Genomic DNA, 72,089 nt, shown 5'->3' on the forward strand with positions numbered 1-72,089 from the left:
AACAGTCCAATTAAACTTAGACAATGTTCCCTCTAAAGTTCTTCATATGTCAGAGAAAATGTCACCTCTATACCTATCATGGTGGGGTAGACTTGACACTATTAAGATGATAATGCTTCCTGATGTCATCCTTTATTTGCCCATGCTCCCCGTGAAGATTCCATTAAAATTCTTCGAATCTCTAAATAGCTTCCTGGGTAGTTTTTATGGAATAAACTGACAGCTTGTATTTCACTGTGTTCACTATCCACACCTAAGGCTAAGGAAGGTGTACATTTTCCGAATTTTAGACAATACCACTCTTCTTTATTTAATTCCCCATGTATTACCCCATCTTTCCTTTCCTGAGGATACTCCTTCAAAGGTGTGTCGTATTTTAGAGAATTCTCTGATTCAACCCTTTCCCTTTTCATCACTGGAAAATTTCCCATGCCCTCCTCATTCCTTTAAATCCCCCATTGTCTGACAATCCATTTTGGTTATTGATACGGTACTCACCAAATCTCTCTCACCTTTGCTGATTTTTCTTGATTCTTCCATTTGGTATAATAATTCCATTAAAATCTCTAATCGTACAATTTTCCGGAAAGATTGGGTCAACAAGCGGATAATCCAAGTGAGGCATTTGTTTCATGGAATGTTCCCTTTAACCTCCGGTGACCTTCAGTCGAAATATGGATTGTCCACCACCTCCCTCCACAAATATGTGTCTTTGAAATTGATGCTTACCCATCAAGTCTCCACTCTTTCTAACTATTCCTCTCCTCTATCAAACCCCTTAGTTGAGCCCTTGTCCTCTTCTTCCTCTCTTTGGGCTTCTCACATTTATAAATATCTTCATTATTCCCTCCCCAATCGTCCTAATAGTAAGGTTGAACTTCTATGGGAGTTGGATCTGTAGCAAACTTTCCCTACACACACTTGGAATTGTATTTGGTCCCGATTACACCGCACTTTCATGTAATGCTAGCACTACTCAGACTCTTTATTACTCATACTCTTTATTACTTTTATAATAGGTTGTATTTAACCCCAGCATCTATCTCTAAATACACACATGGTTCTTCGCTTGCTTGTTGGACCTGCTCAATCACTCCCGGCACATACCTACACTCATTTTTTCTATGTCCAAACATGCTCTATTAGTTTTCCATTAGAAATCAACTCTATATTTTTAGGAAGTACTTCTCCAGTTTGGTTTGGTGCCCGTAAAATGGGATTGTTTGTGTATTTGTTATTTACATTGCATTTCAAATTATTACTTCTAATTGGAAGGATGCTACTAAAGTTACTTTTAACGGTTGGTGGAACCTTCTCTGTCATCATCACAGTTGGATAGAGCTTTTTTCACCTCATCACACTAACTTCTCAAATAAGAGGCCTTTTGGTCTCCCCTCATCAATTATTTATCTTCTCGTTCAATACAGTTTCAGGACAGTACTTCTGTTTTTCAACTACCATGATCTTGTCAGTTTTTATCTCCATTTGTATGTATTTATTACGTTTTTATTGTTTTGTATGCACCTTTATTGTGGTAATATCGAACTTCAATATGGATTAATATGGTTATAGTGCTAAACTTTCTTTCTTATGCTTCTTAAAAACGCTGTTTCATTAAGGTACCTTTTTTGGCTATTCTCTATCTGGTATCCAGTAATACTACTGTATCAAGGCATAATGGCTTTTCTTATGATTTTTCTATATTTGCATTATGTTTCACTCTTTATTTATAGCTTTGGGTGTAAGTTGTACCATGGTTCTTTTAATTCTTAAATAAAGCTTTTGTAAACTCAAGAATTATGAACAATTGCACAACTCCTATTTGTTCCATGTCTGAGACTTGCCATATCAGTTACATTGAATACCTCTTTTAAATATGTAAGGCCAAATATTGCTATGAAATATGATCACTATTCATTTTTAATTTGAATTCTCTAAACCTGGGCTCTCGTGCCATCTCAAGGCTGCCTCAAGTAATTTTGCCAAACAATTCAACCCTAATCTATGCATGTGAATTAGTATGTTGTATATTGTTATAGGTACAGCACACTTGACATGTCGTGGAATGTATCCTCCTCACATTCTTAATTATCCACCAATGCCTTTACAAGTTGTGCACTTTGATGACCTTGCAAAAGTTGTCTTATTGACGAATAGGGATGTCGTATTAAAATGACAAGCTTATTTTTACTCAAGGCAGTGTGCTAAAATTGCTACTTAAATTGCATGTTTACTACAAACTGAATACCCTACGCTTTTTTGTGAATTTGTTAAATGCTATTTTTGGAGCTTCCCACACAATTACCATTGCTGCCTATTTTATCCACGTGATGCAGGACTGTTTCATATGTTTAAACCTATTTGGGGGGAGTGTCATCCATTTTAGGTCCATTTAGGTCTGACACCTAGACTCCGGTCCAGGCCCTGTGAGTGCTTGCGAGTGATTTCCGCATCCGCTGTTGCCCCGTGGCCCCTCCCCAATGACACAGCCATCGTTCTCGCCTCCCTCCTCCGGTCCCGCCCTCCTCCCCTTCTTAATGGTGACCACTGTGGGGGAGCGCGTATGACACCTAGACTCCGGTCCAGGCCAGCACTCTCCCCAGCAGCGCCACCTCTTCACCACGTCGCTCCAGCCTCTGTGCCTCCTCTGTACAGGTTTGTTCCTGCAGCCAGCCCCTTGCCCGCAGTACCACCGTGTTTTCCCCCACTGCTGTCTCCATCGCGCCTACCGTGTCCCTGCACTGGGTAACTGACTGGGTGATTGTTTACTGTTTATTGGCGCCCCCTCTTTGACTGTGTGACTGTACTTTTTGTTTTGACCCCTGCTATTTTCTTTACCCTGATTATTTCTGCCCCCCAGCTAAATTGAGTGACCATTTTATTCTGAGTTGCCCCCTGTTATCTTTTGTATCTCTGAATGTGAGTGCTTGCGAGTGGTTTTCCCGCCGCTGCTGACCCACTGCCCCCCCCCCCAACACAGCCACCATTCCTGCCTCCTTCCTCCGGTCCTGCCCTCCTCCCCTACTTAATGGTGGCCGAAGGCACGCCAAAGGCAAGCCTGTCTGCAATCGTCCGTGCCTGGACCGTGCCCAGCACTACACCCCATGGCCCCTGCGAACTCCAGACCACCTGATGCTGCTACGACACCAACTTCCTCCATGAATTCATCAACGTACGATCATCCACCTGCATCCAGGCCACCCTGAAGCTCACCCACGGGCCCTCCACCTGCCGTAGCTGCCACTACACCAGCCGCAAAACTCCTGCACATCCCACTCCACCCGCCACAGTAGAACGCAACCACTTCAGGTGCATACTACTCAACACCTGCTCCGTCCACAAGCATGCCGTCGAACTCTGGGACCTATTTGACTCAACCTTCCCAGACGTCGCCTTCCTAACAGAGACCTGTATGAACCCCTCCTCGGCACCTGACATCGTCATAGCCATCCCGGATGGCTACAAGATCACCAGAAGGGACAGCACCAACAGACCTGGAGGAGGTATTGCCATCGTCTACAGGAACACCCTCAGAGTCTCAACCAGCACTGCAGACACCTCCAAGACCGCAGAAACACCTGCAATTCCAGATCCACATGGACCACAACACCACCCTCAGAGGAAATTCGATTTTCAGACCCCCGGGACCCTGGCCAACGTTCATCGACCCGATCGCCGACATCGTCAGCACGCAAGCTCTCGCCTCCACAGACTACATCCTACTTGGAGACCTGAATTTCCACCTCGAGAGCACCAATGACAGCAACTCCATCTCTCTGCTCCCCAACATCGCCAACCTCGGACTCAAACAGCTTGTCACAACCCTCACCCACACTGCCGGACACACGCTCAACCCCATCCTCTCCGCCAGCAACCACGTCTCCTTCAACCACACCACCGAACTCAGCTGGACCGGCCACCACTGTGTCCACTTCACCTTCAAGAAACCCACCTTGCACCACCACCACCCGCAACAAATCCCCTACCACAGCTGGAACAAGGTCCCCGAAGACCAGCTCATCACCACCCTCGCCCGAGACCCAGCAACGGACACTACCGACATGGACATAGCTACCCGCAACCTCCGACAATGGATTGATGACTGCGCCAACACTCTCGCCCTGATCAAAAAACAATCAGACGCACTGACAGGAAAGCCAGCTGGTTCAACACCAAACTCCAGGAATCCAAGCGAACCTGTCGAAGACTCGAGAAGAAGTGGTGCCACGAACGTACACCGGACAACAACGCTGTCCTAAGGAACGCCAAGCACCACCAACTCATTACAGCCACCAAAAGGACCTCCTGCATGGAACGCATCGACAACAACGCACACAACAGCAAAGAGCTCTTCAACATCGTAAAGGAACTCTCCAACCCCAGCTCCAGCTCCAACGACATCCCGCAGTCACAAGACCTATGCAACTCCCTAGCCACCTTCTTTCACAGAAAGATTGCTGACATCACTGACAGCTTCAACGCCCAAACCCCCCCTACAACCGCCGACACCACAGACTCACCATCCGCCAACCTCAGCAGCCACTTGCTCTTCTGGACCCACGTCAACAACGACGACACCATCAAGAACATGAACACCATCCACTCCGGCTCATCATCTGACCCCTACCCTCACCATATCTTCAACAAAGCAAACCGCATCATCGCTCCCCAACTCTGGAAAATCATCAACCACTCCTTCGAGACCGCCACATTCCCAGACAGCTGGAAGCATGCCGAGATCAATGCCATACTCAAAAAGCCCACAGCAGACCCAGAAGACCTCAAGAATTTCTGGGCCATCTCCCTACTTCTGTTCCTGGCGAAAGTCATCGAAAAGATCGTCAACAGGCAACTGACCCACTACCTCGAGGAACACAACATCCTGGACCTGTCCAAATCAGGCTTCCGCAGCAATCACAGCATCGAAATCACCCTCTTCGCTGCCACAGATTACACCAGGACCCTGCTAGATAACGACAATACCATGGCCCTCATACCCCTGGACCTCTCGGCCGCCTTTGACACGGTCTGCCATCACACCCTACGCACATGCCTTCATGACGCAGGAATACGCGACAAAGCCCTGGACTGGACCACCTCCTTCCTCACCAACAGAACCCAGAGAGTACTCCTCTCCCCATTCCGTTCCGAAGCCAGCAAGATCATCTGCGGCATACCCCAAGGATCATCCCTCAGCCCCACCCTCTTCAACATCTACATGGCTCCGCTCACCAACATCATCCGCGCACACAACCTCAACATCGTCTCTTACGCTGACGAAACTCAGCTGATCTTCTCACTCACAAAGAACTCCGCCACCGCCAAAATCAACCTCCACAATGGATTGAGGGCCGTCTCCCACTGGATGCGGAACAGCCGCCTGAAACTCAACTCAGCCAAGACAGAGGTCCTCATCCTGGGCTCCACCACCTCCGCCTGGGAGGACTCCTGGTGGCCAGCCTCCCTGGGAGCGGCACCCACACCCACCAACCATGCACGTAACCTGGAGGTCATCCTGGACTCATTGCTCTCTATGACCCAGCAAGTCAACGCCGTCTCCTCCTCCTGCTTCAATACCCTACGTATGCTACGCAAGATCTACAGGTGGATCCCCACCAGGACCAGAAGGACGGTCACTCAGGCCCCCGTCAGTAGCATGCCGTATACGACAATGCCCCATATGCAGGAATCACAGCCAAACTCCAGAATAGACTCCAACGAATACAGAACACCTCAGCACGCCTCATCCTCGACATACCCCACCACCGCCACATCACCACCCACCTGAAAGACCTGCACTGGCTCACAGTCAACAAAAGGATCACACTCAAGTTCCTCACCCATGCTCACAAAGCCCTCTACAACGCTGGACCAGCATACCTCAACAAATGACTCACCTTCTACACCCCGAACCGTCACCTCTGGTCTGCCGACCTCGCCCTCGCCACCATCCCACGCATCCACAGGACCAAAACCGGCGGCAGACCCTTCTCCTACCTCGCTGCCAAGACATGGAACACCCTACCCACACAGCTGCGTCAGACCCCGTAACTGCTGACTTTCAGGAGACTCCTCAAGACCTGGCTGTTAAAGCAGAAGCTGCACCCCTCCCCCCAGCGCCTTGAGACCTTCCGGGTGAGTAGTGCACTTTACAAATGATTGATTGATTGATTAAATCACTTCACTTCCCACTTACTCGAAATATGGCACCACTTTCGCTCATGTTCTCTTACTGTTCATACTTTGATATTGACTTGAGCATATTCAACAGCAGGGCACTAGCGATTATTTGCTTCCCTTCCTCCCTGCCTTGATATCTACGTGCTTCAGGCGTTTAAGCACTAAAAGGCTGAAATGAGCAACAGGAAGCTGCCACTGCCTGACCTCTCTTTCTCGTAATAGCAAGTTAACCATCATTCCTCTTGGTGTCTGTTTATTGATTATTGCCAATGCAGAGTCTATGAACCTGTCACATTAACGTCTATTAACGTGTTGCCAGTGTCTGCCACTGATTCTGCGTGAGTGCCTTTTGTGTCCCTTGATGTGTCTGCACAAGTATATTCACTAACATTCATTTTTCCAGTATTGTTTGTAGGTATTGATGATGCTACAAAATGGGGCACTTCTGCTTTCCCGTCACCAGTCTCGGAGCCGCCACGATCTCACTGTTCAGCCAGCCAAGATTGTCGGATGCATTTACACTTAAGCTAGCAAAACAACGGAGTCTGGTCCTGGCACTGAGGGGCAGCTGGACCTAATATAACTGAAGAACAAAAAAGTTGCTAGCCCTCACAATAATTTTTTCTCTCAAAGTATTGAGAATACATACAAGGAGGAATCTTCTGTTTGTTTGGGTTACTTTATTTCAACCCTTTTGGAATTTTAAATCATTTTTAGATATATTTTTTCATGGGTGAAAAAAACACTTTACACAAACATTTACAATATTTACAACTATCATACAACTGACATGTATACAAATAAATCAACATTTATATACAAACTTCTTTTACATGAAAAATGGCGATTATATATCCACAAAAAAAATTTTCTTTGTGAAATTTCAAACCACTATAGTGCCCAAAAGGTCAAAAACAGAAAAGGCAACAAAAAATATGAATTTAACTTTTTCAAATTAGTTTAGAATGATGAATAATCAACTAAAGGACTAGTGAATTATGATGCCTGTATGCTGTTTGCCGACACGTTTCGAATCTGGGAAAAAAATCGCAGATTCTCCTCAGGGCTCTTTCAATGTAGTAATCTATAAAAATATAAAGGAAGTTCGTTTTAATAACTAGAAGTTATAATGTTGATGTCCCCTAAACATACTGATAGTCACTAGATTGATTACCTTCACAGATGGGCGGCACGGTACCGCGGTCCAAATATTCAGGTAGGGATGGGGACCAAGGGCTTTTGGTTTTGACAGTAAATTCTGTTTTTAGAAAAATACGAGATGGTTACTAGACCACCCAAAGCAGCACAGTTTGAGTGGCTCTACAACAGAAAGGCTCAAATATCCTACCTTTAAACGTTGTAGCGGTGAGGCTACTGGTGTTTTCACACTGAAGTTATTCTGCTCATAGAGCGATGCCGGTTATAGATTACTACATTGAAAGAGCCCTGAGGAGAATCTGCGATTTTTTTCCCAGATTCGAAACGCGTCGGCAAACAGCATACAGGCATCATAATACACTAGTCCTTTAGTTGATTATTCATCATTCTAAACTAATTGGAAAAAGTTAAATTCATTTTTTTGTTGCCTTTTCTGTTTTTGACCTTTTGGGCACTATAGTGGTTTGAAATTTCACAAAGAACTTTTTTTTTGTGGATATATAATCGCCATTTTTCATGTAAAAGAAGTTTGTATATAAATGTTGATTTATTTGTTTACATGTCAGTTGTATGATAGTTGTAAATATTGTAAATGTTTGTGTAAAGTGTTTTTCTCACCCATGAAAAAATATATCTAAAAATTATTTAAAATTCCAAAAGGGTTGAAATAAAGTAACCCAAACAAACAGAAGATTCCTCCTTGTTTGTATTCTCAATACTTTGAGAGAAAAAATTATTGTGAGGGCTAGCAACTTTTTTGTTCTTCAGTTATATTAGGTCCAGCTGCCCCTCAGTCCCAGGACCAGACTCCGTTGTTTTGCAAACTTTAGAGCGAGTGTATACCCGCGAGAGTTTTAAGGGCATTAGGATTTTTCCATGTTGTAAGTTGTTTTTGGCTCACATCTTGGAGAGACTTCTGTCCCTCCAAAGTAATGGGTGAGAAAGACACTCTTTCTTTTTCTGAGAGCCACATTCAAAACTTGTTGGCTACATCCCCCTTTGCTGAAGTCACCTTGAGTTCTTCAGCCCAACAGCAAAACGAAACTGATAAACTGACTAGACTTCGCAAAAAGCAGTTTCGTACCGAATTGCACGGCCATTTTCTCCTGAAGCACCTAAGGGGTGGGACCATCCCGTGGGGTCTTCAGGTGAAGAATGTCCCTGTAATCTTTACTGATGATGCAGACTATAAAAAGGGCTTCAGCTGCATAAATACAAAGTGCAGCAGGGATTTGATGGTCCATACCATAGAAACAGCCCAGAGAATATGCGCAAAGGAGCTACAAGAAATTGAGGAACTTACTACGGCTATCAGGGACAGCCAGGTGGTTCTTGACTCTAAGGCTCTTCTAGAGAAAATAGACAAAGAGATACAGTCTTTTAAAGATAACACCATCAATAATAAGACAGCTTAGTACGAAAGGGATTCTAAATCCTTTACATTAGAAAGGGCTTATCCCTTCCTTAAAGACGACTTTTACTCCCAACCAGAATCTCGAGGAGCACTTTCAAACTTTCAAGGAAGATCCAGGAAAAGGTTCAAAACTTTCTCTGAGACCTCGTCTTCTGAGTCATCAGGCTCCGAAGCAAGAGGGGGCAACAACAAAAAACAAACTTCTTTTTTAGAGAAAGGCCAGCAGTCAAAAGTAAAATTCAAAGCACCATGGGAAATGCGAACCCGGAGAAACTTCTACAAATCGTAAAAAGCCCTTCCACCATAGTCAACCTATCCGCTCGGACATTGACAAGGGATGAAGGGTCAGTCCTTAATTTGGGGCTCAAATTTGTCCCCTCCAGACAGACAGATTTCACCAAGATCAAGTTGGAAACAATAGAATTCTGTCGTAAGATCAGACTGAAAGCCTTTTTTGCTAACCAACCGCCGACCAGCAACATGGAAACTACGGGCCTTAGAAATAAGTCCGCCTTCATACCAACTCAAAACATTCCCAAACAAATACATGCATTTGAACAAATCCTGTTGTCATCAATTAATAAACTAGAACACCAGCAGAAATTTGTTAAACCAAACATCACCAAGGGACAACGGACAGCACTGAGAAATCTAAAGGAAGATCCCTCATTGGTAATAAAGCAGGCCGATAAGGGTGGTGCCGTTGTTATTTGGCCAAGAGACAAATACCTAGCAGAAGGATTTTCCCAGGTAAATAACCAGGAATGGTATCGAAAACTGACGATAAACACCTTACAACAAATACAGTCTCTAATTTCAGAGGTTGTGCAAACTGGCCGAGACAGTGGTTTTTTAAGTCCTAAAGAAAGTGACTTTTTGATTAAAAAATTTCCCAGAACTCCTGTGGCATACTTTTTGCCAAAGATTCATAAAAACTTGTCCAATCCCCCGGGACGACCAATCGTATCGGGGTGTGAATCGTGCCTTGAGCCATTGTCCAAATATGTGGATTTTTTCCTAAAACCCTTTGTGGCAAAAGTAAAAGCCTACTTACGGGACACCACCGACTTTTTAACGAAAGTGGAGGGTGCCTTGTTTGACGATACATCACAATTAATGGTGACTATGGATGTGACATCACTCTACACGCAGATCCCACAGGACGAAGCGTTGGAGGTGATCGAACTTTATCTTGACTCTAGGGAAAGACCCCATAGAGTTCCTACATCCTTTATACTGAGACTTGCTGAAATAACGTTGAAAAAGAACTATTTCCGTTTCAACGACGACTTCTTTATGCAAATTAAGGGCACCGCGATGGGGTGCCCTTATGCTCCTGAAATGGCCGTACTGTACATGGCCGAATACGAGAAAAAATTTATAGAGGAAAATAACCCTTTCAAACAACACATAGTGCACTGGTATCGTTATATCGACGACGTGTGGCTCTTGTGGCAGGGGAGCCACACCGAGTTGAGCGACTTTCACCAGTGGTTAAACACACGACATCAGGACATACATTTCTCACTGGACTCAAGTAATGAAAAAATTACTTTTCTTGACGTGGAAATAAAAAATGTTGGTGGGACCTTAAATTCGTCGCTATTTAAGAAGGCAACGGATAAAAACACCATCCTTCATTATGGTAGTTCGCATCCCAGAAATCTTAGGGCGAATTTGCCATATGGGCAACTTCTCCGGATTCGGAGAAACTGTTCAGAGATTGGACAGTTTGAACAGCATGGGCAAAACTTTTGCGATGAATTGGTTCAACGGGGTTACCCGAAAAAATTATTGAAACATTCTTTTAAGAGAGCTCGATACACACCCAGAGAGTGTCTCTTTGAAACAAAAAGGAAACGTGAACTAGAGAGCCTGGTCTGCGTCACGACATTTTGTGCAGAGACCCACAAAATACGACAAATGGTGCTGAAACACTGGCATCTGTTAGAAGAATTGGAAATACCATTTCCCCGCCCGATATTTGCATTTAAGAAAAACCAAAACATTGGTTAGCAAATAGTTCGTGCAGACATCAGGACAATTAAACCCAAAAGTGATTTATTGTCCCAATGGCGCCTCAAACCGATAGAGGGACACCACAGATGTGGGAATAGTATTGCATGTGACACAACTATTGAAGGTAAAATCCTTCATCATACCAACACGACGTGGACTCACTTAGGCTTTACCAATTGCAGAACCAAGAATGTTGTTTATGCCATCATTTGTCCCTGTCTAAAAATTTATATAGGCAAGACGAATCAACAAGTTAACACACGCATGACACAACATAGGTCACGCATTAAAAACAAAGTTCTCACTGCGCCCCTGGTCCAACATTTCATTGACAACAAACATGGAGAGAACGAGTTCCAATGGACCGTGTTGTTCAGTATCAATCAATCCAAATCTGGTACAAACACTGAGCAAATTTTATTGAGGAAAGAGGCCTATCTGATACTAAAATTCAACAGCACCCAAACGGGGTTGAATTCACTATCTGAGATTTCTCGTCTCTAAAACCCACACGTGCTTATTTTCTGAAAGACTACAACAACCACAATGCCGAGCGGAGCGTTCACTGTGATGTAGGAGCCCGACATGGTAGCTTCTCCACCGATGAGTTCGCATTTCCTGGTCCACCCATCCAAGAGTGAGGTGAGCGTTATCGAGGTCTGAGCTAATGGCAAAAACAACGCCGCGTTTTTCGCCCTAAACAAACAATTCATTATAATTTTATTTTTGAATCCAGCGAGACTGAAGCACGCTCTTCCACACGCCGCGGAGGAGCACTCAGCTTGCTCCCCGCCTGCAAGCAAAGTTCACGGCAGTGTTTGGTTCAGAGTAATGGCAATGTGACCAACGATCCCCCATCTAAAATCCACAGGTATGTCCCGCCCAGCAGTAAATCCTAAGCGTGACTATCGGTTATACCAAACTAACGACCATTGAGCACAACCTATGCTTGTGCGTTACAGATATGGACAGATTTGGACCGCGGTACCGTGCCGCCCATCTGTGAAGGTAATCAATCTAGTGACTATCAGTATGTTTAGGGGACATCAACATTATAACTTCTAGTTATTAAAACGAACTTCCTTTATATTTTTATAGATTACTACATTGAAAGAGCCCTGAGGAGAATCTGCGATTTTTTCCCCAGATTCGAAACGCGTCGGCAAACAGCATACAGGCATCATAATTCACTAGTCCTTTAGTTGATTATTCATCTTTCTAAACTAATTGGAAAAAGTTAAATTCATTTTTTTGTTGCCTTTTCTGTTTTTGACCTTTTGGGCACTATAGTGGTTTGAAATTTCACAAAGAATTTTTTTTTTGTGGATATATAATCGCCATTTTTCATGTAAAAGAAGTTTGTATATAAATGTTGATTTATTTGTTTACATGTCAGTTGTATGATAGTTGTAAATATTGTAAATGTTTGTGTAAAGTGTTTTTCTCACCCATGAAAAAATATATCTAAAAATTATTTAAAATTCCAAAAGGGTTGAAATAAAGTAACCCAAACAAACAGAAGATTCCTCCTTGTTTGTATTCTCAATACTTTGAGAGAAAAAATTATTGTGAGGGCTAGCAACTTTTTTGTTCTTCAATTATATTAGGTCCAGCTGCCCCTCAGTCCCAGTACCAGACTCTGTTGTTTTGCAAACTTTAGAGCGAGTGTATACCCGCGAGAGTTTTAAGGGCATTAGGATTTTTCCATGTTGTAAGTTGTTTTTGGCTCACAGCTTGGAGAGACTTCTGTCCCTCCAAAGTAATGGGTGAGAAAGACACTCTTTCTTTTTCTGAGAGCCACATTCAAAACTTGTTGGCTACATCCCCCTTTGCTGAAGTCACCTTGAGTTCTTCAGCCCAACAGCAAAACGAAACTGATAAACTGACTAGACTTCGCAAAAAGCAGATTCGTACGAAATTGCACGGCCATTTTCTCCTGAAGCACCTAAGGGGTGGGACCATCCCGTGGGGTCTTCAGGTGAAGAATGTCCCTGTGATCCTTACTGATGATGCGGACTATAAAAAGGGCTTCAGCTGCATAAATACAAAGTGCAGCAGGGATTTGATGGTCCATACCATAGAAACAGCCCAGAGAATATGCGCTAAGGAGCTACAATAAATTGAGGAACTTACTACGGCTATCAGGGACAGCCAGGTGGTTCTTGACTCTAAGGCTCTTCTAGAGAAAATAGACAAAGAGATACAGTCTTTTAAAGATAACACCATCAATAATAAGACAGCTCAGTATGAAAGGGATTCTAAATCCTTTACATTAGAAAGGGCTTATCCCTTCCTTAAAGACGACTTTTACTCCCAACCAGAATTTCGAGGAGCACTTTCAAACTTTCAAGGAAGATCCAGAAACAGGTTCAAAACTTTCTCTGAGACCTCGTCTTCTGAGTCATCAGGCTCCGAAGCAAGAGGGGGCAACAACAAAAAACAAACTTCTTTTTTAGAGAAAGGCCAGCAGTCAAAAGTAAAATTCAAAGCACCATGGGAAATGCGAACCCGGAGAAACTTCTACAAATCGTAAAAAGCCCTTCCACCATAGTCAACCTATCCGCTCGGACATTGACAAGGGATGAAGAGTCAGTCCTTAATTTGGGGCTCAAATTTGTCCCCTCCAGACAGACCGATTTCACCAAGATCAAGTTGGAAACAATAGAATTCTGTCGTAAGATCAGACTGAAAGCCTTTTTTGCTAACCAACCGCCGACCAGCAACATGGAAACTACGGGCCTTAGAAATAAGTCCACCTTCGTACCAACTCAAAACATTCCCAAACAAATACATGCATTCGAACAAATCCTGTTGTCATCAATTAATAAACTAGAACACCAGCAGAAATTTGTTAAACCAAACATCACCAAGGGACAACGGACAGCACTGAGAAATCTAAAGGAAGATCCCTCATTGGTAATAAAGCAGGCCGATAAGGGTGGTGCCGTTGTTATTTGGCCAAGAGACAAATACCTAGCAGAAGGATTTTCCCAGGTAAATAACCAGGAATGGTATCGAAAACTGACAGTAGACCCCTTACAACAAATACAGTCTCTAATTTCAGAGGTCGTGCAAACTGGCAGAGACAGTGGTTTTTTGGGTCCGAAAGAAAGTGACTTTTTGATTAAAAAATTTCCCAGAACTCCTGTGGCATACTTTTTGCCAAAGATTCATAAAAACTTGTCCAATCCCCCGGGACGACCAATCGTATCGCGGTGTGAATCGTGCCTTGAGCCATTGTCCAAATATGTGGATTTTTCCCTAAAACCCTTTGTGGCAAAAGTAAAAGCCTACTTACGGGACACCACCGACTTTTTAACGAAAGTGGAGGGTGCCTTGTTTGACGATACATCACAATTAATGGTGACTATGGATGTGACATCACTCTACATGCAGATCCCACAGGACGAAGCGTTGGAGGTGATCGAACTTTATCTTGACTCTAGGGAAAGACCCCATAGAGTTCCTACATCCTTTATACTGAGACTTGCTGAAATAACGTTGAAAAAGAACTATTTCCGTTTCAACGACGACTTCTTTATGCAAATTAAGGGCACCGCGATGGGGTGCCCTTATGCTCCTGAAATGGCCGTACTGTACATGGCCGAATACGAGAAAAAATTTGTAGAGGAAAATAACCCTTTCAAACAACACATAGTGCACTGGTATCGTTATATCGACGACGTGTGGCTCTTGTGGCAGGGGAGCCACACCGAGTTGAGCGACTTTCACCAGTGGTTAAACACACAACATCAGGACATACATTTCTCACTGGACTCAAGTAATGAAAAAATGACTTTTCTTGACGTGGAAATAAAAAATGTTGGTGGGACCTTAAATTCGTCGCTATTTAAGAAGGCAACGGATAAAAACACCATCCTTCATTATGGTAGTTCGCATCCCAGAAATCTTAGGGCGAATTTGCCATATGGGCAACTTCTCCGGATTCGGAGAAACTGTTCAGAGATTGGACAGTTTGAACAGCATGGGCAAAACTTTTGCGATGAATTGGTTCAACGGGGTTACCCGAAAAAATTATTGAAACATTCTTTTAAGAGAGCTCGATACACACCCAGAGAGTGTCTCTTTGAAACAAAAAGGAAACGTGAACTAGAGAGCCTGGTCTGCGTCACGACATTTTGTGCAGAGACCCACAAAATACGACAAATGGTGCTGAAACACTGGCATCTGTTAGAAGAATTGGAAATACCATTTCCCCGCCCGATATTTGCATTTAAGAAAAACCAAAACATTGGTCAGCAAATAGTTCGTGCAGATATCAGGACAATTAAACCCAAAAGTGATTTATTGTCCCAATGGCGCCTCAAACCGATAGAGGGACACGACAGATGTGGGAATTGTATTGCATGTGACACAACTATTGAAGGTAAAATCCTTCATCATACCAACACGACGTGGACTCACTTAGGCTTTACCAATTGCAGAACCAAGAATGTTGTTTATGCCATCATTTGTCCCTGTCTAAAAATGTATATAGGCAACACGAATCAACAAGTTAACACACGCATGACACAACATAGGTCACGCATTAAAAACAAAGTTCTCACTGCGCCCCTGGTCCAACATTTCATTGACAACAAACATGGAGAGAACGAGTTCCAATGGACCGTGTTGTTCAGTATCAATCAATCCAAATCTGGTACAAACACTGAGCAAATTTTATTGAGGAAAGAGGCCTATCTGATACTAAAATTCAACAGCACCCAAACGGGGTTGAATTCACTATCTGAGATTTCTCGTCTCTAAAACCCACACGTGCTTATTTTCTGAAAGACTACAACAACCACAATGCCGAGCGGAGCGTTAACTGTGATGTAGGAGCCCGACATGGTAGCTTCTCCACAAATGAGTTCGCATTTCCTGGTCCACCCATCCAAGAGTGAGGTGAGCGTTATCGAGGTCTGAGCTAATGGCAAAAACAACGCCGCGTTTTTCGCCCTAAACAAAGTATTCATTATAATTATATTTTTGAATCCAGCGAGACTGAAGCACGCTCTTCCACACGCCGCGGAGGAGCCCTCAGCTTGCTTCCCGCCTGCAAGCAAAGTTCACAGCAGTGTTTGGTTCAGAGTAATGGCAATGTGACCAACGATCCCCCATCTAAAATCCACAGGTATGTCCCGCCCAGCAGTAAATCCTAAGCGTGACTGTCGGTTATACCAAACTAACGACCATTGAGCACAACCTATGCTTGTGCGTTACAGATATGGACAGATTTGGACCGCGGTACCGTGCCGCCCATCTGTGAAGGTAATCAATCTAGTGACTATCAGTATGTTTAGGGGACATCAACATTATAACTTCTAGTTATTAAAACGAACTTCCTTTATATTTTTATAGATTACTACATTGAAAGAGCCCTGAGGAGAATCTGCGATTTTTTTCCCAGATTCGAAACGCGTCGGCAAACAGCGTACAGGCATCATAATTCACTAGTCCTTTAGTTGATTATTCATCATTCTAAACTAATTGGAAAAAGTTAAATTCATTTTTTTGTTGCCTTTTCTGTTTTTGATCTTTTGGTCACTATAGTGGTTTGAAATTTCACAAAGAAATTTTTTTTGTGGATATATAATCGCCATTTTTCATGTAAAAGAAGTTTGTATATAAATGTTGATTTATTTGTATACATGTCAGTTGTATGATAGTTGTAAATATTGTAAATGTTTGTGTAAAGTGTTTTTCTCACCCATGAAAAAATATATCTAAAAATGATTTAAAATTCCAAAAGGGTTGAAATAAAGTAACCCAAACAAACAGAAGATTCCTCCTTGTTTGTATTCTCAATACTTTGAGAGAAAAAATTATTGTGAGGGCTAGCAACTTTTTTGTTCTTCAGTTATATTAGGTCCAGCTGCCCCTCAGTCCCAGGACCAGACTCCGTTGTTTTGCAAACTTTAGAGCGAGTGTATACCCGCGAGAGTTTTAAGGGCATTAGGATTTTTCCATGTTGTAAGTTGTTTTTGGCTCACAGCTTGGAGAGACTTCTGTCCCTCCAAAGTAATGGGTGAGAAAGACACTCTTTCTTTTTCTGAGAGCCACATTCAAAACGTGTTGGCTACATCCCCCTTTGCTGAAGTCACCTTGAGTACTTCAGCCCAACAGCAAAACGAAACTGATAAACTGACTAGACTTCGTAAAAAGCAGATTCGTACGGAATTGCACGGCCATTTTCTCCTGAAGCACCTAAGGGGTGGGACCATCCCGTGGGGTCTTCAGGCGAAGAATGTCCCTGTGATCTTTACTGATGATGCGGACTATAAAAAGGGCTTCAGCTGCATGAATACAAAGTGCAGCAGGGATTTGATGGTCCATACCATAGAAACAGCCCAGAGAATATGCGCTAAGGAGCTACAAGAAATTGAGGAACTTACTACGGCTATCAGGGACAGCCAGGTGGTTTTTGACTCTAAGGCTCTTCTAGAGAAAATAGACAAAGAGATACAGTCTTTTAAAGATAACACCATCAATAATAAGACAGCTCAGTACGAAAGGGATTCTAAATCCTTTACATTAGAAAGGGCTTATCCCTTCCTTAAAGACGACTTTTACTCCCAACCAGAATCTCGAGGAGCACTTGCAAACTTTCAAGGAAGATCCAGAAACAGGTTCAAAACTTTCTCTGAGACCTCGTCTTCTGAGTCATCAGGCTCCGAAGCAAGAGGGTGCAACAACAAAAAACAAACTTCTTTTTTAGAGAAAGGCCAGCAGTCAAAAGTAAAATTCAAAGCACCATGGGAAATGCGAACCCGGAGAAACTTCTACAAATCGTAAAAAGCCCTTCCACCATAGTCAACCCATCCACTCGGACATTGACAAGGGATGAAGAGTCAGTCCTTAATTTGGGGCTCAAATTTGTCCCCTCCAGACAGACAGATTTCACCAAGATCAAGTTGGAAACAATAGAATTCTGTCGTAAGATCAGACTGAAAGCCTTTTTTGCTAACCAACCGCCGACCAGCAACATGGAAACTACGGGTCTTAGAAATAAGTCCACCTTCGTACCAACTCAAAACATTCCCAAACAAATACATGCATTCGAACAAATCCTGTTGTCATCAATTAATAAACTAGAACACCAGCAGAAATTTGTTAAACCAAACATCACCAAGGGACAACGGACAGCACTGAGAAATCTAAAGGAAGATCCCTCATTGGTAATAAAGCAGGCCGATAAGGGTGGTGCCGTTGTTATTTGACCAAGAGACAAATACCTAGCAGAAGGATTTTCCCAGGTAAATAACCAGGAATGGTATCGAAAACTGACGGTAGACCCCTTACAACAAATACAGTCTCTAATTTCAGAGGTCGTGCAAACTGGCAGAGACAGTGGTTTTTTGGGTCCTAAAGAAAGTGACTTTTTGATTAAAAAATTTCCCAGAACTCCTGTGGCATACTTTTTGCCAAAGATTCATAAAAACTTGTCCAATCCCCCGGGACGACCAATCGTATCGGGGTGTGAATCGTGCCTTGAGCCATTGTCCAAATATGTGGATTTTTTCCTAAAACCCTTTGTGGCAAAAGTAAAAGCCTACTTACGGGACACCACCGACTTTTTAACGAAAGTGGAGGGTGCCTTGTTTGACGATACATCACAATTAATGGTGACTATGGATGTGACGTCACTCTACACGCAGATCCCACAGGACGAAGCGTTGGAGGTGATCGAACTTTATCTTGACTCTAGGGAAAGACCCCATAGAGTTCCTACATCCTTTATACTGAGACTTGCTGAAATAACGTTGAAAAAGAACTATTTCCGTTTCAACAACGACTTCTTTATGCAAATTAAGGGCACCGCGATGGGGTGCCCTTATACTCCTGAAATGGCCGTACTGTACATGGCCGAATACGAGAAAAAATTTGTAGAGGAAAATAACCCTTTCAAACAACACATAGTGCACTGGTATCGTTACATCGACGACGTGTGGCTCTTGTGGCAGGGGAGCCACACCGAGTTGAGCGACTTTCACCAGTGGTTAAACACACGACATCAGGACATACATTTCTCACTGGACTCAAGTAATGAAAAAATGACTTTTCTTGACGTGGAAATAAAAAATGTTGGTGGGACCTTAAATTCGTCGCTATTTAAGAAGGCAACGGATAAAAACACCATCCTTCATTATGGTAGTTCGCATCCCAGAAATCTTAGGGCGAATTTGCCATATGGGCAACTTCTCCGGATTCGGAGAAACTGTTCAGAGATTGGACAGTTTGAACAGCATGGGCAAAACTTTTGCGATGAATTGGTTCAACGGGGTTACCCGAAAAAATTATTGAAACATTCTTTTAAGAGAGCTCGATACACACCCAGAGAGTGTCTCTTTGAAACAAAAAGGAAACGTGAACTAGAGAGCCTGGTCTGAGTCACGACATTTTGTGCAGAGACCCACAAAATACGACAAATGGTGCTGAAACACTGGCATCTGTTAGAAGAATTGGAAATACCATTTCCCCGCCCGATATTTGCATTTAAGAAAAACCAAAACATTGGTCAGCAAATAGTTCGTGCAGATATCAGGACAATTAAACCCAAAAGTGATTTATTGTCCCAATGGCGCCTCAAACCGATAGAGGGACACCACAGATGTGGGAATTGTATTGCATGTGACACAACTATTGAAGGTAAAATCCTTCATCATACCAACACGACGTGGACTCACTTAGGCTTTACCAATTGCAGAACCAAGAATGTTGTTTATGCCATCATTTGTCCCTGTCTAAAAATTTATATAGGCAAGACGAATCAACAAGTTAACACACGCATGACACAACATAGGTCACGCATTAAAAACAAAGTTCTCACTGCGCCCCTGGTCCAACATTTCATTGACAACAAACATGGAGAGAACGAGTTCCAATGGACCGTGTTGTTAAGTATCAATCAATCCAAATCTGGTACAAACACTGAGCAAATTTTATTGAGGAAAGAGGCCTATCTGATACTAAAATTCAACAGCACCCAAACGGGGTTGAATTCACTATCTGAGATTTCTCGTCTCTAAAACCCACACATGCTTATTTTCTGAAAGACTACAACAACCACAATGCCGAGCGGAGCGTTCACTGTGATGTAGGAGCCCGACATGGTAGCTTCTCCACCAATGAGTTCGCATTTCCTGGTCCACCCATCCAAGAGTGAGGTGAGCGTTATCGAGGTCTGAGCTAATGGCAAAAACAACGCCGCGTTTTTCGCCCTAAACAAACAATTCATTATAATTTTATTTTTGAATCCAGCGAGACTGAAGCACGCTCTTCCACACGCCGCGGAGGAGCCCTCAGCTTGCTTCCCGCCTGCAAGCAAAGTTCACAGCAGTGTTTGGTTCAGAGTAATGGCAATGTGACCAACGATCCCCCATCTAAAATCCACAGGTATGTCCCGCCCAGCAGTAAATCCTAAGCGTGACTGTCGGTTATACCAAACTAACGACCATTGAGCACAACCTATGCTTGTGCGTTACAGATATGGACAGATTTGGACCGCGGTACCGTGCCGCCCATCTGTGAAGGTAATCAATCTAGTGACTATCAGTATGTTTAGGGGACATCAACATTATAACTTCTAGTTATTAAAACGAACTTCCTTTATATTTTTATAGATTACTACATTGAAAGAGCCCTGAGGAGAATCTGCGATTTTTTTCCCAGATTCGAAACGCGTCGGCAAACAGCATACAGGCATCATAATTCACTAGTCCTTTAGTTGATTATTCATCATTCTAAACTAATTGGAAAAAGTTAAATTCATTTTTTTGTTGCCTTTTCTGTTTTTGATCTTTTGGTCACTATAGTGGTTTGAAATTTCACAAAGAAATTTTTTTTGTGGATATATAATCGCCATTTTTCATGTAAAAGAAGTTTGTATATAAATGTTGATTTATTTGTATACATGTCAGTTGTATGATAGTTGTAAATATTGTAAATGTTTGTGTAAAGTGTTTTTCTCACCCATGAAAAAATATATCTAAAAATGATTTAAAATTCCAAAAGGGTTGAAATAAAGTAACCCAAACAAACAGAAGATTCCTCCTTGTTTGTATTCTCAATACTTTGAGAGAAAAAATTATTGTGAGGGCTAGCAACTTTTTTGTTCTTCAGTTATATTAGGTCCAGCTGCCCCTCAGTCCCAGGACCAGACTCCGTTGTTTTGCAAACTTTAGAGCGAGTGTATACCCGCGAGAGTTTTAAGGGCATTAGGATTTTTCCATGTTGTAAGTTGTTTTTGGCTCACAGCTTGGAGAGACTTCTGTCCCTCCAAAGTAATGGGTGAGAAAGACACTCTTTCTTTTTCTGAGAGCCACATTCAAAACTTGTTGGCTACATCCCCCTTTGCTGAAGTCACCTTGAGTACTTCAGCCCAACAGCAAAACGAAACTGATAAACTGACTAGACTTCGTAAAAAGCAGATTCGTACGGAATTGCACGGCCATTTTCTCCTGAAGCACCTAAGGGGTGGGACCATCCCGTGGGGTCTTCAGGCGAAGAATGTCCCTGTGATCTTTACTGATGATGCGGACTATAAAAAGGGCTTCAGCTGCATAAATACAAAGTGCAGCAGGGATTTGATGGTCCATACCATAGAAACAGCCCAGAGAATATGCGCTAAGGAGCTACAAGAAATTGAGGAACTTACTACGGCTATCAGGGACAGCCAGGTGGTTTTTGACTCTAAGGCTCTTCTAGAGAAAATAGACAAAGAGATACAGTCTTTTAAAGATAACACCATCAATAATAAGACAGCTCAGTACGAAAGGGATTCTAAATCCTTTACATTAGAAAGGGCTTATCCCTTCCTTAAAGACGACTTTTACTCCCAACCAGAATCTCGAGGAGCACTTGCAAACTTTCAAGGAAGATCCAGAAACAGGTTCAAAACTTTCTCTGAGACCTCGTCTTCTGAGTCATCAGGCTCCGAAGCAAGAGGGGGCAACAACAAAAAACAAACTTCTTTTTTAGAGAAAGGCCAGCAGTCAAAAGTAAAATTCAAAGCACCATGGGAAATGCGAACCCGGAGAAACTTCTACAAATCGTAAAAAGCCCTTCCACCATAGTCAACCTATCCACTCGGACATTGACAAGGGATGAAGAGTCAGTCCTTAATTTGGGGCTCAAATTTGTTCCCTCCAGACAGACAGATTTCACCAAGATCAAGTTGGAAACAATAGAATTCTGTCGTAAGATCAGACTGAAAGCCTTTTTTGCTAACCAACCGCCGACCAGCAACATGGAAACTACGGGTCTTAGAAATAAGTCCACCTTCGTACCAACTCAAAACATTCCCAAACAAATACATGCATTCGAACAAATCCTGTTGTCATCAATTAATAAACTAGAACACCAGCAGAAATTTGTTAAACCAAACATCACCAAGGGACAACGGACAGCACTGAGAAATCTAAAGGAAGATCCCTCATTGGTAATAAAGCAGGCCGATAAGGGTGGTGCCGTTGTTATTTGGCCAAGAGACAAATACCTAGCAGAAGGATTTTCCCAGGTAAATAACCAGGAATGGTATCGAAAACTAATGGTAGACCCCTTACAACAAATACAGTCTCTAATTTCAGAGGTCGTGCAAACTGGCAGAGACAGTGGTTTTTTGGGTCCTAAAGAAAGTGACTTTTTGATTAAAAAATTTCCCAGAACTCCTGTGGCATACTTTTTGCCAAAGATTCATAAAAACGTGTCCAATCCCCCGGGACGACCGATCGTATCGGGGTGTGAATCGTGCCTTGAGCCATTGTCCAAATATGTGGATTTTTTCCTAAAACCCTTTGTGGCAAAAGTAAAAGCCTACTTACGGGACACCACCGACTTTTTAACGAAAGTGGAGGGTGCCTTGTTTGACGATACATCACAATTAATGGTGACTATGGATGTGACGTCCCTCTACACGCATATCCCACAGGACGAAGCGTTGGAGGTGATCGAACTTTATCTTGACTCTAGGGAAAGACCCCATAGAGTTCCTACATCCTTTATACTGAGACTTGCTGAAATAACGTTGAAAAAGAACTATTTCCGTTTCAACAACGACTTCTTTATGCAAATTAAGGGCACCGCGATGGGGTGCCCTTATGCTCCTGAAATGGCCGTACTGTACATGGCCGAAAACGAGAAAAAATTTGTAGAGGAAAATAACCCTTTCAAACAACACATAGTGCACTGGTATCGTTATATCGACGACGTGTGGCTCTTGTGGCAGGGGAGCCACACCGAGTTGAGCGACTTTCACCAGTGGTTAAACACACAACATCAGGACATACATTTCTCACTGGACTCAAGTAATGAAAAAATGACTTTTCTTGACGTGGAAATAAAAAATGTTGGTGGGACCTTAAATTTGTCGCTATTTAAGAAGGCAACGGATAAAAACACCATGCTTCATTATGGTAGTTCGCATCCCAGAAATCTTAGGGCGAATTTGCCATATGGGCAACTTCTCCGGATTCGGAGAAACTGTTCAGAGATTGGACAGTTTGAACAGCATGGGCAAAACTTTTGCGATGAATTGGTTCAACGGGGTTACCCGAAAAAATTATTGAAACATTCTTTTAAGAGAGCTCGATACACACCCAGAGAGTGTCTCTTTGAAACAAAAAGGAAACGTGAACTAGAGAGCCTGGTCTGCGTCACGACATTTTGTGCAGAGACCCACAAAATACGACAAATGGTGCTGAAACACTGGCATCTGTTAGAAGAATTGGAAATACCATTTCCCCGCCTGATATTTGCATTTAAGAAAAACCAAAACATTGGTCAGCAAATTGTTCGTGCAGATATCAGGACAATTAAACCCAAAAGTGATTTATTGTCCCAATGGCGCCTCAAACCGATAGAGGGACACCACAGATGTGGGAATTGTATTGCATGTGACACAACTATTGAAGGTAAAATCCTTCATCATACCAACACGACGTGGACTCACTTAGGCTTTACCAATTGCAGAACCAAGAATGTTGTTTATGCCATCATTTGTCCCTGTCTAAAAATGTATATAGGCAAGACGAATCAACAAGTTAACACACGCATGACACAACATAGGTCACGCATTAAAAACAAAGTTCTCACTGCGCCCCTGGTCCAACATTTCATTGACAACAAACATGGAGAGAACGAGTTCCAATGGACCGTGTTGTTCAGTATCAATCAATCCAAATCTGGTACAAACACTGAGCAAATTTTATTGAGGAAAGAGGCCTATCTGATACTAAAATTCAACAGCACCCAAACGGGGTTGAATTCACTATCTGAGATTTCTCGTCTCTAAAACCCACACGCGCTTATTTTCTGAAAGACTACAACAACCACAATGCCGAGCGGAGCGTTCACTGTGATGTAGGAGCCCGACATGGTAGCTTCTCCACCAATGAGTTCGCATTTCCTGGTCCACCCATCCAAGAGTGAGGTGAGCGTTATCGATGTCTGAGCTAATGGCAAAAACAACGCCGCATTTTTCGCCCTAAACAAACAATTCATTGTCATTTTATTTTTGAATCCAGCGAGACTGAAGCACGCTCTTCCACACGCCGCGGAGGAGTCCTCAGCTTGCTCCCCGCCTGCAAGCAAAGTTCACGGCAGTGTTTGGTTCAGAGTAATGGCAATGTGACCAACGATCCCCCATCTAAAATCCACAGGTATGTCCCGCCCAGCAGTAAATCCTAAGCGTGACTGTCGGTTATACCAAACTAACGACCATTGAGCACAACCTATGCTTGTGAGTTACAGATATCACCGGCATCGCTCTATGAGCAGAATAACTTCAGTGTGAAAACACCAGTAGCCTCACCGCTACAGCGTTTAAAGGTAGGATATTTGAGCCTTTCTGTTGTAGAGCCACTCAAACTGTGCTGCTTTGGGTGGTCTAGTAACCATCTCGTATTTTTCTAAAAACAGAATTTACTGTCAAAACCAAAAGCCCTTGGTCCCCATCCCTACCTGAATATTTGGACCGCGGTACCGTGCCGCCCATCTGTGAAGGTAATCAATCTAGTGACTATCAGTATGTTTAGGGGACATCAACATTATAACTTCTAGTTATTAAAACGAACTTCCTTTATATTTTTATAGATTACTACATTGAAAGAGCCCTGAGGAGAATCTGCGATTTTTTTCCCAGATTCGAAACGCGTCGGCAAACAGCATACAGGCATCATAATTCACTAGTCCTTTAGTTGATTATTCATCATTCTAAACTAATTGGAAAAAGTTAAATTCATTTTTTTGTTGCCTTTTCTGTTTTTGACCTTTTGGGCACTATAGTGGTTTGAAATTTCACAAAGAAATTTTTTTTGGTGGATATATAATCGCCATTTTTCATGTAAAAGAAGTTTGTATATAAATGTTGATTTATTTGTATACATGTCAGTTGTATGATAGTTGTAAATATTGTAAATGTTTGTGTAAAGTGTTTTTCTCACCCATGAAAAAATATATCTAAAAATGATTTAAAATTCCAAAAGGGTTGAAATAAAGTAACCCAAACAAACAGAAGATTCCTCCTTGTTTGTATTCTCAATACTTTGAGAGAAAAAATTATTGTGAGGGCTAGCAACTTTTTTGTTCTTCAGTTATATTAGGTCCAGCTGCCCCTCAGTCCCAGGACCAGACTCCCTTGTTTTGCAAACTTTAGAGCGAGTGTATACCCGCGAGAGTTTTAAGGGCATTAGGATTTTTCAATGTTGTAAGTTGTTTTTGGCTCACAGCTTGGAGAGACTTCTGTCCCTCCAAAGTAATGGGTGAGAAAGACACTCTTTCTTTTTCCGAGAGCCACATTCAAAACTTGTTGGCTACATCCCCCTTTGCTGAAGTCACCTTGAGTTCTTCAGCCCAACAGCAAAACGAAACTGATAAACTGACTAGACTTCGCAAAAAGCAGATTCGTACGGAATTGCACGGCCATTTTCTCCTGAAGCACCTAAGGGGTGGGACCATCCCATGGGGTCTTCAGGTGAAGAATGTCCCTGTGTTCTTTACTTATGATGCGGACTATAAAAAGGGCTTCAGCTGCATAAATACAAAGTGCAGCAGGGATTTGATGGTCCATACCATAGAAACAGCCCAGAGAATATGCGCTAAGGAGCTACAAGAAATTGAGGAACTTACTACGGCTATCAGGGACAGCCAGGTGGTTCTTGACTCTAAGGCTCTTCTAGAGAAAATAGACAAAGAGATACAGTCTTTTAAAGATAACACCATCAATAATAAGACAGCTCAGTACGAAAGGGATTCTAAATCCTTACATTAGAAAGGGCTTATCCCTTCCTTAAAGACGACTTTTACTCCCAACCAGAATCTCGAGGAGCACTTTCAAACTTTCAAGGAAGATCCAGAAACAGGTTCAAAACTTTCTCTGAGACCTCGTCTTCTGAGTCATCAGTCTCCGAAGCAAGAGGGGGCAACAACAAAAAACAAACTTCTTTTTTAGAGAAAGGCCAGCAGTCAAAAGTAAAATTCAAAGCACCATGGGAAATGCGAACCCGGAGAAACTTCTACAAATCGTAAAAAGCCCTTCCACCATAGTCAACCTATCCGCTCGGACATTGACAAGGGATGAAGAGTCAGTCCTTAATTTGGGGCTCAAATTTGTCCCCTCCAGACAGACAGATTTCACCAAGATCAAGTTGGAAACAATAGAATTCTGTCGTAAGATCAGACTGAAAGCCTTTTTTGCTAACCAACCGCCGACCAGCAACATGGAAACTACGGGCCTTAGAAATAAGTCCACCTTCGTACCAACTCAAAACATTCCCAAACAAATACATGCATTCGAACAAATCCTGTTGTCATCAATTAATAAACTAGAACACCAGCAGAAATTTGTTAAACCAAACATCACCAAGGGACAACGGACAGCACTGAGAAATCTAAAGGAAGATCCCTCATTGGTAATAAAGCAGGCCGATAAGGGTGGTGCCGTTGTTATTTGGCCAAGAGACAAATACCTAGCAGAAGGATTTTCCCAGGTAAATAACCAGGAATGGTATCGAAAACTGACGGTAGACCCCTTACAACAAATACAGTCTCTAATTTCAGAGGTCGTGCAAACTGGCAGAGACAGTGGTTTTTTGGGTCCTAAAGAAAGTGACTTTTTGATTAAAAAATTTCCCAGAACTCCTGTGGCATACTTTTTGCCAAAGATTCATAAAAACTTGTCCAATCCCCCGGGACGACCAATCGTATCGGGGTGTGAATCGTGCCTTGAGCCATTGTCCAAATATGTGGATTTTTTCCTAAAACCTTTTGTGGCAAAAGTAAAAGCCTACTTACGGGACACCACCGACTTTTTAACGAAAGTGGAGGGTGCCTTGTTTGACGATAAATCACAATTAATGGTGACTATGGATGTGACGTCACTCTACACGCAGATCCCACAGGACGAAGCGTTGGAGGTGATCGAACTTTATCTTGACTCTAGGGAAAGACCCCATAGAGTTCCTACATCCTTTATACTGAGACTTGCTGAAATAACGTTGAAAAAGAACTATTTCCGTTTCAACTATGACTTCTTTATGCAAATTAAGGGCACCGCGATGGGGTGCCCTTATGCTCCTGAAATGGCCGTACTGTACATGGCCGAATACGAGAAAAAATTTGTAGAGGAAAATAACCCTTTCAAACAACACATAGTGCACTGGTATCGTTATATCGACGACGTGTGGCTCTTGTGGCAGGGGAGCCACACCGAGTTGAGCGACTTTCACCAGTGGTTAAACACACGACATCAGGACATACATTTCTCACTGGACTCAAGTAATGAAAAAATGACTTTTCTTGACGTGGAAATAAAAAATGTTGGTGGGACCTTAAATTCTACGCTATTTAAGAAGGCAACGGATAAAAACACCATCCTTCATTATGGTAGTTCGCATCCCAGAAATCTTAGGGCGAATTTGCCATATGGGCAACTTCTCCGGATTCGGAGAAACTGTTCAGAGATTGGACAGTTTGAACAGCATGGGCAAAACTTTTGCGATGAATTGGTTCAACGGGGTTACCCGAAAAAATTATTGAAACATTCTTTTAAGAGAGCTCGATACACACCCAGAGAGTGTCTCTTTGAAACAAAAAGGAAACGTGAACTAGAGAGCCTGGTCTGCATCACGACATTTTGTGCAGAGACCCACAAAATACGACAAATGGTGCTGAAACACTGGCATCTGTTAGAAGAATTGGAAATACCATTTCCCCGCCTGATATTTGCATTTAAGAAAAACCAAAACATTAGTCAGCAAATTGTTCGTGCAGATATCAGGACAATTAAACCCAAAAGTAATTTATTGTCCCAATGGCGCCTCAAACCGATAGAGGGACACCACAGATGTGGGAATTGTATTGCATGTGACACAACTATTGAAGGTAAAATCCTTCATCATACCAACACGACGTGGACTCACTTAGGCTTTACCAATTGCAGAACCAAGAATGTTGTTTATGCCATCATTTGTCCCTGTCTAAAAATGTATATAGGCAAGACGAATCAACAAGTTAACACACGCATGACACAACATAGGTCACGCATTAAAAACAAAGTTCTCACTGCGCCCCTGGTCCAACATTTCATTGACAACAAACATGGAGAGAACAAGTTCCAATGGACCGTGTTGTTCAGTATCAATCAATCCAAATCTGGTACAAACACTGAGCAAATTTTGTTGAGGAAAGAGGCCTATCTGATACTAAAATTCAACAGCACCCAAACGGGGTTGAATTCACTATCTGAGATTTCTCGTCTCTAAAACCCACACGCGCTTATTTTCTGAAAGACTACAACAACCACAATGCCGAGCGGAGCGTTCACTGTGATGTAGGAGCCCGACATGGTAGCTTCTCCACCAATGAGTTCGCATTTCCTGGTCCACCCATCCAAGAGTGAGGTGAGCGTTATCGAGGTCTGAGCTAATGGCAAAAACAACGCCGCATTTTTCGCCCTAAACAAACAATTCATTATAATTTTATTTTTGAATCCAGCGAGACTGAAGCACGCTCTTCCACACGCCGCGGAGGAGTCCTCAGCTTGCTCCCCGCCTGCAAGCAAAGTTCACGGCAGTGTTTGGTTCAGAGTAATGGCAATGTGACCAACGATCCCCCATCTAAAATCCACAGGTATGTCCCGCCCAGCAGTAAATCCTAAGCGTGACTGTCGGTTATACCAAACTAACGACCATTGAGCACAACCTATGCTTGTGCGTTACAGATATCACCGGCATCGCTCTATGAGCAGAATAACTTCAGTGTGAAAACACCAGTAGCCTCACCGCTACAGCGTTTAAAGGTAGGATATTTGAGCCTTTCTGTTGTAGAGCCACTCAAACTGTGCTGCTTTGGGTGGTCTAGTAACCATCTCGTATTTTTCTAAAAACAGAATTTACTGTCAAAACCAAAAGCCCTTGGTCCCCATCCCTACCTGAATATTTGGACCGCGGTACCGTGCCGCCCATCTGTGAAGGTAATCAATCTAGTGACTATCAGTATGTTTAGGGGACATCAACATTATAACTTCTAGTTATTAAAACGAACTTCCTTTATATTTTTATAGATTACTACATTGAAAGAGCCCTGAGGAGAATCTGCGATTTTTTTCCCAGATTCGAAACGCGTCGGCAAACAGCATACAGGCATCATAATTCACGAGTCCTTTAGTTGATTATTCATCATTCTAAACTAATTGGAAAAAGTTAAATTCATTTTTTTGTTGCCTTTTCTGTTTTTGACCTTTTGGGCACTATAGTGGTTTGAAATTTCACAAAGAATTTTTTTTTTGTGGATATATAATCGCCATTTTTCATGTAAAAGAAGTTTGTATATAAATGTTGATTTATTTGTATACATGTCAGTTGTATGATAGTTGTAAATATTGTAAATGTTTGTGTAAAGTGTTTTTCTCACCCATGAAAAAATATATCTAAAAATGATTTAAAATTCCAAAAGGGTTGAAATAAAGTAACCCAAACAAACAGAAGATTCCTCCTTGTTTGTATTCACAATACTTTGAGAGAAAAAATTATTGTGAGGGCTAGCAACTTTTTTGTTCTTCATTTACACTTAAGCTAAGCACACCCTTTCTCTGGCATCACATTTACTGTCTTTTGTGGTGTGCTTTTTCCCAGTGTCCCAGTGTTCAGTTGTGCATATGACATTGACAGGTGGAAATCTGAGGAAGTCCTCCACGCCTCCAAAGATATACTGCTACTTTACGTGGTGCCCTCGATTCTGTTGTCTGCTTCGAAACACAATTTCCCACACCATCCGCCTGATTTCTGATTTTTTCTGTTCAAACATATGTATGCTCTTTGGCTATCTTTAAAACAAGTACACTACTTCTTGCATTTATTCCTCACTGTGATGAGGGCTATGTATGCACACTGCTCTTAGCTGAGATTTTCGGAACTGTACTTGCTGTCACATCCATTGCCTATATTAGATCGTGTAACCGATTTATCTCCCGATTTATCACTTGGAATCTGTAATCTATGACCTATGACATCGAACTCTCAGTCTTGTCCCCAAAACAAAGCAATGCATTGTGGGGTCTTTGCACTATCTGCCGTGTTATGAAAGAATACTTATTTTTGATGTTTGGTAACAGAGAAATCTCTCATCACACATTTTGTACCTCATATGAGCCATTATTCAAATCCATTTTTTAGACAACCTCGAGAGATGAACATCTTCCTGCAGGGAGACACTCGGAGGCACCTTTGCTTGATGAGAGGGTGCAGACCTTGAGCACTCATCATCTGCCAACCGGAAAGGGCTGCATTCAGCCTAGGAAGATGTGTGAGTCTGAATGCACATTTCTCATTAAGACAGAAAACGAGACAGGATTCCTGTTAGTCCATATACAGAATGGTTGGTACTTTTCTAATATTACTAATACTTGCCTATGCTATATTAGGTTTTGCCTGCACAGTGCTTGTGCTATGCTTGGGAAATCTATTGTTTATAATATAAACTTGAAAGGGCCTCTCTTTCCTGGCTTCTCATTGGTTTCTGTGCCTGCTACTTACCGTTCGTCCATTTTTTTGGGCTGTAGCATATTTTCCTGTATTTACCAATGCTTGTTCCTCTTCTGCTTCTCATCAGTTTCCTGCTGCCGAAACACTGTTAACATGAACTTTGATGGAACACATTTATATAACAATTTATCACCTGGAGAGATTAACTGATTTGCAGAGAACCGCCTGATGTTGTGCAGCTCTGCAGAGAATTCAACCTGGATCCCCAGCTCTTGAGTCAGCAGCTCTGCCCACTGAGCCACATCCTCTCCACTCATGTGTTATCTGTCAGGGAGCTCTCACCCTCTCCTTGAGGATGATTGATGAAAAGAGCTCTTTAGTAATTACATAGGCGAAACCAATGCATCACCAATGCTTGTTTTTCTTGTACTCGTCATTATGGTAGCACATAGGAAGAATCATGCTCATTGTAATGTGTATGATTGCTGATTCTGAGGAGGTAAAAAACTGGGCCTCATCTACAGATAAACTCTTGAATCGCTGGCAGGACTGGTTGCTCTTGCACCTTTTTGTGTCTTGAATTGCCAGGAAGGAGAGTTACCCAAGCTCTTTAATGTAGTAAATCTCCAACCAATCCAGGTAAAGGGGATGTATGTTGGTGTTCCCAAACTTCCAATACAAACCATGCCTTGGAACATTCACTACCAACCCCTTGAGTGGGACTTACGAGTGTGGAATCCTCCGCACTTGAGTCAGAGTAATCCACACTCATAAATGCAAATACGCCTGCCAGGAATCCCTTTATGAGTTCCTTCAGGCACACAAAAGGTACATTTGGATGTACACTTAGATTTATGACTTCATTTAACTTTGTGATTTGGCTCCACTACATCTACGACCATTTGTTTTATACTTACCTTGACAATGTTTTGGTAGTCAAAATTCTGGTTTCTATATTTTGATATTACAATATTTTGATGCTTCATATTGTGATATAAAGACAAACTACAAGACAGTTGATCATGTGAATGATTAATAAAATATGGTCTGCAAGAAGTTTAGCAAGCACCAATAGAGGGAAGTTTAATATAACATAGGGCCAATTCATAAAAAGGAGCAAATCAGCAACTGTAGGTTTATGCCTAAGTGAGGGTGCAAATTTACTACTTCTTCAAATTAATTACCATTCCTAGCAGTACTGCTGGAAAGCTGTGCCAGGCACAGGTGTTGGGGATAACTTCGAGAAATGTCTTGTGACTATTTCCAAGGGCTCCTGTATGGTCTTCTTCATAGTGTAGAAGTCTGCACACGAGGAATGCAGACCACATGCAAATGGACATTGTTTCTTTATTCTGTGGGGTAAACACGTTTTACTCTGTTGACTTACACCCCATCAGATGTGGGGTCATCCGTTTCCCTTTTCCATCCAGGAAAACCCTTGTCATGGGGAGCAGCAGAGAGCAGCAGTGAGCGGAGAGGGGAGAGCAGCACAAGCCACGGATACTAGCCACGAGAGGAGGGGAGGCGATTTGGCTCCGGTGGCAGCAGTCTGCTTCGGTATTCTTGAAGCCGCGAGACGTAATCGCAGTGGGTCTGTGCCGGTGCCGCCGGGCCGTGGTTGCCACCGCCACTGCCGGTGTGGTGTAGCTGCGGAGTTCGCGGGAATTTGCCTGTGAGTCGGCTCCAGCTCCGGTCCCGGCTACGGCTTCAGGTGTCGGGTGTCGGGTCCAAGCATCGCCGCGACTCTGCGACACCGGCGGCGGTAGCCCCACGGGGCCCCAGGGGGTGAGAGCAGCGACACCGATAAGCTGGTAAGCTGAGGACCCGGCGAAAAGCTACGGGGGTGCACCTTAGCCCGAGGCAGCGGCTAAAGTGTTGGAGCTGTTGTTGGCTGTTTGTGAAGTGCCAATACATAAGGGAGGGGACCCCTCTAATGTTGCTTTCAGGTCAGGGAAAAGAGGGGAGAATATAACAAGTGCTAGAGAAATTCCCTCGAGACCTATATACTTTTCATCAATAACCTAATTGACATATAATTATTTTAGACATGCACAACAATAACATCAAAACTAATGAATTTCGTTTCTTTGATATTTTATTTCATCATTTTTTAGTTTGTTAATTCATCATTTTTTATTTATTCTTTGTTCATTTCTTAAAAAATCTTTTTATCATTTTTTGAAAAAGTCAACACATTTTTATACAAAATACATGTTTAACAAATATCACAAAATTATTACAAAAAGAGAAAACCTGGACTCTAAATGCAATAAATACAATACCACTCATACAAACACAATCATTCCAACCTATTACCATCCATACATTCCATACAAATGTAGTATCTGAACAAATCTTGATTAGATAAGGCAGAAGAGAGAATTATTCTGCCCAAATTTGTCACCATCAGATGTAAAAAGTGGGTTCCACGCAAGGTCGACGCGTGTTTCGGTGGGTTTTGTACCACCTTCCTCAGGACCTATGCAGATACAAACATTTCATAACACACAAGAGCCAGGAATTATTTTTCCACAAGATGTATGCCAGTAGTCTTCTTTTTTAAGGGATGGCAACTTAAAATGTCTTAACAGTCTCAGTTCACATCCAAAAAGAGAGATTGGTTCCTTGTATTGTTCAAATGGATGTCTCACATAGGTATTCTTTATATTAGTGTCCTATCATTATAAGGGAGTGCGTCTCAGCGTAACCAAAGTAGTGAGATATTATCTTAGTATCGTGGTACCTTAATCGATCCAACACAAACAAATAGATAATTTTATCTGGTAGGACACCAAGATCCCTCGTTTTATGCACAGGACGCCATCTTCGTCATAATCCAAGTCCAAGTCCAAAAATTCTTTATTTCGGCCATATAGACCATAAAAGATGCAATAAAAGAATACATACATTTAAAATACAATGTAAAATACATAAAAAGGAGTCTCTTCTCGTCCAGCGAGGAATAGAGAGTGCAAGACATTACCAGGTTCAGGGGGCTATTTTCTTTCTGATTATCCATGCTGCCATTAGAAATTTGGATATGGCAAACACAATGTGTCCCAGAGTGCTAGTTTTCATAACCCTGTATGCCTGTAAGTAGTTCCTGAACCCCAGGTTCCTGCAAAGCGGTGCTATCCAGTATTTCCTGGGTCTGTGGTAGGCAGGGCATACAAACATTATATGAAGGTCATCTTCCTCATGGGTATTGCAGCATGGGCACAGTTTGTCACCCCCATTAGACCATTTGGAAGTGAAGGTTTTAGTAGGGAGTGTGCCAAACCTCCATTGCACAAACAGTTTTCTCGCCAGTACAGGGAAGATATAATCCATGAAAGGTTCAAAAGCATAAGAATTTTTGGCTTCCATAAAACGCGCAGTCAGAGTGCCGCTATTGTGAGCATTAACCATGAATGACAGGCTCTTGTCCTTGTACATTTGGGTCAGGGCTTTACGGGAAATCCTTTGGCAACCTCGAACAGGATCGTCCCAAAGCTCTGACAAGTTCATACTGAGCAGTTCATTCTTGACATAAGCGAGCCAAGGAATTTTGCTGTTGCGGTTCAGGCTCATGACATGAATAAGGTCCTGTCTGTAATGGTATAGTTCGTCAGTGGACCATAGCCGGTGCCAGAACTTCACGGGCTTTGACACAAGCTCTTCAGCTATGGAGGGAAGACCCATGTCTAGTCTTAAGGGCAAAAGTGGCGTGCCTTGCGGGAGTCCAAGTAAGCGTCTTAAAAAACTGTTTTCTACTCCTGCCAAGTCTTTCCCTGCTTTATAGCCCCATAACTCACTGCCGTACAAGGCTGCTGCCTTAGCTTGGGTCCTATATGTTTCCAGGGCCGGGCTTAAAGGCTTAAAAGTGGAGGTGTTTGCCACCTTCAAAATTGCACCCGATAGCTGGGACAGTTTTACCCTTGATCTGGCTATCTGGCAGTCCCATGAGAGGTTTTCCTGGAGTGTTACCCCCAAATATATGAAGGTAGAAACCCTTCCAAGGCTAGCGGTTCCCAAGGTGGGATTTGGTCTGGCTTTTTTGGGAGGATTGAAAATCATGAACTTGGTCTTTTCTGTATTCACCTCCAACCCGTGTTGGCGACAGAAAAGACCAAATCCATTCACGATCCTCTGGATCCCCATGGGGGATTTGGAAAGCAGGAGGGTATCGTCAGCAAACATTATTGCCGGGACCCTCCTGCCTGCCAGAAGTGGGGCATCATTGTCCTTAATGTTATCTAGATGCAATATAACGCTGTTAATGAAAAGACAAAACAGGGTCGGTGCCAGGACACAGCCCTGCCTGACTCCTCGATGGACTGGAAACCTGGACGAAAGCTTGCCATCCCTCCCACACCTCACCTGTGCATAGTTGTTCTCATGCAGCCTGGTTATAATGCTGAGTAGTTGAGGGGGTACTCCTAACTTTTCCAAGACCTCCCACAATTTTCTGCGCGAGACTAGATCAAAGGCTGACCTCAGATCCACGAAGACCATGTACAGCCTTCCCCCCTCTAACGTCACCGTCTTCCAATAGAGGAGGAGGAGGCGGAAAATCTGGTCCATGGTCGACGTGTTCTTTCTGAAGCCAGCCTGGAGGGGGCTCATAATGTCGTTGTCCTCTACCCAATCTAGCAGATGGTTGAGAATGAGGCGCGCAAAAAGCTTTTGGGGTACATCTATCAGGCTAATCGGCCTATAATTGGCCGGGAGCAGAGGAGACCCCTTCTTATGAATCGGTACAATCTCTGCCCCCAGCCAAGAGCCGGGGACCGCCATACCTCCTAAGATGGCATTAAAGAGAATAAGGAGGTACGGGCCCCAGATGTCTGGATGATGCCTAAAAAGATCCCCCGGTAGCATATCCAGGCCCGGTGCCTTCCCCAGCGTTAGGCGCTCCAGAGCAGACACCACCTCCCCTAAAGAAAATTCCAGGGCCGTGTCCGGGGCACTTGTAGACACTGCCAGCACTCCATCTGGCCAGGAAGTAGTGTCTTGGTAAAGTGCCCCGAAATGGGCCTCCCAAAGCGAGGGGGCAATGTTAGGTTCAATTGCTGTTTTAAGTTCCCCCATCCCATTATTTACCAGGGCCCAGAATTTCCTAGAATCTCTAGCTTTTAGGGCTTCAGACAGTTCATGCCAGTGGCTCCAGTCCCACTCTGCCCTTGCATTGGCCATTGCTGCTTTATACTCCCTCCTAAGGTCTCGAACCTTACCCTTATTTGACCCCTCCTTGATTGTGGCAATAAGCTCAGATTTGATTGCCCTGCAGGAGGGGGTATACCAAGTGGGGGCACGAGTCTTTTTGCTTCGGGTTGGTACTACCGGATGGAACACCTCTGCAAGATCCCTCGCTAGTTCCTGGTGAATGTTAGCTAATTTCTCATTATAGTCCGGGGATCTTGGTTCGTTTAGGAGCGCGTCCACCTCCTTGAACCAGGGGAGTGGCAGGCCATATAGCTTATTTATGGCATCTTCTGAGCTTAGAAGCTTTCCCCATTTAACCCGACGCCTGTTTGTGGTAAGAAGCATATCCCCCTGATCCTCTCCGCCAGTATTGGCGGACGAGCCCGCTAGGGGCAGAGGATGCTGGATCTCTAAACGGAGGGCATTGTGGTCGCTATCCGACCTTGTTAACACCCTGAAGTCAAGGACTTTTGGCCACAGTGTAATATCCAGCATTATATAATCCAGCCTTGACTCATGGCCCTTTCTGTTGAAAGTGCACACTGAGGGGGTATCGGACGGGGTACGACCATTACATGCCCTCAGTGCAAAATTCAAGGTAAGGGACGTGAGTTGTACTGCTAGTGGGGTCCAGGCTTTGGGGTTGGGCGAAGACGAGGGTGGAACCCCCCAGTAATCATCCTCAGCAGTGAGGGCACCCTCCTTTAGACCTTCTAGGGGTTCGAAATGGCAATTAAAGTCCCCTCCCAACACTATCTTATGGTCACCTGACAGTTGGCCTAGGAAGGAGGACAGCTCGTTTAGAGTAGGTGATTCGTTTGGCGCGGCAACTGGTCGCGAGTAAACGTTAACGATGGCCCAAGAAGAATTACCAGGCCATGTAAGCAGCACGCACTGGATGTCCTGCGAAAACGTGTGCATCTTTTCCGCCTGACACCCAATGTGACTCGCTATCCAGATTGCCGGGCCTCCCGACGGCCTCCCCCTCCCGCTCCATTTTGCTGGGATTTCAAAAATTTCGAACCCTCTTCTGGTTTGTGGTTCCCTCGCCCATGTCTCCTGAAAAAGGAGGATATCGCTGGCACTTAACAGGAGATCCCACTCCGGTGTGCCTTCCTTATTTGCGATCCCTGCCACATTCCAGGAGAGAATTCTCAACCCTGGATCTTGTGGTGGTGGTCCTGGACCTCCGGGGGAGGATGGCGCGGTGGCTATGGGGGGGTCAGAGACTTGCGGGCCATTGGTAGTTACCGGAGTGATAGGTGATGCATCCACCTCCGCTAATTGCACACAATGACCAATCCAAGTACCAAATAGTGGCCCTTCTTGACCCGGGATGCCTTCCAGGGTACCCCTTCGTTCTTTTGCGGTGTCCTGTGGCCCGCAATCAGTTACAGGAACAGCACTCAATCCCCCCCTACTTAGGACCCCACAAACTAGCTTTCCAGGACTCAGTAGAGTGTCCCCCTTTTGTGGTCAGTCCACTTGATCAAGACAGGAATATCTATTGCGGTGAATGAAATTACCAGGAACAGGAGGTATATGGTGCTTTGGCCTGTAGCGTGAGCCATCTACAGCAAAGCCTACTCTAGTCCACCCCTGCTCCCTCCCCACCTCCGTGTTGCAACCATTTGGGTAGAAGTGTGAGAGAGGTACTAGTTCGATGGTGGACTTGTCAGGTCTTACAAGCCAGTTACAAATATAGGTGGCGACCTGAGGGCTTTTGAAACTGACAATGATGCAATCCCCCGCCCTGTTCTTTTGGGTAAAACCAATCCATGGGATCCTCCTGACCATCAGAACCTCACCTCTCAAATTCGGAGGAAGAGGCCTGTTGATATTGAGCCAACTTATTACCTTATTACGTAAAGAGTCCTGCGGCTCCCTTGTGTCACCGGTGAGCTCAGGCACTTCGTCATAATCACTTTCACAGCCTCACCTCCTAGCCTGGCGTCTACTTTCTTCATGTGGGTTCCGCACTCGAATTCCTACGTGGCAAGAGCTCTTGCCACGTAGGAATTCGAGTGCGGAACCCACGAAGATGGCGTCCTGTGCATAAAACGAGGGATCTTGGTTTCCTACGTTGGCCTACCTCCAGTGGTGGGCCACAAGAAATGTGGAACATGTCTATGTTGCTCCTCCACAGAAAAAGGATCGGTATTCCAACACAAAAACATTTTTTGAAAACACAATTCATTCACTAACTGTAAATCACGCAATGTGATATATGGGATTAGGTGCCCCTGTGATCTCCTGTACATAGGAAAAACCAATCAGGAAGCGAGAACACGGATAACGCAGCACAAGTCACGCATAAGGATGAAGACTCTCACAGCGCCATTAGTCAATCATTGGCAAACCATGGATCATAAAGAATCAGAATTAAAATGGACAGTACTACTGAAGGTCGACAAAGACCAAAGAGGCGGCGATCTTGATAGAAAACTGCTTCAGCGAGAAGTAATGCTTATTTTAAAATTCAACACGGTGGTGGAAGGTCTGAATGAAGTATCTGAATTGTATCGATTACATTAAATCTCGACCCACGAGTGCCCCACACCATGCATCAGCCACCCTGGTATTATTTATCCTCAACTAGGATCCCACACATAGATACGAATGTGAAAATCGTCCTTGGACTACATCTCCCATAAGCACCACAACCCGGAAGCGTGATCGCGCATTTAGACATTCCTGCAAACGCCCACCGGCTACTCGTGCATTTGCAGACACCGAGCAGATACAAATGGAGGCGACACGCCGTGTGGTAAAAGGTAAGCCCTGGAGAACTAAACATGCCAGCAGACCTGTCTTAACTTTCTGCCCCCGAGAGCGCTAACGGAGACACTTGTCTCTCATTTCCACAGGATTTACTCCTCGCAGTTCCGTAGCACAGCGCCCAAGATTAACTTCTTGCAGCTCTTCGTTTCCGCCCCCACCATGGAATCTGACAAGTAAGCCATCTCTAACTCGCCGGCTTGCACAATCAAAATAAAAACCACTCCCACTTGCAATTCATCCGTTTCTTGCACTTCCTTTCCAGATAAATCATCCCACACCCCGAAAGATATCATGTAAGTGTGTCAAAGTCTTTTTGTTTTGCGTCTGTGATTTGGCATTTGCATTGTGAATGGCCTTGAGTAGATACAGGAGTAGTGACTGGATGTTTCCTTTAATTCTTTTCCCAGTGTGTCTCCGCCCGGTCCCCACTCTTTTCGTAGTGGTGTACACTCATACCACAGGTAAGAGGCAGTGCGTTCAGGTGGCAGCCTGTTCTTCCTAAACAGGATTCCTCATTCAGTGACCCCGATCTCATTTCTTCTTTCCACAGTTTTGAGGTCCTGATGAGAACCCTCCCCATTCAGTAAGGGTTCGAAACGCGTAGACCGCCTTTGCACACCATAAGAATGCTATGATCTAATAGCTCTCTTTCATACTGAAAATATAGTGATTTGACCAAATAGGTCTCTTTGGTGTTTTCGAAACAATCAATTTGTGACATTCTAAATTGTAAATATTGATTGATGTATGTATGGTATGTGTGAGAGAGTGAGATTCGAATGTGAAAGTTGATCAACCTTGTATGTATGCTTTGTTCCTTACACCAATGTATATGTTTTATGTCAATGTCATTTTTATGAATTTTGAATTTTGTACTGTTTGTTCTTTGATATTTGCTGTGAAATGTTTGGTAAATTCAAACCAACGAAGATGCTTAAAAATCTTTCTGAATAATAGATTATGATTAATTCTGGACAATTTGTCCAAAACTCGCACTCAGTTTAATTCTTTGCGCGGAGTAATTCATTCCTTCCTTGATTAAAAATTGCAGTATTGGCTTCTGTTTTGTTGCTTGGTCATTACCGTCAGAGCACATGTCCGAGGACCCCTCGCCGCAACACCGGAGTTCTGCCATATCACTGCCCCTTTGCCTGCTCAACAAGGCAATAGGTAACGGCCTAATCGTCAAAGCAGCCATAAAAGCGATCAGACATTAAATCAAACTGGCGGTCCAGCCAGACAGCCGTACCAGCCAGCAAGCCGCAGACGTAGCGGACGCAGCGGACGTAGCGGACGCAGCTTTTCAGCTTGTCTGCAGCCAAGTGGGGAGCAGCGAAACTGCAGTCTAGGGTCTGCCAGAAACCGGTCCCCGGAAGCTTGTTTCCTTTCCAGTAAAGAATTGGCTTGGTAGTTTGGTCTGCCCTGTTCCCATGATGCACTGGGCCAGGGACAGACTAATTTGCATATAGCCAGGTTCTGAACTGGGATGGTGTAGTGAGCTAAAAAACGATGATGGATCAAGCCCTGATCTTTTGACTGGGTATGAGTGTTCTGTTTAATTCAGATGCTCTGTCCATCACCACCCCCTTTTCTGAATCGTTTTGGCCACTATAGGAGTGGCAGGGTATGCTCAGACATGAGTCCCTTGCTCAATGCACCATCAGGATTCAAGCAAGCCGGGCCGAAGACGGCTGCAATGCCAGAAACCGGTCCCCGGAAGCTTGTTTCCTTTCCAGTAAAGAATTGGCTTGGTAGTTTGGTCTGCCCTGTTCCCATGATGCACTGGGCCAGGGACAGACTAATTTGCATATAGCCAGGTTCTGAACTGGAATGGTGTAGTGAGCTAAAAAACGGTGATGGAACAAGCCCTGATCTTTTGACTGGGTATGAGTGTTCTGTTTAATTCAGATGCTCTGTCCAGCACCACCCCCTTTTCTGAATCGTTTTGGCCACTATAGGAGTGGCAGGGTATGCTCAGACATGAGTCCCTTGCTCACTGCACCATCAGGATTCAAGCAAGCCGGGCCGAAGACGGCTGTAATGCCAGAAACCGGTCCCCGGAAGCTTGTTTCCTTTCCAGTGAAGAATTGGCTTGGTAGTTTGGTCTGCCCTGTTCCCATGATGCACTGGGCCAGGGACAGACTAATTTGCATATAGCCAGGTTCTGAACTGGGATGGTGCAGTGAGCTAAAAAACGGTGATGGATCAAGCCCTGATCTGTTGACTGGGTAGGAGTGTTCTGATTAACTCAGATACTCTGTCCATCGCCACCCCCTTTTTGAAATTATTTTGGCCACCACAAGTGTGGAAGGGTATGCTCAGACATGAGTCCCTTGCTCACTGCACCATCAGGATTCAAGCAAGCCGGGCCGAAGACGGCTTTAATGCCAGAAACCAGTCCCGGGAAGCTTGTTTCCTTTCCAGTGAAGAATTGGCTTGGTAGTTTGGTCTGCCCTGTTCCCATGATGCACTGGGCCAGGGACAGACTAATTTGCATATAGCCAGGTTCTGAACTGGGATGGTGCAGTGAGCTAAAAAATGGTGATGGATCAAGCCCTGATCTGTTGACTGGGTAGGAGTGTTCTGATTAACTCAGATACTCTGTCCATCACCACCCCCTTTTTGAAATGGTTTCTCAACACGAGCGGTCGCGAGCATACACGACCACTCGCAATGAGAAATCTGACCGCCCACATTGAGAAATCACGCCGGGAGTTTGATATTGACATTCGCGAAAAAGGAAAAATCTTGCCGGGAGGTGGATTTTCCTCGCTCACCAACTTGACGATGACAAACGCGAGCGAGGAAAAAAACTCTGATCTGCAACACTGAGTTTTGCAGAGCTCCGTGTAATGTGGAGTGCGGAAAACTCCTCAAACTCCGTGAGCAGAGCGGAGTTCACCACCCAGACCTAGCTAGAATAGTTATTTTGAACCTCCTTCTAACGTACACACTTTTCTCAATGTTTTTTAGAATAGAATTAGAACAGTAAAACTGACCTTCTTTCTCCCCACAATGTTTTACCCAATGTTTGTAGGATTGTAACTAGAATAGTATATTTCAATTATTTCTCATTTTGTTCTTTTTTAATGATTTTGGATTGGAGTTAAGGTACTATATAGTTATTAATGCTAGAATTGCTTTTAGATATTATGAACATTTATATTTAAATTTCCTTAAAAATATTTACTTTAATCGTTTCTCAATTGGGGCTGTTTTTAACACAACTTTCTATTTTTATGTTTTTTATAATTTTAAAAATGTTAATTTTTGTTACTTATTTTCAGATTATTTGTAATGGTTTCACACAGTTTAAATATATTTGAAATTTGTAATTATAATTATTGATATTGTAGTTTACTTATTAATCCTAATTAATAGTATATTTTTAACTGTTGTTAATTTGTATGGAATATTATCAGCAAATATTTTCTACGTACCACAAAGTTGTATTATTATTTGTGATTATAGATATACTTCCAGATATAAGAAATATAAAGCTCAGACTTTTGTCTCTTTGTAAATGTGACTCTAAGGGCCTTACTACAATGTCGGTGGTGGGCCTTTGGTGGCAGGCCCACTGACATCCAGCATAGCGGTTCGACTGCAGCATTATGATGCAGTCGGTTGGACAGCAGCAGACGGAGGGACCGACCAACGCCTCTGACAGGCTCAAGGATCCCATGGAGTGTCAGTCCAACCGTAATCCCTACAATGGGGTGCGATGCCTGTGGAAAAAACGCTATAGGGATTACGATGGCCATCTTCCCTCTGCCTTTACATGGCAGTCCGACTACCATGTTAAGGCAGATGGAATCGGACTATGGGAGCCCCTGCGTCCTCTGTGAGCCTCTGCTGTGGGTCCAGGGGGAAACATGTTTATTTATTCTATTTATTATTTATTCAAGAGTTTTATATAGCGCTGGCTAGACCCGGAGGTATCAGAGGGCTTTACATGAGGTTCAACAAAAATTACATTACACGATTAATTCCAGTTCCACATGATGCTTGCACACAGAGCATGGATGTTTGCAAACTGCTCTTTTGCATTGTGACTTGTGCTGCGGCCCCAGCTCAAACCGCAATGCAAAAGAGCAATTTTGCAAAGGCTGCATGGCATCCGACAGCCATCGTAATGAGGCCCTATGTTTTGCAGTGCACTTCTGTTCAGGATTCACAATTGCCACTTTTCAACATGAATAAAAAATTTAGATAACAGGTCTGTATAGAAGATCTAAAATAAATATTGCAAAAGTACTCAGCAGATGCCAGCATATTCTTGTCGGTCCTTGGTATTGATTCTAAGTGATTGTGTCTATAGACTCTATTCCATAGTCCTGCAATCTCTAAATACCATTATAATGTGTATATTTTGTAGCATACTTCAAAAGTGTGAGTTTCTGGAACGATAACCTTCATTAGAGCCCCATTACAGAGAAGTAAAAATGATAGATGACCAGGCATTCCCATTGCATAGTTATTACTAGCTATAATCTGTCTGAAATATTTTCACAGTTTTCAACAAATGACCATTTTATTGCCAAGCGGTTTAATTTTTCAGGCGCATCCGCATTGTGTCATTCAACATGCAAAATAGAGGCTCTACTGGCCCTAAAAGATGTCAAAATCAATCAGTATTCTTTTTTTTTTTTTTTTTTTTTCTAATTTTTGTCCTCATACATGCCACCAGTAGATAATTGCTCTAGATAGGCGCTCTTCAGGCCACTGACACAAACCTTCCTTTCCAGCCCTCGTGTTTGTAGATAGCCGATGAAGATTGCCCAGAGGTAGGGTTGTTACCCGTCCAACTTCCTCTCGTGATGGTACTTGCTACACAGGAAGGACAGGACCACAGGACCTCTGGCATAATCATTGGACTGTCAGTTTATTTCTCACTCCAGGCATTCAAGGCTGACCACAAATTAACAGACTTTTCTCCCCCACATAATATGTCCAATTTACTCACCGCCATGATGTTTTTGAGGCAGTCTGCAAATGTCGGAGGGAGTACCGACTTCCACACTTTACAGATCTCTCTTCTAGCAATCACTATTACGTAAAAAATAAACTGTGATAAATTGCTGTTAATATCATAATCAAATGGGAGACCATAAAAAACCAATCTGGGAGTACATATAAGTGAAAGGGAAAGTACCTCCTCCAAAAACCTACACACTTGTCCCCAGAAGTTACTTATATTAGGACATTCAAAAAACATATGTATGTCATTTGCTTCTTGTAACTTGCATCTGGGACACGAGTATTGAACTGCAGCTATCTTAGAGAGTTTCGCTGGAGTCCAATAGACTCTATACATTGTATATAGATGATTTCTTCTTAAATTAGAAGGTTTGATTATTTTTTGAGACATAGAAAAAGAGTCTGTCCACAGTTTAACTAGATTATCAGAAATCTGAACCATGGAGGGGTCCCATAATTCAGTAATCTCTGATTCTAAATTATCCTTATTGTCTGTAAAATTTTTATACCATTGAGCAGTCTCCCCTTTCCTACCTATGTTGCTGCTGATTAAATCCAACAGGGGGCTCTCATCCTCTAAATCCCAAGTTTGGCTTCCCCACCAAGTCGACAGTTGATAAAACTTAAATCTCGTGAGTGTACCCCCAGTTAGAGCCTCTAGGATTTCCCATTTTAATACTTTCGATGCATCACAAAAGTCCCCCCATTTAGAGAGACCAGCTCTTTTTAACGGGAGTGCTAGTTGATCAATCTAACAGTCCGGGGTACCAGGGGAGTCCCAAATCGGGGTATATGAGTGATAATAGTGAATACCTAGCGGATTACGTATCTGTAGCCAGTTATATAAGGCAGCCTTCAAGAGCTTCAGTCAAACCTTTTTAAAAAAAAATTGATCTCCAAATTTAAACAGAAAAAAGTCTGCACCGTATGGAAGGTCTAACAACATAGCCTGAAAGAGTATACCGTGAGAAGTAAAGTCCAATTTATTGGCTAGGAGTCTGAAATTTTTTAACCGGAAGGCATAGCAGTAGAGAAGTAAGTCTGGGAGAGCAAGGCCACCTAGTTTTAATCGTCTCCTCAACTTCTTCCAAGCTATCCTAGGAGATTTTGTCGCCCAGATAAAGGATCCTATCCTACCTTGCAGGTTGAGAATATCTTTTTTATTGAATATTAAGGGAATAGAATTAAAAAGAAACGTTACCTTTGGTAAGATGATCATTTTAAATAGATTCACTCTGCCATAGATGTTTAAAGGCAGGGAGTTCCATCTAGTTAGAAGTTTTTTAACCTCTTTTATCACTGCTTCCCAGCTGGTCGTGGGAATTTCTTCTAGTTTGTGAGTGAGTTGAATACCCAAATATCTCATCTTAAACTTAGCTTCTGGGATAGAAACTGGATTATTCCAACACATAATATCAGTTTTGTCCCTATTAATGCCATACCCTGAAACAACACCAAAATCCTCAGCAAGTTTAAATAATCTTGGTATTGCTTCTAATGGGTTTGAAGTGTACAGAAGAAGATCGTCTGCATATAAGGCTGTCTTGATTGTTAAATCTCCTATTTTAAAGGGGTGGATTATTGGATCCTGTCTTAAGGAACAAACAAAAGGCTCAATATATATGTCAAACAATAATGGAGACAAGGGGCATCCTTGCCTTGTCCCTCTACAAACATTTAGCCAGTCTGACAGACCACCATTTACCAAGATCCTAGCTCTCGGACCCCTATATAAAGTTTCAACTCCATTGATAAAAATCTCAGGGAAGCCAAATTTCATCATCACTTTCCAAAGAAAAAGCCAATTTACCTGATCGAAGGCTTTGGCTGCGTCTAGTGCAGCAATGGCAAGTGGCTTCTTCTTCTCTATTGCGTAGTCTATGGCGCCAATTACTTGAAATGTGAGTTCATTCAGTTGGCGACCAGGAATAAATCCCCTCTGGTCGGGATGGATGATAGACTTTATGACGTTAGCCAGCCTGGTTGCTAAAATTCCGGAGTAGATTTTTAAATCAGAATTTAGGAGTGAGATGGGGCGGTACGATTCTAATTTTTTCCGGGTCTTTATTCGGTTTCGCAATTAGTGAAATTGTGGCGTCTAACCAAGAAGGCGGTATTTGTTCTCTATGAATGAAGATTTTATTAAATAATTTCTGTAGTGGAGCTAGAATTTCTCCAGTATTGTCCTTGTAGATCTCTATTGGAAGTCCATCGGGACCTGCAGCTTTATTTCTTGCCATCTTCTTTAGTTGGAGTCTGATCTCTCCCTCTTATATTTCCTTTGCCAAGAGAGCTATGTCTGTATCTCTCAATTGCGGTAAATCCCTCAAGATCGACAAGGTATCCAGCTCATCTGTTGACCGGTTAGTTTTATCTGCATAAAGTTCTTCATAAAAAGATCTGGCTTCCTTCATAATCTCATCATCTTCTGACAAAGCAAAACCAGTCCTACGTTGTATCAGGAATTTAATATTATTCCTGGTTCTCTCCGACCTAGCTTTCTATGCTAGAAAGGATCCACACTTCTCACCATATTCAAAATTACGTAACTTACTTACTTCCCATTTGTCTTTAAGTAATTTTTCAGTTCTTGATCTAAAGTTTAATTGTAAATCTACTAGTTCCTTTTCCAGTCTTGGTACATTAGTTCTATCGCCCAGAGTAGCAGAGAGAAGCTGCTGTTCTTTTATTTTGATCAAGCTGAGCTCCTTAATATCCTTTTCCTTATTAAGCTTCCTGTTTAAGATCATTTGAGAGCCGTATATTCCTCTTAGATAAGATTGAAATGCATCCCATATAATGTTCTCTGGAGCAGTTTGATCATTAAATTCGAAGAATTCTGTTAACTTTTCTTTAACTTTGATATTAAATACTTCATTTAACAAAATGGTCCCGTCCAATGTCCACCTATATTCTGAAAAATTCTTCTGGATATTGATATTTAATTCAACCACTGAATGGTCTGACAAGCCAATCGGAGTGTAAGAAATAGAATGAGTATTCACTAGAAACGATTGATCTAATAAAAAAAAATCTATTCTGGAGAACTGATGGTAATTTTTACTATAAAAAGAGTATTCTCTTTGGGCTCCATGTTTAATTCTCCACACATCGCACAACGTATAATCTTTCATGATATTCTTCAGAATTGAGAGGCACTTTTTTGGACAATTGTATTTAGCTTTGGAGGTGCGATCTACTTCGGGGTCTAATAGTAAATTAAAATCACCTCCTAACACGATAGGGATTGTATACTGAATCATATATTTTTCTAATTTCTGCAGGAAACAAGCATTATCCTCATTCGGGCCGTAGTAAACCCCACATAGAAACTTAACTGAACTTATTGAAACCACTGCAGCCAACCACCTCCCTGACTGATCTGTGGCCCAATCATGCACAGTAATTCCCTTATTGGCGCTAAATATTATTGCCACACCTCTCGTCGTGCCCGTTTGTTTCGAGCAGAAAATATCCTGAACCCATTTATACTTAATGAATATTTTCCTGCATTCCTCTGCTTCCAGGTGAGTTTCTTGTAAGAGGATTATAGAAGCTCCAGTATTTTTCAGAAAGTGAGAGATATTTAATTGTTTCTTGCGGCTCCCTAAACCATTCAAGTTCCAGGAAAGGATTTTAGTACATCTAGATTGAGCCATCTTGTGACCTTACTACCCTTCCGTTCGTGGCCAGCAAAGAGCTTGGTAACCTATGGTCACGTTTAAATTCAAGAAAGTAAAATTTTATGGCAAATGAGGACTTTTTTGTCTGATTTCCCCCCCCCCCCCCCTGTGAGCCCATACCCCCCTCCCCCCGAGGAACCCTACCCTCCTGATTGGCGAAATTACGCCCTAGGAGGCCCTGAACCTCTGATGCCCTGCCTATATATAAGAGAATGTCGGTCTCTAATTCCCCTTATGTCCTTTTTTTTTCCCTCCCCCCAGTTTCCTTTTTCGCATGAGCACACCACCTTGTTTTTTTTGTTGTTTTTTTTTAAACCAATATTGCCCCCTCACCATTCTTAATTAGATTAAACCAGGTAATGTTACAATCATAATACAGTTACTCTGTCTGCTCCTTCATCCTAGTTAACACTGCATCAGCTTCCTCCGGGAAATGGCACGTATACATTTTATTATTCCACATTATTTTGAGGAGGGCTGGGAATTTCATTTGAACTTGTGCCCCCATTGAGCGCAATTCTGGCATTCTGGAGCCCAGCTCCCATTGTCTTTGAGCTGTTTTACTACCTATGTCTGACCTAACTTGGTAAGGGTTGGCTCGAAAATGTAAAGAGGTGCGAGATAAACATCTGGTGAGAATGAGTTCTTTGACACTATAAGTTTGAAATATACAAGGATCTTCCTGGGTGCCTTCCAATCAGGGTGCAACCTGAACGGGTCTCTGTGAACCCGCTGAATCTCCGCTTCCAAGTTAATGTCAGGACGATCCTTTAGAATGTCCTCACGAAACAGTCTGCATACAAAACCTTTTATATCCTCTACTTCAACTCCTTCCGGAATTTTAAGGATCCTCAGGTTGTTGCGTCGACTCTGGGTTTCCAACCTTTCTAGGTCCATTGTTAAGGTACGGGTCTGAGCTTTTAGGGCATCTATATCTTTAGAATTCCCTTTAGAAGACTCTGTGAGAGATGACACTTTTCCTTCTAGGACACTAGTCCTAGCACTAATACCTTCAATTTTGGCCTCCAAAAGGTCGAATCTGTCATGTAGTCTCCTCTGATTTTTTTCAGAAATCTCGAATCTGCCCAGTAAGTCTTCTTTGAGGGTATGTAGTAGAGAGCCCAGTCTATCCTCTACTGCTCCACTCCCTCCACTCGCTCCACCTTCCTCACTCAAATGTGTAAATGAGCCATTGTTTTCCAGGTTAGATAGAGGTAATGGTAAAGAGCTATTAGAAAGGGGTTCCAATGTTTGATTAGCTTGTTCACCATTTGATAGAATAGGTCCCCCTTGTTCGAGACATTGATTAGGGAGATACATTGCAGTTGCCCCCGATATTTCTTGAGGATTAACTGAATCCAAAGCCGCATATTTATTGCTCAAAGGGAAAGTAGCTAGGAGAGGGGAGTCTGTTGTTGAGTGAGTCTTATCAGTCATATCTCTTATGGATTTCTCTGTCCCATGTAAATCTTTATCCGCTCCTCCGTCTTCTGTGTTATTCTCTATGCTATTCTCTATATTATTCGTTTTAGAGGTCCCCGCCTGCTCCATGATTTTAAAATAGCTTATTAGAGAAGGAGTCCCTCTGGGTATCAATGATTGTTTAGGTCCTTTAGATTTTCCTCTTTTTACCCCCCCTTTCCTATTTTGCTTAAGGGGTGAAATAGGGATCAGCCCGCTGCTCGTTCCTTCGGCTAAGTCAATGGGGTTAAGAACTCCTTTCTTTTTGAGCTCCTGTTTGGAACGTAACTGATAGCGTTTTTTAACTACACCCCTTTTTTCACTAGTGACAGCAACCCCTTTAAGAACTGGAGAACAGCCTAATGCGGGACCCCGGACTGTTGTTTCAGCTCTGCTCGTGTTTTCTAATGCGGAGATAGCGTTCTGTGGCTCAGAAGAAGCTTTATCTGCCTCCATACAATCAGCCAGATCACCACTAGTAGAAGCTACTGAAAGAGGAACTTGACAGGCAAAGGCGCTCGCTCGGTACCAAAAGGCTGCTCTTGAGCGCAGCCATATGTTGTAACAGCTTACCCGCAGTCCAGAGGCTTCTATAACTTTCGCTGCTTGTATAGTGTTACTAGCGTAGCCTCTTCTCCCCAGCTTCGTAGACTCGCTATTCTCCTCGCTCGAAATCCGGCGCAGCTGCCCGGTGTTCCGCTCCTCAGCATACCTCCGTTCATGCTCTCGCATCTCACGTCCCGCCCGGTGTTCTGCGTAGGTCCTAAAGCCTCTACATTCCGTGCTCCTGCAAACTCTAACTCGGAAAGGGGAGAAGAGCGGGGGAATCCTCAACGAAAACGCTCAAAACATTAACCTAAACAATACCTTTCATCTCACCAGTTAATCCGCTACAGCAATCCGTGTTTGTAAGGCGTAGAGACCGACTCAAAAGCTCGTCTCGGGGCGTTCAGGATCAGAGCCTGGCAGCAGCCGCTAGCCTGCCGCCGCCATGTTCCTCCTCCGTGAGTTTTCCAGCAAAACAATCAATCGGTATTCTAATGTGTATTCTATATGAAGCTGTCCACTTGCCAATGACATCAAGTATCTCTCTCACCACTTTTAAAGCATGGCTATCAATCGACTACCTAAAGATAACCTGCAAAAGCCTGAGCTCATACTTATTGCCAGTGAAATCAAGTACAAAGTTGTTTCTCAAAAATGAATTTAGACAGCTTCGCTCTAAACCTTGGTGACAGTTCTCAACCTTCTGACTTCCTCATTGGCACCGAACTCAGATTTAAGAGTCACTTCAAATAGAAAACATGAAAACTGTCTGGCACCAAATATTACTCCTCCACAAAGTCAAACTTTACAATAGTCCTAGTAGCTCAAATCCTATTTTGTATAGATGGAGATAATCTCATGTTTACTATCCCTGAATCATTCCTAACTTCCTGGATTAGCATCTCCTATGTTACAGCTGAGCTGGTAATGGATCTCTGAGTCTACAGGTAGCCGCTCGCTCCCACTGACAGCCAGCATATCATGATGTGCTACATCGTCAATAAGGGTGTTACTTCAAAACTCCTGCCATGCGAAGCAAGAGGGATCTCTGGTGGCCAGTGAAGCATCTCCAATTCAGATGCAAAAATGTTGGAAGGAACAGAGTGGAAATCATGTTTTCTTCTGCTAAAAGCCAACAGCCTAGCACTACATCCTGGTTCCAGGGGTTACAAGCTTCTTTATTAATCCTTCCTAATGCTTTCTCTTCAGGCAACACCTCATGCGCTGATCTCACAGTCGTCATCCTAGCATGCTTCTGTATGCTATGTAGCTTGTCACCTCTCCCCTGTTTCTCTTTAGTGAATCCATTCTTCTGTACAGCACTCCTTAGCCATGCAGATAAACAGTTGCAATTTCGACATACCAAACACAGCTATAGTTGACATAAGGTGGTGGATGTTGGGCCTGCCTAGATTGATGAAAGATGTGCGCAGCCAATGCGGGAAAGGTAGCGCAAGCAAATCTAACTTTCGTGACTGCCAGATAGCGCCTTTGTTGCTTGATTGAGTTCATGTTTCCGCAAACCATGAAGACTCGTGAGGCATTAGCCATTTGGGTGACGCCACTTAAGGTGGTACACAAGCCGCATTGACTCTGTAAAGAACGCTTGTTGTTCTTGTTCATTGACCTGTTTTGGCGCTCTTGCCATCCCTGCCCACCTGGTTCCGGATCCAGTATTGTGTCTTGCCACAGAAGATTTTTGCATCGTTTTTTGGAGACCACACTACCGTGTTGCAACCTGAAAAGAAAGAGACAGATTAAGGTTACAAAGTGGTAATGTGCCACGCACGCATGTTTCATACTTACCGCCCGATTAGGTTGCGGGCTGGAATGGCTCCAACCGTCAATCGGCTGGTCAGATTCCTTTCCGACTGACCCCTTTTGATGGGGTCGGTCAGTAGGGAATACAAATTGGTTTTCTGAATGTTCTCTGACAGGCTTGGATAGCCTTTCTGCCATTCAGAAACTCAGCAGAAATCCCTTGACTGGCTCTTTCCAGCCCACGGATTACAATGGAAGTTTCCCACTGCCTTTCTCTGCCAGCCTTTCTGACACAGAAAGGCATTGTGAATATGTCTTTGGGCATCGCCAGCAGGGCCACCATGGGTGCTAAAGGAGGGCTAAACTCTGGAGTAACCGCTAGACGAGGCTGTCAACGGTGCAGTTAACCGTTGCTGTGTCTCTATTTCTTTTTATTCCACTTTACCCCATTGGGTTATATCTGCCTAGCGTTGGAATTGCCAGGTGGCTTGAACCTGATGGGGGAATTTGGAACTAAGTATTGCATATTCAGCTAATTTATGTAGGAACAGCAGGTGAGTGCTTTACAGTGGATGCACTGCACGTAATTGTCTGTAAATCTTGCCCAATGACCAGTTATGCTCATATAATCTGTAGCTTGTTGTTAAATAGTAGAATCTTTTAATGAAGTCAAGAGATGAAGATATTCTGTCTTGAAGTTTATTCTTAAGTACACGAGTTAACAGCTCAGCCACCCAACTGCCCCTGGCTCAAGCTCAGTCATCAGTCTCTCAAGATTCTACTCTTGAGCCAGGGCAACACTGGAAAATTGTACTAACCGTTGCCAAATAATGAGCATCCAGTTTATAAACGCACATTTCAAATTCATTCAAATTTGTTGCAGCACTGTCAGGAACGTTTGGAAGATGATCAAAAACATCTTGACCCTTCGATCCAAGACAGTGCATAAGCAAAGCTGTTTTCCTCTCAACACTGAGAGACGTACCACAAACACGAGCGGAGCATTCAAATACTTTTTTAATCTTTGACCATTTTATAGGAGGATCACCTGGTGACTGTAAAAAGAAAGGTGCTGCAGTGACATTCTGGATGGCTAAAAATAAACGAAGTATAAGCAAAGGTGTATCTAAATGATATGATAACTTATTAGGCAAAGTAGCTTGGAATAATTGTTGTATATATTAGTGAATACAACATTGTAAACAGTATTGCTTGCATAAACGCAGGGCAGAAGAATCCTCCGCACATAAGTTGTGCGTGTCAGCAAGAAATATAGAACACAGGCACGCTTTTCTGCATAAACACGTGTAGACATGCAATTCCGTAACAATGTGCTGCGCGTGTCAGCGATGAATGCTAAATATTTGTGGAAACTAAAACTGTGAGTATCAGTGTGGAATTCAGGATAGACATGCTATTTATGCACAAGGAGTTATAAACACAAATTCTGTGCGTGTCAGCGAGAGATGTGTAGGCTGTGAATGTCAGCGAGAGATATCGAACTCGTCAAAAACACTGTTAAAAAATTCCCACACTGTTGAGAAAAAAAACTGTAGACACGCTCAAGGCAAACACCAAAGCTGTGCGTGTCAGCAAGAAATGTGCAAGCTGTGCTTGTCAGCGAGAAATGTGAAACTTGCCAAACACGCTGTGTTGGAGAAAACTGTAGACATGTCAAGAAATCTTAAGAAAACGGAAAGCTGTGCGTGTCAGTGTAAAGAGCGGATGAGGCAGTATATGTTTAAAATAGAATTTATTTAAGTTAAATTCAAGGACCCACTGGAGCACAAACCAAAGCGTCTAAATCAGATCAGCTCCAACCGCTTTTTTGATTTAGAACACCGGTCCAACAACATTCTCCATTACATGAGTAACATTCTTTAATGCATATGACAATTCTAAAGTGACATCAAAGACATTGCTAGAAAGAGAAAAGGATATTACCACATGTATCTTTTCCACAAATAAAACAAAATAAAAATAAAAATGAACTAAACAAAAGAAAGATAAAACAAAGCAAAGAAAGATTAATCCAGAATATAATCATCTAATTTCTTAGGCAACTTAACACATCTTTTAAGAGAAACATGTGATCCAAGAACAGAAGAACTAGTATCAGCACCACAATCAGAAACAGAAGAACCCAACATAGGATCAGACCCTGAACCAGAAGTAGAACCAAGACCATCACTGGAACAAGCAAACTGTTCCTTCCGTGATGGACCAGAACAGGAATTATCAAACCAAACATCTTCACCATCTTCCCTTTTATCAAAAAAAAATTCTTGGCCAGGCTTAGGTACAACCACAGAACTTTTATTCCACCACCCTCTGCCCTTGAGAAAAACAGTGGATTCAGAAACATGTTCCACCTCAAAGGGCTTGCTAAACTTTGACATACCTTTGGGTGTGTGAGAGGGACTAACAATTCTAACCCAATCACCAACATTCACAACTTTGCTCTTACAATGATGAAAATCATCATGATAGGATTTTCCTGACATTCCTGCAGAAGTAATATTATTTCTCGCTTTAGAGATAGAAGACTCAAAACATTCTGTCACACTACTCTTGTTTTTAAGTTGAGGCAAAAACAAAGATCTAGCCTGTCTTCCTCTCATCAGACAAAAAGGAGAAACTCCAGTACAAGAGTTAGGAGTGAGATGATAACTCCAAATATTGTCTTTCAAAAGATCAAAAACATCCAAATTACTCTCCAAAGCAGCTTGGATCCCCTCTTTAAAAAATCTGTTGGCCCTTTCGACCTGACCATTGGAATGTGGACTATAAAGAGGAGCCCTCTTAGCAGACACTCCAAACTTTTTAAGAAACATTTCCATTTTGTTTGAAACAAACTGGACACCATTGTCAGACCTAATGGAAATAGGTGCCCCTTCAATCCTGAAAACATTCTCTAGGAAACTAATAACCACATCAGTACTAGGATGCTCCACAAAAGAATAATGTAACCATTTAGAAAAATCATCAATGAGAACAATTAAAAACCTATTCTCTCTGCCAAGAAAATCATAAGGTCCTGAAAAATCAATAAAGAGCTTTTCCCACGGACCTGTAGGAACTTCACAAATTGCCAATGGTTCAGTAGAGACCTTCCAGTGCTTGTCAGACCTAACACACACCTCACAGTCATTGATAAACTTCTCAACAGAGGCATCCAAACTAGGCCACCAATAATGACACTTAAGCAACCTCTTAGTACCAGAAATACCAGGATGCCCTGAATGTGCTAATTTGATAATCTTATCTCTGAGACTACCTGGTGGGACAAACAAATCGTTCCTCAACAAAATTCCATTTTCAATAGATAACTCATTCGCCACTTGTGCAAAACTTCTCAAAGATGATTCAAGATTCTTAACGGAAGGCCATCCATTAACAGCATAAGATTTGACTTTAGCTAACAAATTATCTCTATCAACATGATCATTCCACTCATCCTCATCAATGCCAAAATTGCTGGACTCAACAACATCCAAAGCAGCTACAACACGCTCTTGCTGGTCAGTGATCTCATCACAAGAATCATCCTGTTTCCAGATTCTTTCCACCTGGAATATGCTGAATCTCAAAGTTAAACTCCTGCACTCTCGCTATTAACCGAACCAATCTAGAAGATGCTCTACCACTCCTCACGCCATCCATCATATAGACCAAAGGCTTATGGTCCGTCACCAAAACAAAAGGCCTACCCCACAAAAAATTCTTTAACTTCTCCACAGCCCACACACAGGCTAAAGCCTCCTTCTCTATTGTACTATAATGAACTTCAGCACCCCTAATTGCTCTTGAGATAAACAAAATAACTCTCTCCTTGCCATTAACCATCTGTGTGAAAACAGCCCCCAAACCAACCGTGCTTGCATCTACAGTTACAAAAGACTTTCCCTCAGGATCAAAAGTTTTAAGCCCAGGAGTACTAGCAATAAGCTTAATCACACCCTGAAAAGCTGAATCATGGTCATCAGTCCAAACAAATCTCGAACCTTTTTTCTATAGTTGTCTGAGTGGCTCAACGACCAAAGCATATCCTTTAACAAATTTCGCATAATATTCACCTAACCCAAGAAAAGAGCGTAAAGCATCCTTGTCCTGAGGTTTGCTGGCATTTTCTAGGTTGCTAATGATATCTTTCTTGGGAAAAATACCTTTCTGAGTAATTTTATGACCTAAATGGTCAATTTCTTTAACTAGGAATTTACATTTTTCCTTGCTCACCGTCATTCCTTTGTTGCTTAGGATCTTCAAAACATTTTCCAGAGTGACATTATGCTCATCAATTGACTTAGCAAAGATTAAAATGTCGTCTTGAAAAGACTGGACACCTTTAACTCCACTAAACAAATTTTCAATCAATTTTTGGAAAACACTGGCAGCAGATGCCAGACCAAAAGGCATCCTCAAGAATCTAAATAACCCAAACGGAGTTATAAACGCCGTCAGATCTTTAGAATCTTGATCCAGGGTAACCTGATGGTATGCTGCCTTTAAATCAATATTAGAAAAGAAATTTGCTCCATTGACAGCAGCCAACATCTCTTGTATCCTAGGCAAAGGATAAGTTTCCACTACAATATTTTTATTGAGAGATCGAAGATCTACACACAATCTCATTTCTTGATTCTTTTTAAGAGCAATAACGATAGCCGAAACCCATTCTGAGCTATCAGTAGGTTCTATGATGCCTTGAGAACAGAGATCATCCAAATGTGATTTAAGCTTGTCCCTCACACCCAAAGGTACCATACGAACTTTATGTTGTACAGGTAAAGCTCCTTTCTTAAGTACAATTCTGTGCGAAAAACCTTTGACCTCACCTACGATATCTTCAAAAACATTCTTATTCTTATTCAGAATGCAAGATAGAGGATATTCCAAAGAAATATTGTTAACAGGCATCTCTCTCAACTGAATGGGACGATCTGATCCTAGGCATAAATTAATGCCAAGTTTACCAAGATCATACCACCCAACAATATTTTTCCCATCAGTTGCAACATAAATTTTGGTGAATATAACACGGGTCTCAAATTTCAACGAATCTTCAAAGAAACCTAACATTTTGATGTCAAAATTACCAAAAGCTTTAGGATTGATATCAGATTTAACAAGTTTGACACCTTTCCATTTTTCATAAAAGAATACATATGATAAGATAGTTACCGGCGAACCTGAGTCAGCCATAGCTTCAAAGGCAATCTTACCGACATGAACTATCCCTAAAGGAGCTTTGAAAGGAAGAGAAATACTATTTACGTGACTATCAAAGGAATCATCATAAATAGTGATGATTAAATTCTCTAAATCATCATTAACATAAGAAACACTACTAACAGTGGAATTAGACTTACCACCTTTCTTTTGAATTCTACATGAAGATGTAAGATGACCTATTTTACCACATTTAGTACACTTTTTTTTAAGTGCTGGACAATCTGGACAGTTCGCCAAATGTGCCTTTGACCCACATCTAAAACAACTCAAAACTCTAATAATTGGAAAATTACCCTTACTATGCATTTGAACAGCACAAACAGAGGTGTCATTAGTATTTTTGTTTTCATTAGCAGTAATGATCTTAGAAGACTCAATTGATCTTTCAATCCCTTTGGCCAAATCAATAACCTCTGCCGGAGTAGGATTACGACAAGCTAGGAGTCGCTCTTGTACCTTTTTAGCTGCACAATTAAATACAAATTGATCTCTTAATGCTGTGTCAACATAGGCACCAAATTCGCAGTTTGCAGCTAACACCCTCAGAGCTGCTACATAATCCTCAACAGATTTATCTGCGAACTGTTTTCTCTTTCGAAAAGAATGCCTTTCAATCATAACGTTAGGTTCATCTTCAAATTGTTTTTCAAGTCTAGCAACAGCTTCAACAAAAACATTCCATCCATCACCTTCTTCAACTGGTGGTGCAATGGGTATAAGGTTCTTGAAAATTTCAATAGCAGCTGTGCCCAAATAACTGAAAAGAATGGCTTTCTTCCTCTCTGCAGAAAATTTTGTTCCATCAATAGCAACGATATAATTTTCAAATGTGTCAAACCATTTTTTCCACCTTAGTTTTGGTTTTCCTGGTATTTGTAAAAATATAGAAGGTTGATTGCAGATTTGAGATGTTGCCATTTCAATCACTTATACAAACAAACTAATAAAACTGAAAAATGTATGTGTGCAGATCACAGTAGTAATAAGATAGCAATATGCACTTCTCAAAATAAATAAAGTGTGCACATCACTGAAGTAAATAGCAATATGCACTTCTCAAAATAAATAAAGTGTGCACACCACTGAAGTAAACAAAGGATTGAAGGAGTTAACCAGTTTACCATACCTTCACTTCTCGGTTTTCAAAATATTTATTTCAAGAGAAAGTGAGCGAATCACTGAATTCGTAAGAAATACTCCTTGAAAATGATATTAAACTACTACTTGCTGCTTGAAAGACGTTGGAAACAAAGCGCTGTTACACTGCTCGACAATCGCTTACGCTGACAAGACAGAACAGCTGATCGTCTGAAAATTACTTTTAAAATGGCCGTGATTTTGCGTGCTACGATGCGTTTCAGATGAGTGATGCGATTCAGGAGTTTGAAAAACACTCCTAAAATGGCCGTGACGTTGCGTGCTACCAAACGCTGCGTTCCAGGTGAATAATGCGTTCCAGAGGTCCGTTGTAAGTCACAGACGTCATCAGACTTGAAACACACAGGATCGTGAGCAGATCAACTGTCGTAGGGACGCTTTGAAGACAGCGACTCGAAATCCCCAAAATTCATGGAAATGACAGTACCTTAGAAGTCAGAAGTAATCACCAGCTTCTACAGCTTCTTTAGATTGCTTCAGAAAAGGATGGCACCGTAGGTCCGTTTCTTTTTAAATAAATTGTTGAAAGTTAAAAGACGCTTAGCAACACAGTGGGTCCATAATTAATTAAATAAACCTCGTCGCCATTGTAAAGAGTGGATGAGGCAGTATATGTTTAAAATATAATTTATTTAAGTTAAATTCAAGGACCCACTGGAGCACAAACCAAAGGGTCTAAATCAGATCAGCTCCAACCGCTTCGTTGATTTAGAACACCGGTCCAACAACATCCGCAATTACATGAGTAACATTCTTTAATACATATGACAATTCTAAAGTGACATCAAAGACATTGCTAGAAAGAGAAAAGGATATTACCACAGTCAGCGAACTAGATTGTAAACGGTATTGCCTGCATAAACGCAGGACAAGAGAATATTCTGCACTTAAGCTGTGCATGTCAGCGAGAAATGGCGAACACGCTGTTGAATGCCTGCGTTGCAATGACGAGTCTGACGGAACCTGTATGAGGCGAACACGCTGTTGAATGCCTCACAGTACAGTTATACAGTGAGTTGCTAAGCAACAACTAACGCATTGCGTTACCAAGGTACTGCGTGGAGACGCTGTGGTGAGCCAGGACAGGGCCTGCCACGTGTGACCTAGGCTGTGGAATAAAGGTACACGGACATCAGGTTATTGCTCTGCTCTGTTTATTTATACCCCGGAGCGAGCCCGCCCCGGGGGTGTGGGGATGCGTGTAAGGATTGCTACAATATATAGAAGAGCTCGGGTGGCTCTCTACAGACGCTGCGTTGTAATGACAGGTATGACGGAACCTGTATGAAGACATCAGCACCAAAAGAAGAATGTCGTGGAAGCTCGGGAAGACTGGAACACGAGCAGGTGAAACACAAGCAAGTAATTCAAATAAAAACAACTGAAAATCCACTCGTAAAATGTAACACAAAGTCATTGATGAGAGCCTTGTCGAGAGTTAGAATAAAAGCGATTTCTTATAAAGACACAAACGCTTAAACAGGAAAGTTCTTACTTGGTGGTTGGTTAGAATAAAAGCGGCTGCTTATAAGAAAACATAAACACACCAAAGTAAAAATAGTACAGAAGTGCTTTTGAGCCAGAAATCGATACACGCTTAAACAGGAAAGATCTTAGGTGCTGAGCCGTTTTTACAGTAAAATCACTTCAAGGTTTTTCAAAGCAGCAGGTTTTCCTTTAAGATGTTTCACAGCAGAGTAGCAGATTTTCCTTGAAGACGTCTTACAGCAGTAGATCTGAAGTGATTCAAAACGGATAAGATCTTGTTTGTAGTGTGTGATCCAAGGTATATTTGAACACACAGACAGGACACTTTTATTCAGCCGAAACACAGAAAGAAGTAGAATTATCTGGAGTTGAGCTGTTATTTTCCCAGTCATCGCCAGTGTTAAATAGTCGAATCTTTCAATGAAGAGAAGAGGTGAAGATATTCTGTCTTGAGGTTTATTCTTAAGTACACGAGTTAAAAGCTCAGCCACCCAACTGCCTCTAGCTCAAGCTCAGTTATCAGTCTCTCAAGATTCTACTCATGAGCCAAGGCAACACTACAGTTCAAGAATACATTGATGTCAGCACAGAGACACAGAGAGATGAATAGGATAAAGTAACATTACAACACATTTCCACTGCTTTGAAAGTCTATAGTAAGCTAAATATGAGGACTGTAAACTCCATCATTGCATTTACTGAAAATAATAACATTGTTTTGTTTTGTTCATGCTTCCATCATTTCTCAAAATAATCTGTGTTGTCTGCATATGGCAAGTAGATGTTAAACAGAATTGGGTTAAGAGATGAGCCCGAGGGACTCCTCCAGTGATACGACAGAATGGATGTGAAAGAAAAAATATTAGCCATCTGGGCATACATTCTGTTGTAAGGATCCTGCTCCTACATAGAACTGTGCACAGGGACCCAGGACATCAGTGAATTGTGGTGTACCAGAGACTCTCCTCAGTACCTAGAAAACCCCAACCAGCTAGCATCAGTGTCACATTAGCTCTTCGCCCTATAGCATGCCCGCCACGCATATTACATATGATCCCACAGACGGTGGCAGCCGTCCTGACCCCTCTGATAAACAATATTATCACGTCGGGGGGTTTTCCCAGCAGCTGGAAAAAAGCCTGCATTCGACCAATCCTTAAGAAGGACTCATTAGATCCTACGGTACTCAAGCATTACCGACCAATATCTTGCTTACCCTTGCCAGCTAAGATTCTGGAAAAAGCCATAAATCAAGAAATGATGCGATATGTTGACCACAACAAGCTCCTAGACTCCTCTCAGCATGGCTTTCGTCCCCTTCATTCAAAAGAGTCTGCCCTTATCATGGCAACCGAAAACATTCGAAGGATAATGGATGAGGGTGGTAGAACGGCCCTGATTCTACTAGATCTAACGGCGGAGTTCGACACCGTGAACCACTCGATTCTATTAAACAGACTAAAAACACTAGGCTTTACTGGTACTGCCCTAACTCTTTTAACATCCTTTCTGGATTCTCGAATCCAACAAGTACACTGGGAAGGTTTACAATCAGATGAGTTCTCCCTCCCAGGTGGGGTCCCTCAGGGTTCGGCACTGTCGCCCACCCTGTTTAATCTATATGTGACCCCCTTAGCTGCCCTAATTCAATCTCATGGCCTGCAATTAGTGTCTTACGCAGATGACACTCAAATTATAGTGTCAGTATCCCAGTCCATTGAAGCTACGGCAGAGTGTTTTAAGAAATGCCTTCTCGGTGTAAAAAACTGGATGAGCTGTAATTTTTTAAAACTGAACACGGACAAAACCAAGATAATCGAATTCAGTCAGAAATCATCCATCTGGAGCGACCTTTGGTGGCCTCCAGAGGCAGGCATTTGCCCTAGTCCTGCAGACAAGGTTAGAAATCTTGGCTTCTTGGTGGATAAAGATCTCTCCTGTAAAGCTCAGATTAACCAGGTTACCTCCACCTGCTTCTACACCCTCAAAGTTCTTAGGAAAGGTTTTACCCTACATCCCTCCAACACTAAAAAGAACGGTACTGAGTGCATTAGTAATGTCCCGGGTGGACTATTGCAACTCACTCTATCTGGGCACAGGAGAAAAACAACTGAACAAACTTCAGTCAATCCAGAATGCTGCAGCTAGTGTCCTGTTAAATCTACCCTACCGTCATCCAACGTCCAAAGCCATCAAGGAACTTCACTGGCTTCCAGTCAGATCCAGAATACGGTTTAAGGCCCTCTGTTTAGTCAATAAATCCTTGTATGGCACGGGACCACAAGACATGTCCAAACTCCTCCCTCGATATCTGCCTTCACGTACGTTAAGGTCAGCCAGTCTTGATCTGATATGTCAGCCAAGAATAAAAAGAATGCGATGGGGTAGCAGGTCCTTTTCGCACCAAGCCTCCAGACTATGGAACTCTCTACCCCCTGCTCTGCGCTCACAAAAATCCATACTCTGCTTTAGAAAGGCGCTGAAGACCTGGCTTTTTTCCTCACATTAAGATCTGTTCTCACCGCTCCCTTCGTCACTGCAGCGCCAAGATGCCACGGCATTCGAGCGCTTTATAAGTACTTCAGTCAGTCAGTCAGTCAGCAAAGTAACTAATGATTAGACAACCTAGAACATGCGACTTAGGATAAACTCAGGAATGGTGGGAAGTGAGAACACTCTTTTGTTATACTCTCATACCAGTCCACATCAGGAGTAATTAGGAGACACGGGCAAGGTTAAAATATTTATTTTAACGACGCGCTCTCAGGTGCAGTATCTTTGCCAACATAAGCAGACATATGATTAGAAATAATATGATCAGCATTGTTACAATTCCATAAAATACAAAGGGAGAAAGCATCTTACAATAATGGTGGAAACTGGTCTTATAGCGCCTAGTTATAACACCCTCCCTATCCATGAATTATGTTTTATAAACTAAAGAATGCCTCTTACGCTTGTACGGGGGACCCCATTACCTCCCAGCTCAGCAAGAGTGAATCACATCAGGATCAGCAAAAGCTCTCTGCATCCCTGGAAACGGAAAATCTTCCAAGTGTGTGAAATCATGGCTACTGTGCAATAATAAAGGCGCCAGAATCTCAGTTGGCTCGCAGCTGCCATTTGTTGTGTCTAAAAACGATAGGCGATCAGTTTGAACAACAGTTACCTTGTTATGATAACCTTGACGGCTTCAGCACTCACTGTGCAGACTAGGATCACAATGTAAGTCTAGGGATGTCGAAAACAAGCCTTTCTCATGTGACATTTGCGCAGCCTAACTTACAAAAACAGCTATTTGCAGTGTCGTTTGCAAAAGCAGCAAAAGGTAAAATCGCTTTTATGCTTCTAATAAGCCATGATAACATAGCAATGTGTTCAAACCAGGCCTAGCCCACACTACACTCTCCCTTGATCGGAGAACGCACAATAAAGGGGGCAATATTTGTAGAACGCAGAGTTCAAGTTCGAATGAGACAGAACCAAGTTCAGAAATGTTGCCACACATGATAATTGGGAATAAAAATCCGGATTATTAATTATTAAAGGTATCAAAACATGCATGGGTGTCCATGGTGTGAAGAAAACTTCAAGTTAAAAAAGATGGAAGAAAAAAAAGAATGTATCAGTGAAAAAAATCACGAATCCAGTACGTGTCTATGAAGTAGAAAACGTGTCACTTCAATCCAACAGCGTATAGGCACAGTATGCTGCAACCGCCTGCAATAGAAAGTCGTTGTTATAATCCGTGAACATTTCAGCCATCAAAATCAGTAAAGGAAAGGAACACATATGTTCTTCAACAGCCGTAGCCTCTAGCACCCTCAGAGGACAACTCGGATGTTCTTCGAGATAACTGTGTGCCTAGAAGTCATGGGCTGCAGACCATATATTCCAATTGCCTAGGACTCCATGGCTGCTGCGCTGGCCATAGTCCCGATACCAGAACAATCTAGTTCATGAGCAACTAAGAGACTCATTAGAAGATCATAATCCGGGTTGGGAGACACCGTATTGCAGAGACACAAATCCGGAGCCCAAAATCGCAATCCAGGCAGTGAAAAACTGTCTGCACGCATGTAAAATATGAAAACCGGAAGGATAAACCATACGCCACGCTCAAAGTAGCAAGAGGTAGCGATCCATAGTATTTAAGCATCTGGTTTCGAAGCTGGAGCAGGTTGTCGAGGGGCACGGGATGTGCCGCCATTTTTCAGCAAAAAAATCAACAGTAGTACACCGGCTCTCAGAGAGAGAATTAACGGGAATCCTCCAAAGAGGCCAAAAAAATAGAATGAAAAATGCCTTTATCACACCAAATCTAGGGGTCGATTAGGATGGCGGACGGACAAAGTCCGTCCGTCATCCAAGTCTGGGGCATGTACCGTCCGCCACAAGGGCGGAGGAACCGTGCCCCCAATTAGGATGCACCTGCCACAGTGGAGGGTGCATCCCGCATTTTTAACATTGCGGCGAATGGTGCATAAAGCACCGGCCGCCGGAATGTGAAAAATGCATGTTGTGCGTTTCACAGCATAACATGACAGGCCCCGTGGGGTGCCTGCCATGTTGTACTGTGAAACGCAGGGGGGTCATGTGCACCCCCGCCCCTCTTTCACCCTGGGGGCCCGCAACGGGCCCCCAAAGCAGGAACCGTATGCCTTTTCGTGGCATTGCCGCCACGGAAAGGCATTCCCCTCAGGCCATCCTAATATGGCTGGCGGTGTTTGATAGACACCGCCACCATATTAGAGCTTTTCCACCACGGTCGCAAGCCGCCCGCGGTGGAAAAGCGGCAGACGGTCTTAACGTCCGCCGCGGTCCCCGTCCGCCATTGTAATATGGTGGAGGGAAAAAAGGTGGCGGATGGGCAAGGATGGCGGATGGATCGCCACCGCCTGCATGGCGGTGGCGATCCGTCCGCCATCCTAATGGACCCCATAGTTTGGAACGAGGTCACAAGGCCAGAATTACTACTTTAAAAAAGTGTGCCAAGCCCGTGGTGGAAGAGGCATTGAATATTGTGTGAATCAAATCACCGAAATGCAGGGGCAGATCAGTATTTAATAAGGCATGTACCTCAGCACGAGTGTTAGCAACGTGTAGAACGAATGTTTCACGCGCAGATGTAAGGGCAACTTCTTTCTGGGACAAAAGAGCCCTTATTCGACTCATCTTGGTGAACTCTGCTTTCGAGGTCGGAACAGAAGGCCAGATTGATACATCGAGCCTTCCATGCGGATGAGGAAACAGCACATTCTTACAGCAAACAACACATTGGGAAACAGTTACAATGTTTGGAATTCCCGCAAGCATATCACAGCAATCTTCATTATTTAATAACAAATAACTACAGTTTGCCAACAACGTGAAAGTAGGTGTAATAGCCAGTGCAGGGGTGCCTTTCAAAACACACACCAGATTCGGTGCTGTCATAGTACATGAGCCATGCAATTGCAAATTTCTACAGACTAATGAGGGATCCGGATTGGAAGTACAGTCTTCACCCTCTAAATAAACTTCCTTTCATTACCTCAAGCACCTATATGTAAATGGGAGATTCCCCACTTCATGGTGAAAAGCGCTTCCCAAGGGCTCAAATCTGCCTATATCATAGTGTTTCATGTATGCTTAAAATTTAAACAGAGGGAAAGGGAGAGTTATTAACCCATGGATAAGCCAAAAATCCGAATTTGACTCGTCCACAGAAAAAGGTAACAGTTCTAACTTCTCAATATGCAACAGAGAAAACGGGGCATCTTTCATTGACATAAATTGCTGTTTAACAGTTAAATTAAAAGGCAAAAATAGTGAAGTCGTGTTCATGTAATCCCAAGGCACCTTCCCAGCCTTTAACGTTTGAAAAGTCCATGCAAACTGCATAATAGAACGCAATTGATTTTGACTATGGTACAAAACTGCAACATCTTCTTGTAAAATATCAACGACAGATGAAACAATATTATCTAATGTGTAAATACGGGAAGAAAGTGTGTTAATGCTATTATCTACAACTGCAAGCACTTTTTCTAAATTAGCTTGATCAATAGCATGTAACCTTAAAGCAGCTTCAATTTGGGACAACTTCCAAACTTAAACTGCACAGATCCATCTTTTGGACCAGCCTTTTGCACGACCTCTGACAAAGTCATTCAAGTCAACGGCGTCAGTCAATTTAGACAAATGGAGTTTAACTGACGCTAAGGTGGAGTGTTTGAGCCAGGACTGACACAGCTTGCCAACCGAATAGGTAGTGACAGAATGGTCAGTCTCAAAACAGGGGTCCACCCTAACTTGTGTATAACCAGGTTCTAAACCTAGAAAACGATGCTAGCATGAATCTGTACTTTGTTGCCATAACTGCCAGCCTCGGTGATCCAAACTGGAAATGTTAAAGGATGAATTCTGTCACTGAGTTTGCAAATCACTAAGGGACCTACTGCTATACTTATTCCAATTGGAGTATTCTCCCAAATCAGGAATAGAGGGAGCATGTAATTATTTAGACGTAGCCAATCCAAAGCATGCGGTTTGTGAAATAGTCGAATTCCGAAACAACATATGGTTCGGGATGAGACCTGCACGATGCAAAGCCTCAGTGCCTTATACTTGCCAATGCTTAGAACCCCAAACAGATTTAAGATCAATGGTATCTTTCCACTGCTCATAGTCTCCTATGACCAACTGGTCTATAAAGGACTTTGAATACAATAATTTAGTGTGGGTAGGTCTAACCGTGGAAGAGGACTTTTCAGTCAACTTAAAAAAAATGCCTCAGGGCTGGTTTGAATAAAATCAGTAAAATATGAAAACTTTTTTTAAAGAGTGTTAGAGCTGCCTTCAACAGGAGCGGGGCAATGTTCCCACTATGTGTAATTAACCACATTTCTAAACGTGTTTGCTTTGTGCAGAAAGAGATTTCCATAGTGCTGGTAACAGAATAAATCGGCATAATTAGCAGAATCTAGATTGAAATCTTCAACATCAAAGGCAGCATGATATTTCAAATCAGAAAATAGAGCCTCTATGGTCTAGACGTCCCAATCATCAGAGCAAATATTTTGTTTAACCACATCCCCCATAGAAACACGAAGTACAGTCGGGACATTAATAACCTCTGTGGGTCCATGAATCTGGAACTTTACAGCATCCCATACAATCCCATCTAAGACAGGCCAAGCAGTTATGTTCATGAAAGTCTGGTCCCTCTTCATTCTGTGTGAAGAGGAGTGGGGTGCTAAAGTTCCATCGATTAGTCTAATTGTATTTCTTTCTTTAACATAGTGTCCGTTTACAAGACTGAAAAATACACCACAAATCCAATGGAGATGAACAAAAAAAATTCTAAAAGCACCAGCCAAATGTAAGTCCAGGGGGGAATTAAAAAATGTTTTTTAAACCAGGCAGCAAAAATCGAAAATTTTGAAGGGGACTTTGATGTGGGAGAGCCAGTGTCAAATGAAAAACGTGATTGATTAGCCACACAAGTCTCCAAATCAGGCATGAAAAGTCAGTGGGGTAAGTATATTCAGTATCATTAAGAGGATGACCAGCCAGTGGATTCAATAAAGGATTTGTAATTGTATTCATCTCAATGGCAACATCAGGCCTGATGGTAGGATCCGGGGCCAAAACAGAGCTTCGCAGCGACAAGAGACTGCAAGTGTCATACTAAGAAGAATCGGCCACTCTGTGTAGTTTGACATTGTCAATGGAGATGTACCTGTTCCCCTTTCGTCCAGGAAGAGGAGGTAAAATTACTGTTCTTGTACCCTGTATGCCAAGGACAGAAACTGGAGCTCGATAGGAGGGGCCGAATTCCTTCTTGTTCTCGACCTTCTCTCGGACCAGTTCTCCAATTCGGGGTAGCCAGCCGACTACCGGAATCTGCAACGCAGCATCAGATGAGGAGGGTAAATGTTCCTTTGTTAGACTGTCTCTGGTCTCTTGTAGTTTCTGTAAAACATTAGAATGTTCATCTGGATGTACCATGTTACTCCGCATACTTTTACTCCGCATACCGTTATAACGCGACTTTTACAACGCATACCATTACAACGCATAGCGCTTTGGGGTGCTGGATAGTGGTAAGTATAATTTACTATTCTAACTCCAGTCCCCGTGGACCCTAGGGAAGGTGTTGGATAGTAAATTATACTTATTCCCTATCCTAGAGCGCCCCCCAGCGCAATGCGTTGTAATGGTATGCGGAGTAAAAGTCGCGTTGTAATGGTAGTGCGGAGTAAAAGATGCGTTGTAACGGGTGTATACCGTTCATCTATGTCAAAGGATGCGGCTGACGCCATGTCTAGGCCCTCAAGGTCCGGAACAGACATTTTGATGCCAAAGAGCATTTTGTGTAGGGTCCACCCACCCAGAGACCTTCTAGGGAGATTATTAGGTGCACGCTGTACGCCATTGAGGTGGGCTAGCTAGTTCCGACCTGTACCTAGTACTTTAGCTGTCAAGGCTTGCTTTAAGTCACGGTTCATCCGCTTAACAACACTATTGCCCTCTAGCCGATATGGAGATGAAGTGTGTGCACGAATCAACTGCAACCAATATGTACTTATATGCAGTATCCCAGGAGAAAGGACCGCAGTGATCTAAATAAACACACACAAGTGGTTTATTAGATATGTACAACTGAGTCTGGGGTGGGCATGCAGCAGTAGAAGGTGCTTAATCTGCTGGCAAATGTCACACTGAAGAACATATTCACGCGTCTGTTTGTACAATCCGTGCCACCAGTAACGCTGTTGTAGGAGAGATACAGTAGCCGAAACACCGGCATGCGCTGACGTCATGCCTTCATGGGCCGCTGTAATCAAAGCTTGCCTGTGATCCGAATTGGGAACCAACCTGTCACCAACGTCGTTAATTCTCATATTAGGAACTTTATCAGGACTTAAATGATAAGAATATTTAGAAGGGAAACCTTTCGGATAATTACCTCCCTTCTCTGTTGCGGCAATAGCTGCCAAAATCTCATCATCAATCTTACTTTTGGAACATGTAACTGCTGCTACTGAATATGTTGCTGCTGATGTCTTGGCGGCTTCATCGGCAAGACTATTGCCAACAGCAGGAACTCCTGTATGCTGGTGACTAAGAGTATGAATTACAAACACGAGTGGGAGCCATTCTTCAAGCTCAGCCACTCTTACCCAGATCATTTTATGTTTTATTGTGCGACCTTTGGAGTCAGGATAATCATTTTGAGTCCAAAAGGTTAAATTGTCATTGTATGATTCAACACAGTAGTAAGTCACTTATGATAAGAGTAGTCACACTAGGATCTGCGTACTCCAATGCAAGCATCAGAGCAGGAAGCTCTGCCAATTGGGCGGTACAGTCCCCTAATGTCTGTGTATGCACAACATCAGACTTGAATTCACCATCCACCATGGTAACGACCACTATTGCGCAGGCCGAAGAATATGAGTGCTTTGAATCCGTAGCCGCTTGCGCACTACCGTCAGTGTAAATGATACAATGAAAATTATCAAGTGGGTGCATGGTCAGAGGAGCAGGATGAACGAATTCATACTGCAAAAACTCCTGAGTCTGCAGAGAGGAATCAAAAATAAACGTGACATCCGGAGAAATCAATGACGTGGCCCCTTGTATCCACCGTAGGTGCAAAGTTTTGGAATTTGGTACACTGGCTTTCGACACTGCCTCCAAGGCAGGATACGGCGTAACAACCAAAATGCGTTTTCCCTGTGACAGTGCACGTTTCTTAAGAATCACCATTTGCACTGCTGTCAAAACTTTTTCTACAGTCGAAAACCGCAAGCGAGTGTACAAGTGTGACTTGTAAGCGATGGTGACTGTGTCACCCTCATTAAAAGTGAGGTACGTGAAACCCACTGCCCCTGGCACGATTCTTATCACCAGCTTGGTCAACAAGAATTTAGATTCTAGAAGATCAGCCTGCAAAATGGTTGAATGTTCAGGCAGCCAGCATGATTTGGAGAAAGTTGGTTGTATCAAAGCGTAAAGAGGCTTGATACACAGGGCATAATCAGGAATGTAGGTACACCCAAAATTTAAAAAGCCCAGTATAGATTGTAGTTTTTTCAGTATTGTGGGAGCGCGCAGTTGTGCACATTTCTCCAGGAAGTGAGGAGCTAAACCTTGACCCTCATTGTTGAGCTCGTAGCCCAGGAACAACACTGTATACTCTGCAATGTGAGATTTTGCAAAGTTGAATTTATTGCCAAAATCAGTGAAACGGCAAATATTGTGGTCTACATGACACAGATGCAACCATAATTCGTCGTCTGTGAGATAAATGTCATCCACATACGAACATGCATCTGGGTCGAGTCCCTCTAAAAGATTGACTATGCGAGCGGCAAAGATGCCTGGGCTGTTTTTATAGCCCATAGCCAAACGCCTTAATTGGTGTTGTTTGCCACCACTGGTAAAAGCTGTCCATTGACTACTAATAGGGGACAGATTGTGGGCAAAAAGGCCATTGGATATGTCAAGTGTGGTTTTGAACTGTTTGCGAACCGAGACTATCCACAAGAGCTGAACTGTGAGTATTCTGTACCACGCACGTATGACAATGGGAGTTTAAGTGGCGGTAATCCAATACCAAACGGTACGAGCCATCAGTCTTAGTCAAAGTAAAAAGAGGGTTATTTATCGGAGACACACAACTTTCAATTACACCTTGATATTCCAATTGCTCACGGATCTTTGCAATGGGAGCTTTCACTTCACGCCGCATGGGGTATTGGAGTTGAGGCTGTGGCATAGACTGTAAAAGAATCTCATGTCAGGGGGAAAATTTGTCTCACCCACAGTGAGTACGGTATAAAGCCGGAGCAAGCGCCTTAGCCCAATCTGATGCTAAATGCAAGGCCTGCTCTTTCGGCACAGTGTGTGCGAAACTAGGGAGGATTACCTCCTCCCCTTGCGGAGCAGCCAAGACAAACAGTGGGGGCAAGTCGACCTCCGCCAACAAAATGTCATAGGTAGTAGTAAGATTTTCTAAAAAAAACCCTCTTATAGTACGTTGTATGTCACCTTCAATTAAAAGGTCAATTTCAAAAAGCCTTTCGGGGGAGCCACTCTAGTGTCAGCTGTCTCTACTGCAGCAAAGGTGTCAGTCGCTGTCACCTTCAGTAGTAAGCGCAGCGCCTCTAGAACTATGTTAATCTCCGCCGCGCTGTCCAACAGCATCAGCGCTCATGTTAGATTCCAAAGCTGCGTTCTCACTATCTGTGGCATATCTGGCTGTTAAAGCAGTGTTGGAAACAGCCCTTTTTGCAGCGTTATCCCCAAACTTTTTGCTTCTTCCTCCCTTATTTTTCCTGACCCTTGGTTTCTGGCAATAGGACTCTGGGCACCTTACCACTGGTGATCAGTGCTAAAGGGCATATGCTCTCTATTTCAATTGTGATTGTAATTGGTTATCCATGATTGGCATATTAGTATCCCCCAGAGGTCCCTAGTAAAGTGCACTGAGTGTGCCAGGGCTGGTGATACAAATGCGACTAGTGGGCTTGCAGCACTGGGTGTGCCATCCACATGATTAGCCCTAAAATTGTGTCTCAGGCCTGCCACCACAGTGCCTGTGTGCAGTCTGTGAACTGCCATGTTCTCCTGGTCAGTGTCCCCACTGACCAGGCCTAACCCTTCATTTTCTGTGAACATTGCTCACCCCTATGGAAGGCCCAAGGTACCCCCTTGGGCAGGGTGCAGTGTATGTGAAAGGTAGAGCATGTACTGGTGCAGGTGACATGCTCTGGTAGTGAATTACAGCCATTTTCGTTTTTCACTATTGTAAGGCTATCTTGCCCATAGGCTATCATGGAGAATGCTGGCCACAGTGGCTACCAGCATAGCCTCCCATAGGAGCAAGATAGGACATAAAAGTCTGGTATCCCTAAACTCAGAATTTAATAACACATCTTTTAGGAAAGGTGGTTTTTAAATTCTGTGTCTGAGAACAGCACTTTTAGAAAGTAGCTGTTCTCTTGTCTGACCTTTCTGTGTGCCTTTTCTGGTTTGTGAATTGACTGCCTTGTTTCTGAGTGACAGGGCTGGGGGATTCCAGGAGACAGAATGAGTCTGCCCAGTGGTGAATAGAGAGATCTGCATCTAGATGGGAGGGAGGAGTTGCACCTGGGACCTGAATAGGACTGTGCCCGCCCCCCACAGTGGGTGGAGCCGCCCCCCACAGTGCTGGCTCCACCCTCTGTGGTGCATCTGATGTCTCTGCCCTGCACTGTGAAAGGATAGAAGGAATCATGTCAACAAAGTGCTCCAGGGATGTGCTTTCCCTCCACAACGCTGGCTCCACCTCCTGCTGGGCGGCCGACGACCCTGCCCCTCTCTCTGAAAGGAAGGGAGAGGCCAGGAAAACAAAGTGCTCAAGGAACACCCAGAACTGGTTCAGACCGGGCTCAGAGCCCTCCTGCACAAAGGGAACAAATACTTTTAGGGGTATAAGTACAGGACCCCTGACTACAGAAAATGAGATCATCCTGGATTCAAGAAGGAACCTCTGCCAAAGAAAAAGCTGAAACTGAAGAAGGAAGACTGTCCTGCTGTTGCTCTGCTGGACTGACCTGCTGTTGCTTTTCTGCCAGGGAGAGAGGAAGGACTTTGCTTTGTGCTGTGTCCTCTTGCTTGAAGGAATCTCCAAGGGCCTGAAAGAGTTGGCTCCCTGTTTTTGAAGTCCCAGGAAAAAAAGGACTTCACACCCAGCTTCCCTGAACTCTGCTGAGGGAGTTCTGTCTTTCCTAGAGTGCTTGGGACAGTTGTAGTGCCTCTGGAAGTTGTACCTGTGTTGGGAAGCTGGAATCCAAGCTTTTAAAGACTTTCTGCAAGTTTTGTTGCATCGCTCGCTAGCGGAGCGCATCCCCGACAGTGTGAGGAAATTCCCGCCACTACGAAGGTCGAGATCGTTAGAAAGCGCCTGTTGCCGCTGCCAGAGCCGTCGCATCCTTCGTTTGCGGGACACACCAGACCGGTGCGGGACGATTACCATCGCTGCGAGTGTCGTTGCAGAGCCTGTCGTCGCTGGGTGAGATCGCCACACCTCTT

The sequence above is a fragment of the Lissotriton helveticus genome, chromosome 3_1 (genome assembly GCF_964261635.1).
Source record: "Lissotriton helveticus chromosome 3_1, aLisHel1.1, whole genome shotgun sequence".
NCBI lineage: Eukaryota > Metazoa > Chordata > Amphibia > Caudata > Salamandridae > Lissotriton > Lissotriton helveticus.